Below are 64229 nucleotides of genomic sequence, written 5' to 3'. Positions count from 1 at the left end.
TAGTGACTATAGAGGTAGGGTCAAGAAAGGGCCCAAACCATTGAACCATTTAAGAACTCTGCGGGTCACTCATTGGGCCCACAAGAGTCGTCTGCCAAAGAACATAAATACAAGCACCCTTCTGGAAACCGCGGAAGAACAAGCAAATGCAAGAACATTCATCTAGAGGCTTGCACGAGGAACCCGCGGGTAGAAAGGAGAGTGACTTTACATAGGAAAAGAGTTATTAACCAAAAGATTCGTCGATAGCAACGTGTACCTCTTCAATAGAGAGCACGTGATGGTCAACCAGTAAGGAAAACCAGCTAGATATTCTTCAACGGCCTAACACATGGCCAACCGGTGCTCCCTATCAAAATCAGTCACGTGTCCCTTCAAGTGGATAGAAGCATCTTTTGGATGGTGACGACTCAACCAATCACATTCCCTCACCCCAGACTATAAATACTATCTCAATCATCATAAGTTATCCATTCACAACCCCCATATTACATCAATCACTTATTATTTTCTCTCTCTAAAGAACAATATTTATTCTCACGCCGGAGGGTGGTTACGAGAAGACCCACATCTTGTCCTTCCCGTAACGAGCTCACGGTGGTTTGTTTTGCAGAATACTAACCCAGATCTAGCCTGGCTCTCAACTCATATAACCTATTTTTACCCGTTAACCCCTTCCCGGTGGAAATATAAATCTAACCCTTGTACAATTTGGATCTGTGTTTCTTCAATGACGTAAATCTAGGGGTGGCAATCTTGACCTATGGGTTGAATGGGTTGTATCAAAATGTATAAGATGGGGGTCAAACTAAAAAAAGAAAATGATTAAAACGGGTTAACATTTCTCGGGTTTTTTTTATATGGAACGAAAATAAAAGAGGAAACTTTTTGGTATTTTTACTTTTTATTTTTGATTTATATTTCGAGTTATAATTTTTTAATTATTTTTTTGAATTTTTTGTTGAGAGGTTTTGAAATGGGTTTTGAAATCTCAACCCATTTTGACCCACTTCAAAACCTCTCACCAAAAAATTCAAAAAATTAAAAAATTATAACTCGAAATATAAATCAAAAACTTAAAAAGTAAAAATACCAAAAAGTTTCCTCCATTTTTCTCGTTCCATAAAAAAACCGAGAAATGTCAACCTGTTTTGACCCGTTTCAATCATTTTCTTTTTTTAGTTTGACCCATTCTGACCCATCTTATACATTTTGATACAACTCATTCAACCAATGGCCAATATTGCCACCCCTACGTAAAACCTTAATTCGCCATATAAGTATATAACCATGAGGTAACACGTTCACTCACTGATCCTCACATTTAAACTTAACTATACCATTCTGATTACATTTCTCTCTCTAAGAATTGATACTTATTCTCATACTAACGTTCTCATACTAACGGATGGTCAAATGGAGAATTCGCTTCTTGCTGCGAGGCTTATGATGATTATGTTTGGCCAAAAGTAATTTACAAAGTGTTGTCATCTAGAATTTAGAATTTAACCAGGAGGATGCCATTAGTAGAAGAAGTTATTAGGTTACCAAAGCTTGAATCTTGAACAGTGGTGGCTCAACCTTTTTGGTGGCCTAAAACGAGTAAACAATCTGGGGCCTTTTCTAAAAAAATGTGGATTTGTACCTTTTGAAATTTTTATTCATTCTGATTCACATTTAATTAAACAAATATGTTAAATTCAAAACCAAAATCGTTTCATTTTTCATACTATATTTTATAACATGAGCAAGACAGCTAGTACATTATTTTTTTTTCTAAAAAATCCAACCAATATGTAAATACTCTTTAGATACTCTACTTTGTTGTAATTGTTTTAGTGTTATATATGAATAATAATAAGGAATATTGAATTTTAATAATCCCTATTAAATGGTATTGGCCGATAATAATCCCTATTCGTTTTATCACCACCGGCGGTCCCAAATTCAAAAAAGTTGGCCCCCAATGGTCCCCCGTTAAAAATTACTTAACGGCGTTATAGTTTTTTCAGAATTTCGAATTAATGTTTTAGGACTTTTGATCGTTAGGATGATACGAGTCGATTGATGTAAAACTTAGCTCGAAACAATTATCCAAACGACTTGATTTTGGTTAATTGTAAGCTCAAACACCCGAATTGAAGCATTGTTTCGTCATTTTGAAGCACTATTTCAAACTAAATTTTACACCAATCGACTCGTATCCTTCTAACGATCAAAAGCCCTATAAATTGGTTTGAAATTCAGAAAAAAATATAACGTCGTTAAGTCAAATTTAACGGGGGACCATTGAGGGCCAACTTTTTTGAATTTGGAACCGCCAGTGGCGATAAAACGAATAGGGATTATTATCGGCCAATACCATTTAATAGGGATTATTAAAATCCAATATTCCTAATAATAACTTAAGCACACAAAAAAATGTAAATATATTGAACATGTCATGAATTTAACTTGATCGGATGATACTAAAAAGTATCTTGTGAATAACAACACATACATTGATCATTTTCAATATATGAGTTGAAAATTATAATGAACATATGCTATCTTAGTTTAAGAACAAAAATGAACGGTTAAAACAAGATAATGGTAGAATTTATATCATATAAACTCGAAACAAGTTTTGACTACAAATTAAGAATTGTATATGCTCAGATTATTTATTATTTTTTGTTTTAATAGCAACACATGCTTAGGTTTCTGTAAGGCCCCGTTACCAGTGTCCTACGTTGGACGTTAGATTTACTCATAAACACAATTTCAATTATCAGAGTTAATTAAAACATTCGCGGAATATTAAGACTTTCATAACATTGCAATAATAATTCATAACATGTCTTAAAACATTAATCTTGTCTTTCAAAATCAAAACATAACTTATAAAACATAAAAAGTTTTCAGATGCCAGACTCTTATTCTTCTGCCATTTGTCCTCGCTCAAGCCAGTTGTCTCATCCTACTCACCTGCGTGCATATTAAAAGTCAGCTACGCTGAGTGAGTTCTTGTTAATCATACATCATACAATACATACACTTACCTTCAATCATGCATCCGAAAATACATAATAATTACTTTACTAATTTGCTTTCATTTCATACTTTCATACATACGTACATACTTTATTACTTTCATACTTTATATTTGTTGTCCATTCTATCTCAGATATTATTAGGGTCTGATCCCTTCCTTTTCTATCTCAGATATTATTAGGGTCTGATCCCTCTTTCCTTTGTCTATCTCAGATATTATTAGGGTCTGATCCCTTTCTCGTCTATCTCAAATATTAGTAGGGTCTGATCCCTCTTTACTTCTCTATCTCAGATATTATTAGGGTTTGATCCCTTACTTCTTCATCTTCGTACATTCTGTCTTTACATACCCGTAACATACATATACATTATTTACTCATTCATACATATTCATATGGTGTACATATATCCATCATACACATTCATCTATTACATGCATACCTCCCTTGTCACTACGTGCAATATTCGAAGATCGTTCACGTACCAACAAGCTTTCGTTCACATTCGAGATATACATAATTAACATATAAATCATACATGACATACACTTACCATTTAAGGTAAATGTATTAACTATCACATTGAGTATGCACACAGCCCCGAAAACATAACAAAGAAATGGGGCTAGAAACTCACCTGAACTCGGTTACGTTCACCGTTTACGGTTATTCCTTTCTTGAGCTGTGCATAACTAACTGTATAATAATTACACGTATCAATTAACTATCACTACCCATATCGTCTTTCTAGTTTAATTATTACCCTCAACGAACAGGGGTTCGGGGGCAGCGCCCCTGGCAGCAGGGTTATAGGGGCGGCAGCCCCTAGTAGGGTCTAAGGGGCTGTAACATCCCAAAATTTCTAAAGTAATATTTAATATATTATTTGTCGGGTGAAATAAACGAGTTAGTGGAACGATAATAATAATAGCAAAATATGAAGACTTAGTAGGATAATTAGATGGGATTAGATATGGACCAAAAGGAAATATGGGCCTTCGGTCCATGGGCTTAAGGGAGTATAAATACCCCCTTAAACCCCAATCATTTCCATTCCATCCATTTATCCATCCTAATCTATACACACTCCAAAACACACAACCCGAACCAAGATCCAAAGGCGAGGACCCGAGCTTGTTGGTGCTAGATCGTCGTGACGAACCAAAGCAACATCAAAGACCAGCTCGTGTTCGTAGTTCGACTCATTTACGGTACGTTTATATCGAGAACTTGTTCGTTTAGGTTTGGATTAGTATAGAAATGATAGATCTGTGTTTGTATGGTAAAAACGAATCCAACAAAGCTAAACTTACTGAAAATGGTTAAGATTTGATGGGTTAATCGATTGATAAAAGAACCCGTAACCTATATGCCTAAATCGCACCCCTTAAACATCGATGTTAGGTCGATTTGATGGTTGGGGTTTGTAGGCGCTGGTCAGATGATTCCGTGGATACCTAAATCGAGTTATTTGGTTAAGAAACGAAGATGATTAAGGACGAACAGTAGCTGCAGCCGACAACTTCGCCTGCAAGCTAAGTTCGCCTGATGAACTTCGCCTGCAAGCTAAGTTCACCTGATGACAACTTCGCCTAAAGCTAAGTTCGCCTAAGGTTTAACTTCGCCTAAAGCTAAGTTCGCCTAAGGTTTAACTTCGCCTAAAGTCAAGTTCGATTAGAAAATAAATTAAAACGATAAGTAAAAGTAATCTAATACTAGGCCACCAGATTAAATCAGGCGAGTATTGATACGTGTAACTTATACAGTCAGCCGAGCTCAGTTAAAGAAGGGATTTACAACTATCGGAGGAAGAAGCAGAGTTCAGGTGAGTTTCTAGCCCCATTTATGTGTTATGTTTTCGGGGTTGTGTGCATACTCGATATGTTTGTTAATACGCTTATCCTAAGAGATAAGTGTATGCCTTATGTGAATAATGTGATATGTATGAATGATGGCTTGACGGTACGTGAACGATCTTCGGATATTGCACGTACTGTCAGGTTGTAACGCTAAGTATAAGGTAAGTATGATATGTATGCTTATGTGTATGAATGTGATAAAGTTAATAAAAGAATGAAAGGATGGTTGTATGGTTACGAAGAGGGTACCGGGCCCTAATAATACTCGAGGTATGATGTATGGTTGTATGGTAACGAAGAGGGAATCGAACCCTACTAATATTCGATAACTAGGGAACCGAACCCTACTAATATTCGAGGAAAGAGGGACCAGACCCTTATAATATCTGTGATGTTAGGGACCAGACCCTTATAATATCTGTGATGTTAGGGACCAGACCCTTATAATATCTGTGATGTTAGGGACCAGACCCTTATAATATATGTGAGGTTATAGGGCGAAAGGCTCTTTAAAACGTATGATTATGTATGTAAAGAAAGTATGAAGGTAAGAATGAAAGTATATGCAATTATGTGTGTATGAAAGAAAGTTAAGAGGTTAAGTATGAAATGTAAGAAGGTATTGTATGATTATGTGATTAACTAGAACTCACTCAGCGTAGCTGACTTTTAGTATGCACGCAGGTGAGTAGGATGAGGCAGCTCGCTTGAGGAGACACGTGGCACTGAATAAGAGGCTGGCATCGGAAGACTCAAGACGTTTAAGTTTAATGTTTCGTTTATTTTGAAAGACAAAATGATGTTTTAAGACAAGACGTGTTTTATTATGAAATGTTTTATTAAAGCTTTTATATTCCGCGAATGTTTTAATTAACTCTGATATTTAGAACTGCGTTTATGAGTAAATCCAACACGAAAGTAGGGCTACCGGTAACGGGGCCTTACAGGGGCCTGGCTGGGGTTAAGCTGCCATGTCAACTCAGAAAATTGTTATTTTCATTAACTGTCTTAACACATTTTTCATTAGTATTTTAAATTATTATTTAAATCGCTAACTCATTCTCTATAACGAATTAAGCCTGATTCGCTATCTGATTCGTTATCGTATCATGACTTGATTCGTCATCTGGTTCGTTATCTTATCATAACGGATTGGCATGTAACGAATCACCTGATTCGTTATCTGGTTCGTTAGCCTAATTTGTTATCTTAACGTGACCTGATTCGTTATCTTAATATAACGAATGGGCAGATAACGAATTACAGGTTCATTCGTTATTAAATCATACGAATTAGTCCCATTTGTTATGTAGCGTAACGAATTGATCAGTCATAACGAATCATCCCAGTTCTTATCCAGACTTTGACTCAAGGGTCAAAGTAAAAATCGTCAAGAACAATAACAGTCAACCTTCATCATATCTGCAATTAAACCTCAAATCCCAATGAAATAACACGAATTTGGTACCATTGAGCTCGCAATTACATCGCCTACAAACCCTAACCATCCATTCGTCCAAATATCCGTGTTTATAGGGTGCGATTTATGCATCTATATTACGGGTTCTTTTAGGTTAACAATTAACCTATCAAATGTTAATCAATTTCAGTAGGATTTTTTGTTTTGGATTCGTTTTTACCATATGTATACAGATCTAAGATCACCTAAATAAATCTGAACCTAAATGAACAAGTTTACGTTATAAACATACCTTAAACGAGTCGGTTTACGAACACGAGCTTGTCTTTGATGTAGGTTTGGTTCGTCACAACGTTCTAGCACCAACAATCTCGGGTTTTCAACTTCGGATCTAGGCTCGGGTTAAAGGATAGTTTCGCGTGTGTTTTTGATGGTGTAGGCTATGGTGTAGAGATGGATAAAAATGGAAAGATTTAGAGTTTAAGGGGTATTTATAATCCTTTAAGCCCATGGACCTTAGGCCCATTCCATCTTTTATTTTATCTTCTAAAATCCAAGCCCACCTTCTCATAGTTTATTATTTATTATTTAAACTGATACATGACACACTATTAGATAAACGAAACTTATTTTATTAATCTTATCAAAATCAGGATGTTACAGTTTCGAATTAATCTTTAATTTAAGAAAAAAAGAAAGTTTTATTAAAACACAAAAACATAGAAGTTACTGAAATAATATATGTACTTCATAAACTAGAGGAAGATAAATATTTGTTTGTAATTTTGGGCTTTTAAGTCATTCCTTTTCATGAGGTTGGATAAAATAAAAATTAGTGGAGACATACCAATGCACCACAACAGAATTATGTGTAGAGATCGAAAACGTAATTTATATATATTGTATACATAACTTTTTAATAAATGGAGGGCCTAAAATTTAATGTGCTTAAAGCCCTAGCTTTAGTTTGTAAATCATTTGGGTTAGCCCTTATCTTGATCAAAGTTGATGGAAATCACTACATTACGTATTTTGTTTGTGTTTTTGATATGATTAAGAGTGAAGCAATTTGTGTGCACGATTTATAACTTGATTACAAAAGTATGATATCTTAAAAAGATGTAAGCAAAATGTAAATATTGAAAGTTCAGAGCCAAATTTAACATTGACTCCAAACTTATCATATGTGCATGAGAGAGAGAGAGAGAGAGAGAACAAATACACTTTTGTGTTTAGAAATAAATTTCCCCTCACAACTCGAACTCTTGACTATTCCATAAAGTGACAATGACATTTATCATCTTCTTTAGAAACTCGGAGGCATAAACTCATAAACTAAAAAGAATAGGCCAATAGGGTGCACACTAATATGTTAAAATTTTATATAATATTCTTTTTAAAACATTTTATTTTATTTATTAATTATTTATAGTATAAACATGTTTTTTTTTTTAGTTTTTTCAATATTTTGAAAATAGACTACACCGGCCAAATGAAACTAATCAACAAAGAGAGCGACTTAAATTGGACTAGAAAAATGTATTTTAATGTATAGTTGATTATTCTATATAAAACAAGTGAGTTCAAATAGAAAGGAAAATTGTCTTTTAACGAGTTGGTTGATTTTTCAAAAGCGGAGTAAAACTAGTGATGATTTAAAGTTTCTTGAACCGGTATAGTAAGCGTTCGTAGCTTAATTATTATTTATAGTATAAGAGAAAATGCTAAAGTTAAACCAGTGAAGTGTTTGAGGGCTTAATTGACAATTCGATCCCCGGTTCAACTTGCAAAATAATATTTCTTTTATATTTTTTAAAGACACACAAACAAAGCCTCTAGCTAACTATTCCTAGCTAGAAAATGAATTTTAATACATTTACTAAAAAACAAAATTAAAGCCAGTTAGTATACCTTATACATTTTAATACGCAAAATCCAGAATCGTATCCCATTGACCCACCAACCATTGATTAAAACAGATAATGAAAGTGACGAATACACATCACTATCTTGCCAACCCCAAGCTAATAATTACTCTTAATACACCTCACCAATAATATGTTCTTGGAATAGTTCAATTACAATATAATATTTATGTATATCAAAATAATTAATTACAAGTTTCTTTCACAAAATCTTTTATATAACATCCTTTCCAAATAATCTATTGCCTCTTGATGCACTCTTGTCAATAACAACACTATTATTTGTTAAAAAATTCTTACCATTTTGCAGAAAGCTTTGGTATCCGTGTCAGCGTTTGTCGATCCACATAGTGTAACCCGAACCTCACGTTGTAACCTTCCAACCATTCATAACTATCCAACAAGGACCACACGAAATATCCCCTGACATCCGCACCTTCTCTGTTGTATTAAATGACATTTTTTCAAATAAATGATAATGGACTATTTAAAGTAAAATTTACTAAATCAAGATTGTGGAGTGAACCTCATAGACTTGGCTAAAGAAGCAAGATATGATGTGTGGAATTTGATTCGTTTAACATCATTCACTAGCTCGTTCACCCGTTGCTCCTGCAAGTCGGGTGAAGAATACCCTACAAAAGAAATAAAAATATAAAAGACTAATACCAACCAATATTGTCCGCTTAAACACATAGTGTTATGAGACACTTACCATTTTCAGTAATAAACATGGGTTTATTATTGTACCTAGTCTTGATAACGTTAACAATCTCTTCCATGCCTCTAGGCACAACAAATAAATATTCTAACCCGGTTTGTTTGTGCAACAGGCAAACATCGTTATTAGCAGCTAAAAAAGATAAACCAAATGTTGTTGGACCAAATTAAGCAAAAAACGATGATTTCTTACACGTTCACCGATCAGCCTTCCGTCATACTCTCCAATGGTCTCCAAGAAACCTTGGATTGCACGATTCCCGGTTGCAGAGCAACTAGAATTTGTACAATCCTTGGTGTATATAGCCGAGTAATGGTTGATGCCAATAAAATCAATACTGTTATTCATAAAACTCTTTTCTTCAAACGAGAAACTTGGTAAGTTGCTTCCAAGATATTTGTGCATTTCTTCAGGGTACTCTCCAAATACTGCAGGATCTAATGGCCTGTTTGATGGTATAAATTTGAACAAATATTATAACTTATAAACTTTATATTCAATAACCTAAATTACCATGCCACATTGAAAGCAAACGCCCTTTTGGCTGCTTCACGATCAAGTTCACTATCCGTTAGTGGTTCGAACATGTAACAATGTGCAACGAGCCCGATTAATCCACCTTGTGTTGGCTGCAAAAACAAATCCAAAAGGTAAAGTTGACAAGTAAAGCCAAATGAACTATTCAATAAAATTTAACAAAATTCATGATAATTATTATTTTGATATGTTTGATTAATCATCAGTCAAAGTTGGTGAATTGCCTGGAACTCTTCATGATATAGTTTGGCAGCCCTACCATGGGCCAACAACATGTTGTGCATAGCTACGAGTGGCTCGACATCAGAATTTCCATTCACACAATTGCCAAAAGGCTCTGAACAACGAGACGGTGGAAAAGTTCCAAATTCGTAAGCCAAATATATGTACATGTTGGGTTCGTTAATAGTAACCCAATACTTTACTCGGTCTCCAAACGACTTGAAGCAAACTTCTGCCAAATATAGAAAATCTTCCCTGCCATATACAAAACATTATAAGCAAAGAAGTAAGAAACATCTGAAGATATGAAGTGACCATAAGGATATGACATTTTAGACATACTGCATTTCAGGGTTAAGCCAAGTCCCATATCTATCTTCAAGTTCTTGAGGAAGATCATTATGGTTAATGGTCACAAACGGTTTGATTCCTGTATCATGTTAGTCAGAGATTCATGAATCATGCCACAATACACAAAACTAGGGGCGTGCATCAAACCAAAATAACTGAACTGAAATGACTGAAGCCAACACAAAACCGACAGTTTGGTTTTATGTTTTTTTTTTCGAAAAAACAAATTTCAGTTCGGTTTCGGTATTGCATGCACCAAAAACCAATCTAATTGTAAAAAGCGAACCGACATTTAGAACCGAATCAAAATGGTAAAATAAAACTTTTTTAGTTGAATATCCAGATTATAATTTTTATTTTCGAATTGTAAGTAATTTATAAATAATTAATAAATGGTGTAGCCCAAAATTTACACTATCAAATGTGTAATAACATAGCCCCAAAATCATTCTCATGTGTTTTTTTCAGCACAAAATTTCAAGCCCAAAGGCAAAAATGAAACCGAACCAAACCTACAATGAAAACCAAAAACCGAAACCGAACAGTTTTTGTTTACCAAAATTATCAAGCTCTTAGCACACCTTTGAGGATAAGATTGTCAATGATGTTATTATAGAACATGATGCCAGCAGGGTTAACTTCACCAAACCTTCCTCCTAGTCACCCACATGAAATTGAAAAACACCAAAAATTAGGTAAAGTTGAGGAAAATGCATGAGATGACACATATCAAAGGATGCAAGATTAGATAGATTACGTGGAAGAATTCTAGCCCATGAAATTGAAAACCTGTATGAATCTATTCCAAGAGAATCCATCAACTCAATGTCTTCCTGTGTTGAAAACCATAATGCAAATAAGGAAACTGTTTTTATGTAATAATATATTGAATTAAATTATATTAATGAAAACTTAAGAGGTAGTAGTTGACCATAAACCGATTGTAATGATCATCTGCTATGTCCCCATTGTCTCCATTTTCTGCACAGCCTGATCAAAATAACTGAAAATCAAATTTGCGTCGACTCGCCGCAACGCTACTGACATATATATTTAATGATATTTTGCTTTAAATATGTGAATTATTTGTTTTTTTGGGTTTTAGTACAGATTAAATTTGTGTCGACTCGCTGCTGTAGAGCCCAGGTTCTCAACCTACCAGACTACCATAACGAGCGTAACCGACATACAAGAAATCCGCATCTACTCGCTACCGCAACAGTCGGGTTTTTACGGCACATACCAACCGAATGCACGTTAATGTACTGCCGCAATGCGACGAGTACAAAAGTAGTTGTTATTATTAAATATTAAATATTAAATATCAAATATTAATAAGTTAATAACCTGTGGCATGACAAAATACATCCCAGTTGCTTAAAGATTTACCATCTTGAAGATAAGCTCCTTCAACCTGAAAGATTAATTCATGTTCTTGAATGATGAATATTTATGAATATGAACAAGAATGAATAAGAATGACAGAAATGGGATATTAATATTGACTTGGTAAGAAGAAGTAGCGGCTCCGAATAGAAACCCGGGTGGGAAATCGGATCTTTTGATGGAGGCTTGGAGAAGTGAAGAAGAAGAAATGAGAAAGAAGAGGAAAATGGTGGATAATGATGACTGCATACTGGAAAATTAATTGAAACAAGTGGAAATGTATCTTTCTGACGAATAAACTGTCTTTTATTTTGAGTTTTGAGTTTTGAAAGATGAATGATATGCTTTCTTTCTGTTTCAGTGTTTCTTGTTGTCCGGTCTGTGGGTCCCATCAAAGACTATTATTAAGTGTACATTGTGTTTTACACGTCATCAATTGTAAGTCTTTTATTTTATATAAACAAGTTTTTACGAAAAATAGTTTAGGTGTTAAATTTTCTCTAAACCTTTTTCACAATTGAAGAGGTAGGTCCCAGCAGAGCCCAGTTGGACCCGCAAGACTCACCTTGAATAGGGACGTCTGCGCAATAACCAACTGCTCCAGCAGGGCCCACCATGCTCAGAGAACCTTACGCGCAGTACGCCAGCTGTACCCGCAGGGAAAGCCTCCCAATGGCGAAGTACCCCGCCTGTTCCCGCAGCTGCGGATACAAGCCATCAGGGAAGGCTACCCGCACTAACAGCAAGGCTACACGCACAAGGCATTCGCTACTTCAGTAGTCACATGAAGGAATGAGCAAGGCGGGAATACTCCCGCCTAAATGAGCCAGTCCGTATGCTTCTGGAAGGTCTTTCGTACTATACCTACTAAGGTATGGGCGGAACAGACAATTTGACCAGAGCAGCCCATGAACCAATCACAGGGTGACAGCTCACCGACAACAATACGAGGAGGAGCACCCTCTAGTACTGTTTGTCACTATTAGCCGCTGCCTACTCACCAACCCTTACGATGGGACGTGCGCAACCTACAGTTGGTGGAACAGTGCGTAGCCGGCAGTAAAGGAACAGTATACAGCCGACCTTCACTGTTGGCCGTAGCCTATCCACCAACCAGCATGGCCTGTGCGTAGTCCACTGTTGGTAGAACAGGAATACTATTCAGCCGGCTGTACCTTCTAGGAAACCTACCTTCGGCTATAAATACTCCAACACCTTGGAATGGTAAGGACATCATCTGATATCTCAATCTTATCTAGCAATCTCTTAATATACACTTATATTCAGAGCAATCTAGTCTGATTCTCACGCCGGAGGGTGGTCACAAGGAGGAACCCCCCCCTTCTCAGTGACGAGCTTACTGTGTCTGTTTTGCAGGTCCCCTGAAGAACAACCTTCTCTGCTGGACCTCATCCTCGTGGGAAACATTACTTAACCCCCAGATTATCTATAATCTGCCCGTGGGTTCACTTAGTGTTTCTTCATTGGCGCCATCCGTGCATAAAAGCTAGAACTAATTTAGTTTTTTCAAAATTTCTGAAGAAATGGTTAACGTTACTCCGGTCCCAAGGCCAGTAACCGACCAAGAAACCCCGGTAACCACAACCCCAGCAACTGGGGGGAACACCGGCGGTTATACAAATCTTACGAACACTACCCCGACTACCCAAGCCGGGGCAAGTGCAGTAAATATTCCACTGGGGTTCACTGATGCCCAGTTGGAAAAACGAACGAGGGCCCCTCGCCAAACACTAGATCAAGTGAAGGCGTGGGCCGAAGCACGTCAAAGAGAGTTCCAAGCTGAATTGGATGAACGCTTGCGTTCAGTTCAACAGGCTGACGAATTCGGCAGTACTCGCCAACAGCTCAATATGAACAGCGAGTGCGAGTACTCAGACGAGGAGAGAGAAGAATCCGATACCGACGCAAACCCTCGCCATAAGGCGAAAGGGAAGCGTAAGGAAACGGACTTCCAGCCAAAAAGGAATTTTGGGGAAGCTTTTAAACCAACAAATGCGGAGAGAAACCCGCGTGACTTCTCAAAAACCTTTAGGCCAACTGCTACAAATGCAGGAAAGTCAAAGTTCGCAAGGGACATTGCGGAAGCAATCGCCCCGAGAAGTGCCAAGCAAATGTCCAACATTGGCACTTATGATGGTCTATCCGACCCAGACGACCACTTGAACAGATTCATTGCGGGGGCAACCGTCAGTAACTGGACGGAACCCACGTGGTGTTATATGTTCCAGATGACTCTGGTTGGAGCGGCCAGGGCATGGTTCGATCGTTTACCGGTCCACCACATATATGACTGGGCGGACTTTCAGAACAAGTTCAGCCAGCACTTCAGCCAACAGAGGAAATATACTGAAGAACAGTGGACGATCCTCAACTGCGTTAGAGAGGAGGATGAATCTTTATTAGACTTCATCACCCGCTTCAACTCCAAAAAGCTAAGTCTCGGCAACGTAAGTGAAGATCTTGTTCGCGCCGCCTTCATCCAAGGCGCCGAATACCCGGAGCTTATCCGCACATTGACGGGTAAGGATGGCATGCCATCAACATGGGATGCCATCATGACGGCGGCCAAGCGCTTTGCCGAGACGGAGAAGCAACTGGGAAGGGATCTTCCCCAGAGTACACACCTCTACACGCAGAGGACAAGAGAGAACAATGTCCGGATCGCCCGGCAGAACAAAAAGAGGAAGCTAGGTATCTGGCAGTCAAGGGTAAACTTTGACACCTCATCCAGCTCTCACCCTCTTGTTGGCGGAAGAAATCACACACACCCTTCAAGCCAAAAGCACCGGTGGACGCCACTCACCAAAAGCGTCACGGAGATATTTGCCACTGAAAAGCTACCGTGGCCAAAAGCTCCAGTGATCCGGCACCGACCTAATGCGGATCAGAGCAAATCCTGTGACTTCCACGGGACAAAAGGTCATGGTACGGAAGAGTGTACATCCTTGAAGGATATTGTTGAAGCATTCGTCAAGGATGGAAGACTGGCACACCTGGTGGCATCAATCAAGAAGGGAGGACGGAACGACAACCGGTACCGAGGCAACGGACGAAAGCCCGTTGACATCAGCATCAACATGGTTAATGGTAACATCAGAGGAAGAAAAAGGCGAACGCCAGAACCATGTGCGTGGAAGGAAGCTGAGGTGCGCTTCCCGCGAGTGCCAGGAGGACCCAGCAAAGAAGGCCCTATCGTCATCAAAAGCCAGCTGGGGCACTACATCACTTCTCGCACTCTTGCTGACAACGGCGCCTCGTCAACGGTGATGTACAGGCAGTTCTTCGACAAGCTAGATGACGAAGACAAGGAACGCCTGGAAACGATCTGCGCCTCGATGGAAGGGTTTGATGGCAGCACAAACACCCCCCTGGGTATCCTATCTTTCCCCGTCACTCTTACAGATGGGAAACACTCCCGCACAGAAGATGTGGACTTTGTCGTGATGAGGAAGCCACACCACACATACGACATTCTCTTCGGGAGAGACGGGATGGCAAGATTCAACGCCGTGGTATCCTCAGTCCACGGCATGATGGGATGGCCAACAGCTGAGGGTGTAGCGATGATCACCGGCATTCCCCAGGTATGCATCGCATCTGTCTCATCTAAACCCAAACCAAAGATGGCTAAACCAACCATCACCGAACCAGAAAGATGGGCCTTCAACGGCAAGTACCCGGACCAGGCCGTCACCATTGGCCCAACAATTGTTGATCCCACACGCACTTTACTCAAGCGCTTATTACAAAAGAACGCCGACATCTTCGCGTGGACACCAGCTGACATGACTGGTGTACCCCGAAGTAAGGCAGAGCATAAGCTCAAATGCGATCCGGCTGTTACGCCGATCGTACAAAAGCGCAGAGTAATGGGGCCAGAACAAACTAACGCGTGTAGAACCCAAGTCAAGGAACTCCTTGACGCAGGTATCGTACGCGTTAGTAGATATCAAACTTGGGTTGCAAATCCCGTTATGGTACCGAAGAATAACAAACAATGGCGCATGTGCATTGATTTCAAAGACTTGAACAAAGCATGCCCCAAAGATTGTTATTCGTTACCTGAAATTGATCTTAAGGTGGACTCGTTGGCACCATTCCGCCTTAAATGCTTCCTGGACGCGTATAAGGGGTACCATCAGATCCACATGGCCGTTGATGATCAGGACAAAACCGCTTTTCGGACGCCCGATGGCACATTTTGTTACCAAATGATGCCATTCGGACTTAAGAATGCCGGGTCCACATACCAACGCCTGATGGACAACCAGTTTCATACCCAAATTGGGAGGAACTTGGAAGTCTACATGGATGACTTGGTCATCAAAAGCCCTGACCCAGAAGCGATGTTGAAAGACATCGAAGAAACTTTCAACACGCTCAGGAGGATAAACATGAAGCTCAACCCGAGCAAGTGTGCCTTTGGAATGGAAGAAGGGAAGTTCTTGGGGGTCATCGTCACTAAAGATGGCTTTAGAGCGAACCCTGAAAAGGTCGAAGCCATTATCAAAATGGAATCACCTACTACCATCAAACAGGCTCAGACACTGAATGGACGACTAGTGGCACTTAATCGCTTTTTGGCAAACCACGCGGATAAGTCGTTTCCCTTCGTGTCAACGTTGAGAAACTGTTTAAAGAAAACGCACTTCCGCTGGACACCAGAAGCGGAAGCAGCTTTTCAGGAGATTCGGTCACGCTTGATCGAACTCCCAACACTCACAGCACCAGAAGCGGGAGAGGAGTTAATCCTATACCTTTCCGCAACTGATAGAGCAACCGGGGCAGTCCTGCTAGTGGAGCGAAAAGGCATCCAGATGCCAATCTATTATGTCAGCCGTATCCTAACAGACGTAGAAACCCGGTACTCTACCCTCGAAAAATTAGTCTTAGCACTTATACACGCTTCACGCAGGTTAAGACGATATTTCCAGGGTCACCCAATCACCATTCTCTCCAACTTCAAACTTGCAAACGTTCTAGGCAAACCCGAGTTATCGGGACGCCTAGCCAAATGGGCAATTGAGTTGGGAGAATACGCGATAAAGTATAAGCCAAGACCAGCCATAAAAGGCCAGGTTCTGGCCGACTTTATTGCAGAAGTGCCTGCATCGCGGGAAAAAGAGTGCCAGGAAGAGGCTCAACCCTCTCCAGCACAAGACATCAATGATGTCTGGCGACTCTACACTGATGGGGCAGCCAATAACGAGGGTTCAGGCGCAGGGCTAAAACTAACCAACCCAGCGGGCCAAGAATACACTTACGCTATTCGACTGGATTTTCCAAGTACGAATAACGAAGCCGAGTATGAGGCATTCTTGGCTGGGCTGAGAATTGCGCGTAAGATGGGAGTGAAAAACTTGGAAGCCCACGTGGATTCCATGTTAGTAGCCAATCAAATCAACGGGACGTACACGGCCGTGAACGACACAATGGCCCTGTACCTCGCACAAGCAAAATCCCTTATGTGCAATTTCAATGACTGCAAAGTCATACACGTCAAGCGAAGTGAAAACAAATCTGCGGATGCGTTAAGCAAGCTTGCATCATTAGCCTTCACCCACTTAGGAAAGGATATCCGCATTGAACTCCTCGAGACACCTTCGGTCCCGCACAAGGAAATTTGTGTCATCCAAACCGGCACGGAAACGTGGATGACACCAATAATAAAATACCTTGCGGCAGGTACACTACCGGAGTCCAAAACACAGGCAAGAAAACTACGCTGTAAAGCACTGAATTATCAACTGATCGATGACATCCTTTACAGACGTAACTTTCTTGGCCCACTCTTAAGATGCGTGGACAACCAAGATGCTGACTACCTCCTAAGGGAAGTACACGAAGGCATCTGTGGAGTACACGCAGGTCCCCGCGCTGTTGTAGCTAAGCTAAACAACGCGGGATACTTTTGGCCGGGGATGCATACGGATGCACTGGCATATATCAGAAAATGCAGGTCTTGCCAGCTTTACGCACCCAACACGCACCGCCCGAAGAATGAACTTGTTCCAGTCACTTCTTCATGGCCATTTCAGAAGTGGGCCATCGATGTGACAGGCCCATTTCCTACAGCAGCAGGAAATGTTCAGTTTCTAGTGGTAGCCATCGACTACTTCACCAAGTGGATAGAAGCAAAACCTTTAGCCCAAACAACCGCGAAACATATCAAAAAATTTATTTGGGAATTTATTATTTGTCGTTTTGGACTTCCACAGAATTTGGTGAGCGATAACGGCACCAACTTTGCTGACAAGAAGCTACAACAGTGGCTGAAAGAACTTCAAATCACCCACACCTTTACCTCAGTGGCACACCCGCAAGGTAATGGTGAGGTGGAAAGAGCAAATAAGAGCATCGTCGAAGGCATAAAGAAAAGACTTGGAACACAGATCCGGCTGGGTGGACGAGCTTCCACACGTCCTTTGGGCAAACAGAACGCTGAAGAAGGCCAGAACGGGAGAAACCCCGTTCAGCCTCACTTATGGCACTGAAGCCATGGTCCCGGTCGAAATTGGTTTACCCTCATCAAGGGTCTTGATTCAGCCAGAAGACAATGATGCGGAAAGACGGTTGGACCTTATGCTAACCGAGGAACGCAGAGACTTAGTCGCAGTGCGTGAAGAGAACTACAAGCGACAAATGCAAAAGTACTACAACACGCGGGTAAAACTCTGCAACTTCAATGTAGGAGACTACATACTGCGTAACAACGAGGCTTCGAACCAAGAACGCCCAGGAAAGCTGGCCCCGGTCTGGGAAGGGCCATACATTATCAAAGAAGTCCTGGGAAAGGGCGCATACCGGCTCGAAAGGCTCGATGGCACTCCCATCCCAAGAACATGGAATGGAGCTCAATTACGCAAATGTTATATGTAGATCAATTCCAAACTTGTAAAGAAAAGGCCTAGAGCCACTTCTAATGGAAATGATTCTCCTTTCACAATGTGTTGATAGCCTTACCTTTATACTTATGAACTTCCCACACTGGTGCCGGTATTCACCGCACAAATGGGGGAAGAAGTAAGTCGTTACGTGTGGAAGGCGGCAAAACCCGCATAAACACAACGCTAAAAATAAGGAAAACCTACACGCAGGTCAGATATAAGTAAAGTTTAGCCATCCTTGTAAGTGCAAGTGACGGTCTTACCCGCACAATCACGAACAAGGAAGCAAAACTTCAACCTATCATCTACCACGTTCAAAGGTTAACTTATTCTGAACACTTAGAAAATTTCAAAGGAAAAGATGAGGAAAACTTCCACGCAGGTCAGATATAAGTAAAGTTAAGCCATCCTACTAAGTGTAAGTGACGGTCATACCCGCACAATCATGAAAGAGGAAGCGAAACAAACTTATAATTTACCACGTTAAAAAGTTAATTTATCCAAGTACTAAAGAAATTACTAAGTTAGATCAAAACATGCGAAAAATAAACAAGGCAAAGAACAAACACAATCTTTATTTCATCAAATTCAAACATTACAAAGATAGCTATACAAAAGCAAAAATCTACGCTAATGGTGGAAAGGGATCTTCAGAATCAGGCTTCAGGACCACTTCCACTTGGACCCGCTCCATCAGTAGAGCGTGGCGGTTCAAGGAAGGCTTTAAGAATAGCTAGCCCATCATCAGTAGCAGCGACTTCGTTCACCTTCTCCACCACAGGATGCGGGAAGGCGGCATACTGGTTCACTGCTTGGTCGTAAATAGCTTCAGTATCCACATCGTACAAAGGGAAGTTGGAAGGCGGGATGCCTTTTTCAACGAACCCTAGACCAAGCAGGAAGCCGGCCTTTTCCCCATCCTCATGAGAAGCGTTGAGGGCTGCGCTCATAGCATCGTCATAAGACGTCTCTGAGAAGACCCGATGCACAACCTACAAAGAAAAAATACAAGTATCAGAACCTTTTCTATTTATAAAGAAAAGCGTGAAGACATGAAGCTAGACTTACCCGAGACAACGCTTCTCGAAGAAGCCATTCCTTGGCAACCAGAGCTTCTTGGAGGGCGGCTTGAGCTTGGGTACAGGCGCGTTCGGCTTCACTTTTATTAAGGTTGGCAAGCAACACTTCCTTTGCAGCAGCCTCTTCGACGCCCTTTAGCTTCCGCTCAGTGTGGTCAAGCACGCCCCTCTGGTCCAGGATCTCTTGAAGCTTCTTCGCGTCCTCCATCGCCAAAGCATCATGAGCCTGCTGGAGAGCCTCTAATTTGGCTTTAAGCTCTTCATTCTCCACGCGTAGAGGCTCGGCAACAGCTTCAGCCTTGGTGGCCCTTTCAGTCGCGTTCCTAGCAGTCTCCTTAGCCAGCCGAAGCTGTTCATTAACAGCTTGGGCAGCCTTGGAGCGAGCCTCGAGACGGGCCAGAACCTCGACTTCAAGGGCCTTGAACGCCTTCTCCTTCTCCGCCGCCGCGGCGGAAAGCCTCCTATTCTCCTCCCGGACAGCCCGCGCCTGAGCTACTTCCTGAAGGCGAGCTGCTTTTAACTTGTCGTTTTCACGACAAAGCAGCTCGACGCGCGGCTGCATCCGGGCCAGGAGAACCCGAAGCTCATTGCTTAGCCTACCCTCCTGGTAGCTAGCCATGGCTTCCCCCAACGCACCACTAGGAGCAGCGTGACGAGCCCACTCCACGCACTCCACAGGGGTGCGAAGGGTTGTTCCTCGGCGAATGTTCCATCGTGGAACATACACTTCATTGGAATCCGACACTGCAAAAAACAAAGAGCAGTTAGGAAAAGATGATTGAAAAATATAAAAAAGACCAAAAGAACCCTACGCACCTGTAGGGTCAATAACAGGCCGATAGCCGCCGAACCCATCACCTGAACCCAAGGGAAATCCATCCAAGAGGTCAGGCAGATGGGAAGGTGGCAGAGTTTGGCGATACGCCCCATGCATACCTGAAGGATCGGCCGTCGTTGCCGATGACGGAGGAGGCATGGTGGCGGCCGCCGCGGTGGCCGCTGCAGAATCCGCAGCAATAGTAACCGCCGGCTCGGTGAAAGATGCTGTAAAAATAGCACTCACAGCCGGCGGTGACGTCATCGCAGCTGGAACAGTCGGCTCAAAGGAGTGAGCGACTGAACCAGCGGATGCAGGCGCAGGCGCCTGGGTCGTCGCCTCAGGAAGGCTGACCAAGCCTACCGTCATTGGCGGAGAGGTACTCCTCTGCGCTCCACCCTGGAATGCGTCAACATCCACGCCTGCGTAAAGAAGACAAGTGTTAAAATGACATTAAACTATGAAGCTAAAGACAAAGGAAGTTTGTACTTACGGGTTTTCTTGAGCCTAAAGGTACGGAGAGGCGGGGACGAACCCGATGGAGCCGGCCTCTTCACGCCGGTCACCGTCGTCATCCTGGGCTCTTCAGTGACAGTTGTCACAGCCTTCGGAATGGTGATCTTATCACCACCGGGATTCCCCGCCACCTCTTAGCTCTCGGTCTCCGAGTCAGACCGAGGCGCTGGATCGGCTGTGGAGGCCACCTTCTCCTTCCCCTTCCCGCCGGCAGCCTTCTTCTTCCGCACCAACGGAGGACCATCTGCGGATTCCTCATCAGAACATACGATTAGAGGAATTCCAGCAGAGGTTTCAACATTGAGGGGTCGAGGGTCGAATGGCGCCTTACCTGGCCGACGGGAGCTAAGGATCTCATGGCCTTGCGGATAGACCTCCACGAACCGATCCGCCGTTTGTTCTAGGATGGGCAGCTCGTTCTCGTCCAGAGCACGAGTACCCATCCGAGCGGGACCGTCAGCCTCCCGCGGGTTCAGGAGCGACTGCAAGTCGTTCCCCTCTAAAATAAACAGGAAAGAAGTTAGAAGAAATTCAGAATCAACAAAAAGAAATAAAGCATACCGTAAGGAACAGAGTTCGAACCGTATTCGAGGACGATCGGAATCTTTCGCGCGTCCGCCTCCTTCCACACCCGGCTCATCCCCAACATCACCATCCGGACTCCGCAAACCGGTAAACCGGAGATTGGACCCGGGATATCTTCGAAAACCATTCCGCCTCCTCGTAGTTGGAGGCGTGAAGGCTGGGAAGTACCTGCCCGTTCTTGAATTTCATGGCAATGGGGATGGCGCGAGCGGATATGAAGAAGAACTCCCGCTTCCACGCGCGAAGACTGCGCTCGGTTGCGCAAATCTTCAAACCCTTGATCCGGGTTATCAACGTGTACCACCCCTGGATGCACCTCCAAGTGTAGAAGGTTATCAGGCGGTCAACATAGGGCTCAATGCCCAAAATCCGGCACACCCACTCGAAGTGTCGAATCTTGGCGATCGCCATGGGGTGCAACTCGGTCAAATGAACACCGTGCCTCTCAAGGACACGGTAAACAAACTTTGTCAATGGGAACCTAAGATTCCCATAAACAAAGAATGCAGCATAAACCCCGATCTTGCCTCTGGGGGCATCGTACACCGTCTGATGGGGTTCAGGAAACTCAGGCTCGAGAGACTCGAGCATGAACTTCCTGACGACGTACCGATACAGATCGCCAGGCAGAGCACACTGGCACTCGCCAGCAGTACTCTTGTCGTCAGCTGTAGACTCGAGATCATGAGACATCTTGAAAAAGAAGGAAACGATTTCGGGAGAATGCTTGCCTGAAAAGGTGAGTATTCGCCGGAAATCGCAAAGAAGATGAAGAGAAGAGTGAAAGTGTGAATTACAAAGAACCCTCTCCCCCTTTATATACTAATCGCAATTAATGCGATGAAATTAATGCGGAAGAGAGAGAAAACGAAGGTGCAATGAAACTATGACACGTGGAAAAAAGCAAGCTGGCAACAGCTGTTGACAGGACGCATACCATTAATTTCGCGGCCACGCGCCCGAAAAATCGCGCCCACGCGCCTGAAAAAACGTCTGGAATGACCATGTACTGTCACGTCACCATAACTTCCTGCACGTCCTGACACAGTCAGAAGAAACCGTCGCACGACATGTCAGAGGTTTGGACTGTTCTTATCCTTCCACCAACTCTTCGAATTTCAAAATTCAAAATTCAAAAAGATTCAAAAGTAAGCGGGAAAATACCCCTTACCTTGGCAACCAAGTAACTGTAAGACAGGTGCGGGTACAGTGTTAAGGCAAAACCCTTCACATACTTAGCACCTGCAAGGAATTGAAGCCAAGAATTCCTCGGCAACCAAGTAATCGTAAGACAAGTGCGGGTACAGTGTTAAGGCAAAACCCTTCACATACGTAGCACCCGCAGGGAATTGACGCCAGGAATACCTTGGAAGTAAAGTAACCGTAAGACAAGTGCGGGTACAGTGTCAAGGCAAAACCCTTCACATACTTAGCACTCTGCAGGGAATTGAAACCAAGAAGGATCTTCTGGGCCATGCTGGCGGGAACGGGAATAACATCCCCGCATGACGGGAACGTCGAGAACTATATTGTTCGAAACTCCGTGATGGGATTGGTGGTTTTAGCATAATTGATCAGTATGTTGAAAACTACCAAAACCCCTCGGAGAATCCACACAAGTGGGACTCAACGCTCCTGACGTACGAGGAGGTCACAAACCTACCCGCTTCACACCCAAAGATCAAGCAGAAAAGTCGGGAATTTCTGCGTGACATCAGGAAAACCGTGGGAAGAATCACCACGGAAAACCGAAAAACTAAACCCTTTTCAAAAACTCCTTGCTAAGTCCAAATGTTCACCTCACTTATTAATAATTCATGAGAAGAACATTGGACTGGGGGGACTTGAAGAGGTAGGTCCCAGCAGAGCCCAGTTGGACCCGCAAGACTCACCTTGAATAGGGACGTCTGCGCAATAACCAACTGCTCCAGCAGGGCCCACCATGCTCAGAGAACCTTACGCGCAGTACGCCAGCTGTACCCGCAGGGAAAGCCTCCCAATGGCGAAGTACCCCGCCTGTTCCCGCAGCTGCGGATACAAGCCATCATGGAAGGCTACCCGCACTAACAGCAAGGCTACACGCACAAGGCATTCGCTACTTCAGTAGTCACATGAAGGAATGAGCAAGGCGGGAATACTCCCGCCTAAATGAGCCAGTCCGTATGCTTCTGGAAGGTCTTTCGTACTATACCTACTAAGGTATGGGCGGAACAGACAATTTGACCAGAGCAGCCCATGAACCAATCACAGGGTGACAGCTCACCGACAACAATACGAGGAGGAGCACCCTCTAGTACTGTTTGTCACTATTAGCCGCTGCCTACTCACCAACCCTTACGATGGGACGTGCGCAGCCTACAGTTGGTGGAACAGTGCGTAGCCGGCAGTAAAGGAACAGTATACAGCCGACCTTCACTGTTGGCCGTAGCCTATCCACCAACCAGCATGGCCTGTGCGTAGTCCACTGTTGGTAGAACAGGAATACTATTCAGCCGGCTGTACCTTCTAGGAAACCTACCTTCGGCTATAAATACTCCAACACCTTGGAATGGTAAGGACATCATCTGATATCTCAATCTTATCTAGCAATCTCTTAATATACACTTATATTCAGAGCAATCTAGTCTGATTCTCACGCCAGAGGGTGGTCACAAGGAGGAACCCCCTCCTTCTCAGTGACGAGCTTACGGTGTCTGTTTTGCAGGTCCCCTGAAGAACAACCTTCTCTGCTGGACCTCATCCTCGTGGGAAACATTACTTAACCCCCAGATTATCTATAATCTGCCCGTGGGTTCACTTAGTGTTTCTTCAACAATCTAAAAATAAGGGTGTAAACGAGACGAGGCTAGATACATGTAAGGCGATAACTATAAGACTGTTGTATTAAAATCTCCAAACAAAAACTTTAACTTTTTAAAATACTTGAATTCCATCTAGTTGTCACGTCACTTTTAAGACATTTTTCTTTTCTTTCTATCATCTTTCTAACTTGTTTGGCAACAAAATCCTTTTGATCTATAAAATTTTGTTTCCACTTGTCTTTATTTGACTATGAAAGGTGTTGCCTGATAAGATTTTATAAAACTAAAAGTTGGATTCCTCTCTTTATAGGGCAATACCATATCCAACTTTGATCTTGCCTCTTATCTTTTATTAAACAAGATTTCTTGTTTTCAAGGTTAAACAATCTAGGATAAGCAGAAGCCAACGTATCATTTCTAATCCAATGGTCATGCAAAAAAGAGCTGTATCTCCCACGTCCACATTTTTCTTCATATCCGATGAAGGGACTGAGTTCTTATCATTTAATAACTTATAACCTTCATACTAGGGGGTGCAAACTAGTCGAGCCGCTCGAGATCGACTCGTGAAAAAGATCGAGCCGAGCTTAATCGAGCCCGAGCTCGAGCCTAAAAGTAAGTATGTTTAATAAACAAGCCCAAACCCGAGCTTCACTTATCAAACTTGAGCCGACTCGCGAGACTAAACGAGCCCGTCATTTATATAATTTTTTTAATATATATTAATAATTACTAGTTAATATATATAATGTTATGAAAAATAACTAAATAATATATTTTATTTTATACATAAAGTTATAATTGAAAAACAATTCATAAAAATAATTATAAATATATAAAAATTAATTAATAAATAGTTAACGAGGCGAGCTCGAGCTTGAAAATCTACTCACGAGCCGAACTCGAGCTCAGTGTAAGTTAAACGAGTCGAGCTTTGAAAATCTACTTCATAGTTGATCGATTAACATCAAATAGCTTAGACTGTCCGTTGTGGCCCACCACCACAGCCGCGAGCTGTGACATTCGTCATTTTCCGATTCGATTCGTTTTTACCTTCGTATTGTAAACCGACCCGATTCGTATCCCGAAACCTTCGATATTATTAAAATGATAGTTTTATGTTTCATAATCATCTCACGCCTGTTGGATTTCGAAAACACCTTTTACAGTTCTTAAAATGCTCCTATAACGCTCAAAACGAACTTCAGGGACTAAAATCATCAAACGACCAAAGCTGGAGACCAAACCCCACCCCATGGGCGCCGCGCCGCGCGGCCATGAGGGCTAGGGTGGTCGTGGCGCGCGGCCATGAGCCTACAGATGCCCAAACTCGTTTTTTTGTTGTTTTGTTACATTGTTTGACTTGTTTAACCAATCAAAAACACATGCAAGCCTTGAAATAAAGCATAGAAATAAACCTTGACCATTACCCTATATAAACAAGCTCATTTATTCCATTTCAACTTTGTTCATTCATTTTCTTTCCCCCTAAAACAAAGATCATAACTTCACCTCTTCAAGGTTCTTACTAGTTTGACTATTTGAAGTCAAACAAGAACCATTCTTTAATTTTAATTTGTTGCATAGTAATTGAATCTTGTTGTACTACATATATATAATATGAATCCCTTGTTTTCTTCGGCTTTCACTTATCCGGTCACGGTCGGTTGAAGTGTTGTGCTACAAGGCAATGCTACATGGAAGACTATTATAGTCCTTGATTTATGCTTTAATTCATACTTTAGTTTATGCTTTAATTTTGTTTATGCTTATCAATATTGTTTAGTCCTTACTTACTTTTATTTTCCAAATCAATTTTTAATAGTTCAATGGTATTGGGTATGTAGCCACCATTTTCGGTTTCATCCCGAGTCAAGAGCCGAACCAAAACCGAACTTTTGTTTAATACTTTATTGTTAACATATTGTATGAAAGATTTGAGTATTATTATTTTTAAGTTTATCTTATTGAGTTCTATGATATTGGATATGTGGCAACCATCCTCGGTTTTTTCCCGAGTCAAGGACCGAACCAAAACCGAATTCTTGTTTAAATGCTTTATATTTAAAATGATTTATTAATATGTTACAAGCAAGATTTGTGTATTATAATTTCTAAGTTCATTTTAATAAGTTCTATGGTATTGGATATGTGGCAATCATCCTCGGTCTTATACCGAGTCAAGGACCGAACCAAGACCGAATTAAACCGAGTTCACTCGCTTAAGACACACTAGTGTGTTTTGAGCCACCGAATCTCATATTTCTTTAAAACTATATTATAAAACTAATTTTAATTGTTTTATCAAAATACTTGGTATGTCGGATCCAACTTGATCTCATAACAAAGTTAGACCGACAAAGCCAAACACTCGTTTAATGGACGTTGAGGTTCTTCCTAATAGAACTACACACTTGGTTAAGTTTCTTTTAATTTTATTGAGTTATCTCATGACATGTATCACTTTGGAAATGTCAGGTTTGGGTTTGACTATTTATCAAGACCCGAACCGACTAACCGGACACTCGTTAAATCCCGTTTTGGTATATCTAACAGGGGTTGTGCACTATTGCATTAAACCAATCCCCACATATTTACTTAACAAAGGTTAAGTAAAACTAATGAGTAGAATACCGAGACCCAATTTTGAGCAAACTTACTTTTCAAAAACCGTTACTTCAAGTTCTTAAATATTTACGTTTTAAACCTCAAACTTTGATTAATTATTTAACTTGTCATTTAATTTTACTTTAAAGTCTTTCAAGACCATCTTCTAAACCGAAACCCCTTTACCTAGACCTCACTGGTTAAACTTATTATCACGGTTTATCACAAGCAACACTCCAAGTTATTTATTTCATGTGAGTACTTTTCATCCCCCGTTTTCCATCTTACGTTTTGGGTGTGGCATTGCATACTTATTCAAACTCAAATGATTTGTACTTGTGTCTCAAACCACAAACTCTTCAGTATATAATACTTAAATAAATGCTCGATTTGGTGGTATATGTTTTACATGATTACATGCTATATGTTTATTGCTTTAGGCGGGTTGGCCTTTATGAAACTATTAAGTATGATCATACGCTCCCCTAACTACTTTAGCTTAATTGCTAGTAGCATATGGCAACTATTATCCGAGTATATTTGGTTGTTACCATATAGAAAAGTGTCTCAAACTATTTACTATTTGCATATCTAAATTGTTGCTATTATTTATTGTTCCATATACGAGTTTGTGGATTTCATTATGTATTTATTATACTCAAAATCTATGAAAATTGCTCACCAACATTCGTGTCGACAAAGTTTATTTTATGCAATGTTGCATGTTTGATAATTGCTTGATCGAAGAATTGAGAAACGTAACTTGTTTTGAGACCACTAGGAAATTAGTCGAATAAACAATATATATTTTTTTACTTGTATTCAATTTGTTTTGTACGAACAAGATGTGTTATTTATTGATTTTATGAAATTAATGAGTTGATTAAATATTGTCACTTTAATAGTGTCTTGTGTTCTTGGGCAATCTGTTGCACCCCGGCATGTTCCGACGCTTTTGGTCGGAGTGTGACACGAGCAGCCTTGCGCGAGCCACGTTGGCCAAAAACACCACAATGCCTAGCCGTGACTGGCCTCGCGAGCAAGTGGTTGTGAGCCTGTGAGCCGACTCGTGTTGGCTAAAGTGACTGTTGGGCCTAGGGGGCGAGATTTGACCGTTGGGCTTGGGATAAATAAAAAAAAAAACATTTTTTAATTTTTTTTTACCTATATAACCCCCCCCCCCCATTAACTTTAAAAATTACCAATACTCTTAATTCTCTTTACACTACTTCAAAGAAAATATATATACCATATTACTCATCTACCTTTTTTAAAAAGTATGGATCAACGGGGTGGATGTTACCGACCGGAGATGCCTTTTGATTAAGACGACGACAACGTGTTTGGCAACATCGAGATGGAGCATAACTTGAGTCAAATGCCACCACCGCCTCCCGACTTTATTGTTTCGGAGACACAAGGGGCTCGTAAAGAGGCCGCCAAGGGCAAACGAGCCTCAAAAAAGAAGAACAAAGGAGGAGCGTGAGGCTCGAGCCGAGCGGCCGAGGAAGTTGTTCCAAAAAGAAACACAACTCATTGGACAAAAGAGGAGAAAAAGATTTTGTGTCGTGCTTGGTTTGAAATATCCGAAGATCGACAAACCTATATTTTTTTAATCTTTTTTTTTTTGTTTCGTATAAAATTTAAAAATATGTTTTAAACTTATATTTATTTAATTGTAGCGGAATATCAAAAGCACCGTATATTTTGGGGCAAAGTGTGAGAGTTGTTCTATATGATGGTGGGAAGTACAGACCTTACCGAAAATATGATATCGGGAAGATGGTCCGAAACTCGCAAATTTGTCATACTTTTTACAAATTTACATAACAGGAACAGTCATCGAATGAGAGCGAGCGAGAGCGATGATCTTCAAGTCTACAAATTCACATGCGAGGAATGGAAATCCGAATTGTTCAACAAGTATAGAATGCTAAAAAACGTGGGACGAGGACTACTTGTGGCAAATACTCAAGTTGTGCTCGAAATAGGTCGAGTTAGTTACACCGGACCATGATGGTGGCTAAATGCCAAAGCGTACGAAAAATACTTCGTCCGGTGCATATGTCTCATCTAGTAGCTCGAATGCTCATGTAAGGATTGACCTAAACGTGTCTGGGAAAGAATATGAACCACAAGTACTACGTCGACCACACAGAAAGGACCATGGAAAAAGACCAACCACAAGTACCGAGGTCGATCCGGAATTTGTCGAAGACGTCCACAAAATATCGAGTAGTATCGAAGCGGCGAGCGGAGTGAAAGTTTCAAAAGACAGATTTAGGAAGTTAGAATTTCTTACCAAGGATTTTAGCAACCTCGATCCCATACGCCGATAGGTGTTTGAACAAGAACAATTGCGTGTTATATCAAGAACGAAGGCGAAGAGCAGGAGGCGACGTAGATTGGGAATAAATTTGTATTTGCATTATTAAATTTGTATTTTTTTTTAGGATCTTTAATTTGTATTTTTTTATGTTTTTAGGATGTTTAATGGTTTTTATTATATAAATTACTTCTTTAGTTATATTATTATGTTATATTAAATTAAAGAAAAAAATCATAAAGTTTGCAGAAGCCATCGTTCGCCTGAATCATAACAGGCTCAGGCGGCTTCAGCGAGTACCCAGTCAGCATGCAACATTGCATGACACAATATTATTGGATGAATTCAGAACCCCGATTCAACGAAAATACATAATCTTACAACAAAACTAAGATACCCCGTCTAACTATAAATTTACCAATCATTTTCTTTCATATTTTCCAAAGGTAAATTCTGCATACAAAGAGAAGAAGTAAAGTTTCTTGAATATGCAATTTTGTATCTTAAAATTCATATAACTGGACCTTTTGCAATAAGTGGATCTCCTAAATTATTAGTAAAATATTATTCCATTGTATTGGTAAATATATATTTGAAGTATGGGTGATAAAACAAACTCAAAAGGGTTGTTTTGAGTTAATATGGATAATTTTTAAAATTGGAATGAGTTAGGATGTATCAAAAGATTTTACAAAGAGGTTAAGATGGGTTGGGGAAATGCTAGTGACTTTTGGCTATTGGTTGAAATGAGTTTGTTTATTATGGGTTAGAATGGACTGAAACAAGCTCCATCCAATTTTATTTTAAACAAAACCCACAAAACTGAATAGAAATCGAAAAATCGAAACCGAGATCATTGAAACCGAACAGATACCGGAACCGACCGAAATGAAAAACAAACAAACCTGAACCGATACAAAACCGGGTTTTTTTTAAATAAATGAGGATGACGGGGGGAGACATTTAGTTACTTTATATTTTGCGTTTTTTATTTATATTTTGAGTTATTAATTTTTTTAGGGTTTTTGTAACCCTTTGAAGACTCAAGATGGGTTAACTTTACCCATCTTGACCCATACCCATCATAACCCTATATTTTAAAAATTCCATACCTATTCTAATTCATCATCCAAATCCAACCCAACACACTCACATTACCACCTCTAATTTAGAGGTTTATCAAATTTTATATGGTCATCCTTACTAGTTTGTTCATCATTAGTTATTTGTTGATCAAACTATTTGTAGGTTCGTTAGGACTTTAAGTTTGTTAGGACTTGTAGGCTTTAGGAATATAGGATTTGTAGGCTCGTTAGAACTTTCATTTTGGTCCTTGTGGTTTTTTAAAATGATAATTTGTAATCTAATTGTTTATTTTAATCTTTTATGATACAAAACTTACATTTCACTATTAATTTTAACGCAACTCATTAATGCCATCCACCGACCACCAACAGTTTTTGAGGGTTTTTTTTGTGTATTTTTCACATAATTTGGATAACCGGGACATAAACAACCTTAATGAGCCCTCACAGGTAAACAAATATGTTGGCACTAACGAACCTAAACTATTACATATTAATTCGATTAATAAGTATAAGTTCATATAAAAACTAGTGTTTATCTAACGCGTTGGACAGCTGGTAAAACTCATAGCATTGAAACCCGATTGTTGTAATACCCTGAGTGTTATGACGGTAAGTCGACGGATGTTATCGGTTATGCTCGTTAAGGTATAGACACCGTTGGTAAAACCTAAGCGTTAAAACCCAAAAAATAAATTTGTCAAATTAACATATAAAAAAATAAAATATTCGATGGTTATTTGGAAGGTAAAACCGACCAGTGGTAAAACAGTCTTGGGTTTTGAGGCGGTAACTCGACACGAATTTGGTCGGTTTAGGTTACTTTCATTACGGTACCGAAGCTAAAAATGGTAAAAATATAAAAAATTGAGGTGGACCAATGGGTGGCGTCGGTTGGTAAACTTGGACGTTGGTAAAATCCGAACGTTGTCGGTCACGACTGTTAAAGTTGTGAGTTTACGTGAATTCGGTCTGTTATGTTCGTTAGGATACCAAAAATAAAAAAAAATAAAAAAAGGAAGAAACAAAATGAAATGACAAATACGTTACCACCAAGTGGACCAATTGGCACTTAGCGGCACCAAACTTTCTAATTATTATATATAATAATAATAGCTTTAGAGCCCATGTAATATACGAGATTTATCAAAGGTTAAAAAGAAATATGATGAATCATTAGAAAAAAGGAAAAATTAAAGGGAAAAGATAAAAGATAATGAGACCTATAATACAATCAACAAAAGTTTAGAACATAAAATTTACATATTTGAGAAAATCTTTTATATACAACATTTGTTGTTTTTTTATATATTACACTAACTTTAAGTCCTAATTGCATAACTAGTAGATTCCGGTTATTTTGGTCATATTTTGGTTGTGAACTTAATGTTTATATCATGCATGTATGTATAATGTAGTTATTTTATATTGTGTAAGACCTATTTTACATGTATATTTTGATATTTGTACCCATATTGTATTTATCATATCAGTTTTAATCCGAAAATGTCATCTTATATTTAATAAGCCAATCTTTTTATTATTATTATTATTATTATTATTTGGATCATCCTATGTATTACTCTTGGTATTTTAGTCATTAAACATTGTTATGTTTGATAAAGACATTATACTGAAAATGAATAAAAATATAAGATATTGTTAATCTTAATTATATATAAATGAAACCTTTAAAAACTTTCTGGTTGTTCCATATCTCCTCTTAACATACCGGATTGCTTTATTTGTAAATAAAGATTTCTCATGCATTTGACTAGAATTTGCGGGTATGAGTCTCACCAAACTCAGGTAGCCTTAAAAGGGTTCAAACATCTCATTAAATAAAATTAATCTCACCAGACATTTGATAGGAAAATCCTATAAAACAGGGATATACTAAAATTTAATATCCAGATTAAAAAAAAATATTATGTATAATTAAGAAACAACTTTACAGTAAAAAAAATAACATAAAAATAAGCGGGTCATGGGTCTCACAAAACCTAAATAGCTTTTAAACAAGTAATAACATCTCATTTATTAGAATAGTAGGATTAATAGTAACAGTAAACGATTACATATTAATTCGAAAATATACAAGGGTAGAAAAACAAACAAATAAAAATAGCAGTAGTAAAATATTAATACATGAACCTAACTGGACGGGCATAAAAATATTACGAACCTAACCGGACGGACATAAACGAACACATTACCGAACGATTCACGACCGCTATTGAACGAACGTGGCCTATGTTCGTGTTAATTGGTTTGTTAAGTTCCAGATCAATTAACACTAACAATAGCAAATTAAGTTGCGAATTAGATAACACTAAGTCACTAACATTAGCAAATTAAGTTTCAAATAAAATAACACTAACAGTAGCATATTAAGTTCCAGAAAATATTCATAAGATGGCGTATTCATTGGCGGATCTAAGTGTTGTTCAGGGGGGTATAGACCCCCACTGAGATTCGTCTCAACAGTAGAAAATTTTTTATTTCTTTTAGCATACCCCTTCTCAAATGTGTAGGAGACACCTTATATGAAAAAGAAATTGATAAAGAGAAGAAAATAAAAGAGATTGAGTGGTTTTTGTTTATAGAGAAGCCGTGAAAGCTATGAAATAATGGATGGAGAAGATGAAATTGCATTGGGAAAACAAATTTTCATATGAAAACATGTGGTCATGAAAACACGTGGTTATTTAAAGATTAAATACAAGTTTAAAATAACTCTTTTTTACACAACTAAAAGAACAAAATAGAACTTTTATTGATTTGAGATTTAAACAACATAGTAATTTAACCTTTCTTGTTAGATATAATCGTAATTCATAAGTAAACTACATTAAGCAAATAATATATAACGTTATCGGAATACTTGTTGACCAATTTATCTTGATTGACATAAATTTCCTCCCACTGACAAAACCTTCTGAATTCGTCACAAGGTGTATTGGTGTTAGCATAGATTATTTATATCCACATAAAATTTTGACAAATTTGTTAAAACGGAAGGAATCTTAACGAACAAACAACCAGTCACCACACGAACCATTTAAAGCCATATCAAATAATTGGTAACAAAGGTTTGGTTTATCTAGAGAGCTAGGGCCTAGGAACAAGATCTTCAACATAAATGCTGGAAAGATACAAGCAATATTGGCATGGATATTTAAACAAACTCTTTTCTTTTGATTAGGGGTACAAATGAGCCGAGCTGCTCGCGAGCTACTCGAGATCGGCTCGTTAAAAAGCTCGATCGAGCCGAGCTTTATCGAGCCCGAGCTCGAGCCTAAAAATAAGCTCGTTTAATAAATCGTTTGGATGTTTCTGTGATATTAACTTGACCAAAAAAACAAATAAATAAATAAAAATAAACGAGTCCGAGCCCAAGCTTTACTTACCGAGCTCGAGCCGGCTCGCGAGCCTAAACGAGCCTGCCATTTATATATTTTTTTTAAAATATATATTTCATAATTATTAATTAATATATATAATGTTATGAAAAAATAAATAAAAATAACTAAATAATATATATTCTTCTATAAATAAAATTATAATATAAAAAATATATGAATAATTATAATTATATAAAAAAATAACTGATAAATAGTAAACGAGTCGAGCCCGAGCCGAGCTCGAGCTTCAAAATCCATTCACGAGCCGAGCTCGAGCTCTGTGTAAGTTAAATGAGCCGAGCTCGAGCCTAGTCGAGCTTGGGCTCGAATCGAGTCGTTTGCACCCCCTACTTTGGATGAACAATCTAGCGAAATATCACTAAAAAAATTGGACCTTCACCGACAGTGCCGGATTTCATCAAAACATAATTAAAATAAAATTTTGAAAAAACAGAAAACCCATCAGTAATCCACGTTAGACTTGAGACAGTTTTTAAAATTTAATTAACAAATGGTCTAACTGAGTGATCATTGTTGACTTTCGAAAATTTTATGGTGGGTGTTACTAGTTTATTAAATCATGCTTGTTAATTTGGTATTTGTAATTGCATGTGCATTTTTTTTTCATAGCATTAAAGCAAACGAGACACCACTTTCTTTATGGGTTAAGGGACGCTAAAGACAAGCCGAGTTAAAGTGTTAACGGTTTTTAAAATCCTCAACACTTACAACAAGTTAAAAGTCCTTTTTCTAAATGTTAAAAGAGTAGGATACCACTCCCTTCATGATGTGACGCCTACATAGAATTAAGGGGCACAAATGCATACCCAATGTCCTAACAATAACAAACGTTTTAGAGGTGTTAAGTTTTGATAGTGATTGCATTGTTTGGTGAGTTGTCAATTTTAATGTCCTTTTATACCATTTCTTTTTTATTAATTGCGTTATCCATTATCTTATAATATTGAGGGTATCTTCAATGATTTGGGTTACATGATACGCATTACGACATTATAAGTAGACTATAGTAATTTGTCACCGGCCTAGACCATGTAGATTTACTTCATTGGGGGATTTTGTTTTCTTTCATATTTCTTTTTGAATGGTGAATTTTAGTCTCTTAAAAGACTTAAACTTAAAACCTTTCAACCTCTTAGTGTTTAAAGGCTTTGTCGACTCTATCAACGAACCACCAACCTTGGTTTTCTTTCATATATATTGTTAGCTTTGAAAAACTTTTTTTTATTGATAATCCCAACAGCAAGTTACCACCCCTATGAAATATGCTAAAATAATAGTTTTGACTTTAGACCATCTCTATAATTGTCTTTTCTATGTTTAAATTATTAAAATTACACCACGTGCGAGGTTGAAACCACTTTGATAAACTAATGAACCATGTACCCCTTTAAACCGGGCACAATTTTATCTCCTTTTTCTCTCTTTAGAATTATTCGATAGACGGATTAGCTCTTTGATCAACACTAAAATAAATTTATATCCTAATATTGTAAAGTTATTGCAAGCATAGCTAACACACACTTTTATGCATGAATGTAAGTATTGAATGGTTTAATAGATATATGTGACAATGATTTCTCACTTAATTCAATAACACAAGCGCTATTTGATAATGCTCACAAATGACAAATGTCATACACATACTATTAACACGGAAGGGCCACCCAAAACAGTGGTGTGTGTAAAACACATGAAAGCGACTGCTATGTATTGCTAGATGAATCATAGAAGTGGAATATCATAACACCTTAAGGCATATAATTGATGTTATACCCGGCCAAGGTGTAGGTCCACTGAATTCTAACAACTTTACTCGGATTAATTCGTGTTGTTAGTTAGCAGAAATTACCAACAACACTCGGATCTCGGATCTTAGTTTTGCAGATACAAAAGAGAGAAAAATATGAAGGTTGTAGAGAGAGAAAGTGAAAAGTTTTTATTTCCAAAAGTTATGTTGAGAGATGGATAAAGTGACCCTTTTATAGGGTCTCCATTTCTCCGAGGTTTACATTTCATGCACCAAGTGGGCTTTTACAATACAAATTAAACGTACTGACTACACAATACACATATTGTAAGCAAACATAAAAACTTACACAATCCTAATAATAATGTAGAATATTTAGGGCTGTGCAACGGTTCAGAACCGCGAGAACCGAACCGGAACCGAAAATGAGTAAAAAATAGAACCGGAATCGGAACCTATTATAGTAAATCGGTTCGGTTCCAGAACCGCTAAATCCGGTTCTTGCTAATCGGTTCTGGCTAGAACCGGTTTGATCATTTATTTATCAAATGAGTTATGCAAACTTTGCAAATTGCAAAACAAGTTTATACAATTGTATGTCTTCTGACACGGTAAAATTAATTTAGATTACAACATGAACATCCGTTATATTTTTTATTAAAACCTAAGTGTTGAAGTTAAATAAATCATTAGCAACGATAGATTAATGGAAGATCGTATCATTTTATATTAAATTACCTTAATAGCTTAAATCAAAATTGATCATGGTTGCTAGTTCTTGAACGTAAAGAAAGAAGATTTGAATTAAAAAAAATGATTGAATGTATGCCGGTTAATAAGTTACTCTATAAAAAACAGGGATTGGTAAATTTATTTAAAACGTTTTGAATATTCCGGTTCTTCGGTTCCACGTCTAGAACCGCCAGTTTTACCCGGAACCGAACCAGAAACCGTTTAATGCAAATTCTGAGAACTGAGAACCGAACCGGTACACACATTAGCGGTTCTGAGGCACCGGTTCAGTTCCGGTTCCTCGATTCTGATGGTTCCGAACCGTTTTTTGCTCACCACTAAGAATATTAGCCCTGCCTACAATCTCCCTCTAGGATTGAGTATGTCGAGGAACCTTCGTCAAGTTCTGTGTTTTGAATTTATTTATTGAAATTTAGTACTTGTTTTGATCCAAGAGATTGAACGAAATTAGATTTTGGACAATTCTTTAAATTCCATTGTTATAAAATTGAATTTCAATCTTATTTTCTGAGAATGATTGGCAACAACAAATTTTAGAAACATCAGATGCGGGAGGCTCGACATCTAATTTTCTCCTGTTGAAATTCATGAGCCGATTGGTTTCTTTCCGTTATCTTTCGATTGATCTTCAGACAGTTCATTTTTTAGGTTCAACCATCAACTTTCACGTTCTCGTTTTCTGTTAAGCACTTCAGCATCTGGAACTTCAATCTCCGCAACCAATAGACTTGATCTTGATCTCCTGTTCATGTATAGCTGCACAAAACTTATAACAAATAAGTTTCGTTCACAGACACTCTTGAGGGTCAAAGAAGAATTTGCCTTTTTCAAAACATGCCATCTCAACTTTTAGATGATTTGTTAAGTCTCATGTTTCCAACTAACTTTGCATGAACATCCTTGACAATAAAACACATGATTTTGAATAAAACGATTTTCTATAAAATATGTACCAATACAATAAAAACTTAAAATCTTTTTGGCATTTTCATATATTTTAAAATTACGAAAATATATACATAATATTTTGAAGTTGAAACATAAAATAAAACAAAAGAAAACAAAGGTGAAACAATAAAATTTAGATAGAAGTAAAGATGAAATTAACATTATATATCAATAATATTTACAAAATTTTCTAATGACTTTAATACTTTTGCGAGAAAGATCACAACATGGAATCACATTGATCGATAAAATCCTAGATCACACTTCTATTTCAATATTATTATGCCAAGAACCTAAAGTTGATTGTAGATATATTTTGTCCACTTTAAACTTAACAAGTATTTTGATGTCAATGTGATACATTAAGGTATGTATTAAGCACAATACTTATGTGGTCCCCATTTAATCCAACATGTTACTGTCTCCATCATAACTTGCGCACAGTTTGTGTTTATCATATAACCCGGATTTGACTCCGACCCCCCTAATCATTGATCAAAATATTTTCACATTATTCAAACTTTTACAAACATTAAAGGTTGAATCATGGACTTACTTGCTAAGTTCGGACATACATGCCTTCATATAAGGTGTTTAGGACTTACTTGTCTGCCCCACCTCATGCGGTTTTAATATGCCATTTTTTGTTTTTTAATTATCAACACTTTGAGTTGAGAATTGTCAACATTTTATGTTGACTTTAATTTTTTTTATGCACTTTGTAGTTTTCCTGCCTTTTTCATTTTGATTTTTAATATATACACACACACATATATATATATGTATGTATGTGTGTATCAAAGCAAGAAAAATTTTATGGTGATCAATTGCTAACGTGCTCGTGTATGACTCACTAATACTTTTTTATCTTCATCGATATGACTTAACGTGGAGTCATGTAACCGCTTCATAAAGGTAAAACCACTAGCATAGGCGGATAATTTAGTTTATATCAATCTGATACTTACTCATTTGTCATGCATATCTACACATCAAACAATGATTTTGTTGGCTTTTGATCTAATATATTCATGTGTTAGGATCATTAAAGACAATTTCTTATCATTTTTCAAATGTCGGATCAATTTCTCAAAATTTTATAATTTTATATTACCTGACTCTCTCTAAGCAGGAGCTCCCTTTAAACGGGAAAATATTTTTGAATCATTTTCTAAATTTCATTAAGAAAAAATATTTTTGGCAAGTCAAGTGACTTATTTTTGTTTTTCTTAAAAACAAATGGAAAATCTTTTTTTGGTTAGTTAAACATAACTCATTTCCCCTCTCTAAAATTGTGACATATTTGAGAAATATTTACAAATTTTATAAACAACAAGATATAATAGGTTGTTTTAATCAAAATTAATCGACGACTTTAGTGAAAAGGTCAACAAAACTGTTGTAAGATGGACTATCCTAAGCATGCATTATCACGTTGTATAATAAAGTTGAAGATATTCAAACTGAAACATAACAACTGATGCTGAATCCATCACTTAAGAGAAGTAGTTGGACGAGGTGAGTTTAAGACACACTCGATAAGTTGTGGTTGAGCCATTTGAACACGGGTGACGTTTTTGAAGCACAAAGCACCATATGAGACATTTCCTAACTACCCAAGGGGATCTCACCTTGGGTGGGATCGGTTCGTTTCATATATAATTCTTTTAAACCAAGTATGGAGTCGTTCATTATCCTTTATCTTATCATTATATTATTTGTTCGATCGTTTGTTTATACCACACCCGTCTCAATCGCTTATCTAGAACAAAATCCGTTCGATGTTAGATCCGGAGTTTTGGGACCTTCAATTGGTATTAGATCTGAGGTGCGTTGTCTTCATATTTCTTCATCAAAACCTTCATTAAACTTCATAAGAATATTCAAACGAGCCTTTAAACGACTGAGTATCCAGATCTACCAACCCAAGACGAACTTCGTGCAACTTATTTTCCCAAATATTCAAACTTTATTTCCAAAACTTAAAAGGGTCTTCAAAAAATTAACATCTCGGTTAGGGTAATTGCGAAATTAGAACCCGAATATCAAGAACAAAGTTGGAACAATTGATTTGACATGCTCTGATACCAATTGTAGGTCCTTTAAATGGATCTTACAACTTTACTCGGATCAATATGTGTTTTTAGTTAGCGAAAATCACCAACAACACTCAGGTTTCGGATCTTAGTCTTGCAAATACAAAAGAGAGAAAAAGATGAAGGTTGTAGAGAGAGAAGGTTAAAAGTTTTTATTTCCAAAAGTTATGTAGAGAAATGGGTAAAGTGACCCTTTTATAGGGTCTCTATTTCTTCAAGGTTTACATTTCATCGGCCCAAGTGGGCATGCCCATTAGGCTTTTACCGTACAAAATAAACATACTAAGTACGCATACATCAACTATAAGCAAACATAAAGACATACGAAATCCTGTAATAATATAGAATATTAGCCATTCACAAGATTTTTTTACCATTCCTTCATTGGAAAGCTAACGGGTTAAGTTTATGAGCCACCTTAAGGTTATAATAAAGCAAGTGATGTTGAAAGTGAAGAATTTATATAGAACATTACTTTTAAAAGAATGAAGACTAGTATTGAGTATTTGCTTACCATTTCTCACGTAAATGATATAGAACGAGTAGACGGTATAGATGATGATTATGATGATAATGAAGAAATTTAAAAACATCCCTTTGGAGGACAGAAATTTCCACATTTCAACACGAATATCATGGCTAGTTAGTTTGTTGCTAATGGTATATATGGTAGAATATAACGATTAATGTATTTGTAAAGAATACTAATGATTTTCGCTAGTTTATATTGTGATTGTTACTGATTTCTACTAAATTTTATATTTAACGGTTCTTGTGAATATTAATGGATTTATTATTGTCACACATGTTATGCGAAGTAGTTCAGCAAGAGGTGATAGAATGCAGGTAGGTGTGGTCATGGGTAGATGACTAATTAACACTAGATGCATATGAGCTTAGTGATCGATGTAGCGGTCCCCATGAGCCTAGTGATGATGATTAGTTAATCGTTGTTGCTAGGTGGGAAAGAGTTGCCCGACCTATTACGCGCTTGAGGAAATCACTACTGGAAGTGGGTTGAACACGATCAATAAGTATATTTATGTTAATATTGTCTTTAAAGGTAAGTAAAAACCGTTAGTAATGTTGATCATGTTGCATTGCTTCCATTCTCTAGGTTTAATATATAGCATAAGGTTACACACACTGCTGGAGTTGTTTTATAGTCCATGTAGAAAGGTCACTAACAAGTAACAATGACAGAACTATGTTTCTTCTAAGCATCACGACTATATGCTTGAACATTTTTAGTATTGTACTTAGACGAAATTGTAAATTGAATTCATTTCATGTTCTTGATGAAGACAATAGCAAAAAAACATACAAATTTCATAGAACCAATTCCTAATTCCTTAAAAGATAAAAAAAGATTCCAACAAAAAGCGCTTATACAACTATGAATAACAAAGATTTATAGATCTAAAATCTACTTACATTTGCGGTAATATTCTAATCATTTCATGAATTATTAGAAACTCACTTATCAGATTCGCATTTTACCCTATCCTTAGTTTATAGCCCTAAACTCATAATGGCGAGAAATATATTATTTGAAATTCAATAATTTTCTATTGAATGGGACATTCTTTTACATCGACAAACAACAAGAAAGAAATTATTTAGCACCTTTTTCCAATACTTATTGAAAGTGCATTGCTGTCCACTGCAACGTTTAGCTAATACAAGGACAGTCTTGGTTATCACAAATGGGGGTTGTTTGTGTTAGCATATTCTTCATGCGACTTCAAAAGCCGCTTATGATATGTTTTGATCACATTCATTGATAATATATCGCAAGCTCTCTCTCTCTCCATATATATATATGTGTGTGTGTGTGTGTTTAGAATAGTTATGAGTAGTGTTTACACATGTCTAACCGTTGTGCAATTTATAGAAAGGAAAACCCTAATGCATTAAGTAGTCAAATACACAAAAGTAAGAAAACCACACGTCTTTTCGCGTATGTATTTAATGTTTTCGGCTAACCTAGGTTTTGTAATACTACACAAACAAAAGGTAATACACTAGTGGTTATTCCTATATATACAGCATAAATTTTAAACATCACTAATGGAATAAATTTGGACGGGCAAGAAAAAGTAGATATACAACTATAACTTTACGTATCTATTATATCTTCGCGTACGTATCTATAATATATATAAACGAAAACCTAAAAATCCTAGGTGTCGCGATGTGGTCGCTCCCCCTTTTTTTAGAGTCACCAGATTTGCTTGATTTTTAAATGGAGGCTTCTCATGCATTTGACCTGAATTCACGGGTATGGATCTTACCAAACCCACCATTTCTGTCTTCTTCTTCCTGAAAGTTATTCTCATCCACCAATATTATTTTTCTCACTTCAGAATTATACTCAACAGTTTTGGCCCATAATGGTTGTGTTGGTGATCTCCTGCATAGTTATAAGCTTCATTTGAAGACTGAGACTTTATATAGTCTAAAGTACAACAAAATAAAGGTGGGCTCACATATGGGATTTTGTGCCAGATGTTTAGGGAATGTGTGTGATTTAACATCCTGTGGGTTCTGACAGATTTTGCTGTTTGCCAATTGGATAAGTAATCATTGTTGTTCCTCGATGAGTCATATTTTTAGTTGCCAATTATTACAAGTTTATTTCCTTTTTTTAGTAAAAGAATCAACGAATAAAATAACCAATGAAGAAAATATATTAAACTTGACAACTATTGTAATTATGTGTACTATTACGCAAACTTAAAGTTTTTCTTTTATCGTTTTATGTTATTTAAGGCCGGTTTGAAGGGAGAGTTTTTAATAATTTTTGAGAAAGGCCCCAAATGCATTTAAACCAAAATGCACTAAAACTTATTACATGTTTTAGTTGATACCTGTAGGGGTATGGTACTAAACCCGGCTTACGATCTTAATTTATTATGTCAGGCTTATTTTATTATATGGACTAATACAATATTATTGGGCTGAGGGGGTTTTGTGGAGGTAACCCTAACTGGGCTAGGCCCATTAGGGTACCATGATGGTGGCCATGAGGCTCCCTATATAAGGAGGTCTCCACCTCCTTATTAAGGGTTGTTGTTGCTCTCAATAAGAGCCACCACCATAACCATTTTTGTGTCTGTAAACAAGAGATCCTCGAGATTTCTTAGCAGTCACCTCCACACCCCCAAAAGCCAATGGAGATCTCAAGCTACCGGAGAAGAAGATCGAGTCGTGGTTCGTTTCATCTCGAAGACCGGGGAACATCGTCATGGATCAGGTCAGATTCATTTCATGTTTCTACATTGGCGCCATCCGTGGGACAGCAACGAGCTACCCTTCGATTTTCGTCCCGGTTCTCAGATCTGTTCATCCAAGAAAAATCCAGATATGGAAGTTTACAGAAAAATGCTTCAAGATTTGTTTCTATTAAAGCTCAAAAAGATCCATAGATCTAAAAGATGCTTCCAGATCTGTGCAAAAATGAAGCTGAAAAGGATTTGTAGATCCAAAAAAGAAACTACCTGATTCGGACGGTCAAGCCTCCGGATCTGTGATGGTTTTAAATTCTCTCCACTCCGAGCTTCAGATCTATCTAGATCTGGTTTACAGATCTAGATCTAGGTTATAGATCTAGCGAACAAGACTCCCGACGCCGTGCATGCGCGCCCGCGAGTCATCACTCCGCCGCCATGCATGCGCTTCCGCGGAAACCAACATGTGGGTTGGAAGACGACTCCATGCCTTTGGCACAGAAGACTCCACCGCCATGCATGCGCGTCCGCAAAAACCCACCATGCGGGTCGGAAGACAACTCCATGCCTTTGGTTTTGCGCAGAAGACTTCACCGCCATGCATGCGCGCCCGCGAGTCACCACTCCGCCGCCATGCAAGGGCACTGTAGAGGATCAAGATTCTGCTACCATGCATACGCGCCACCAGAGATCAAGTCTCCGCTTCCATGCATGCGCAGTGCCGAAGATCAAGACTTCGCCACCATGCATGTGCGCCCATGAGTCACCACTCCGCTGCCATGCACGCGCACTGCCGAGGATTAAGATTCCGCAGCCATGCATGCGTGCAGCCGCGGATCAACACTCCACCGTCCGTGGAAGGTTTCGTCACCATGCATCCGCGCGTCGCGGCTGATGCACCACCATGCATGCGTGCAGCCGCGGATAAACACTCCACCATCTATAAAAAATTCCAACGCCATGCATGTGCATTCAACTCTTCGCCATGCATGCGCACCCAACTCTCCGCCATGCATGCGCGCTCAACTTTCAGCCGCTATGCATGCGCGCCCGCGGATCACCACTCCGCCTCCATGCATGTGTCGCATCAGAGGAACACTCCTCGCCATGCATGCGCCGCCTCGGAGGAAGCCGCATTGGAGGAACACTCCGACGCCTTGCATGCGCAACCCCGTGGATCAACAACCCGCCATCATGCATGCGCGCCGCCTCGGATGATGTATTCCGCCGCTATGAACAGGCGCCCTGCGAAACAACTCCCGCCATGCATGCGCGCTCAACTCCCGCCATGCATGCGCGCCCAACCCCAAAAAGACAATTCTTAATCGCGGAGAAGGTGACAAGAAGGAAGGCGGCGGAGAGCCTAACAGACCTTTACCAAGAATATGGACTCCCCTCACCTTTTGCATACATGTTTCACACTTCCCTTTATTAATTTTGAGCAATATGACAACATTGTATTGACATCAAACTAAAAATAAAACGAAGTAAAACATACATGCGCGAGCTCCAAGCTCAGACGCGTTGACGAGTTTTAACTCTAAAACGTCAGGGCCTTAGCCCAATAATATGAGCCTTAGCTCAAATTACTCATAGCATCCATCCTACGTATTGCGCAGCTGGACCATAAAAATACCTAAGCACAACAAAGGCAAAACACATGCCAAAGCATAGTTGTTAAGGTCTCAGGTCGGGGCGCGCATGGGATTATAATGGATATAGGCAGAGTAACACATACTGACACGTAAAGGCTAAAAACTCATTCATAATTCCCTATAATAAATGCACGATAACGTCGCGCAAAAGAGGAATAATGAAATGCCAAGGCACGTGTCAGCATATTCAGAATATCGCAAAATAACTTGAAATATGACAACTGTTAAGGATTAAGTAAAAATAATTTCCTTACAACCTTGTTCAAGTTTCAATGTGTAAGCATACCTTATATTCAACAAGCACACGCATGCGCCACAGCGGTTCGATACACCGCCATCACGCATGCGCCATCGCGGTTCGATACACCGCCATCACGCATGCGCCACCGCGGTTCGATACACCGCCATCACGCATGCGCCACCCGCGATTCAATACATAGTCACCACGCATGCGCCACCACGGTTCAGTACATCGCCACCACGCATGCGCCACCGTGGTTCAATACATTTCCACCATACATGCGCACAGTCGCGGATTAACATTCCGTCAACATTCATACGCGCCACGACAAGTGAATCTCGCCACCGCGCAATGTCATTGCGCCACCACGCGTACACACCACCGCGGATAACCATCTGGTCGCCATGGTGCATGCCACCATGCATGAGTTCCACCGCCATGAAGCAGCAGCGCGCCATCACGCATGCGCGCTGGCGCCGAGCACACGAAGGTCTGACAACGTCTCCATCTCTGATGCATGTCAACACCAACCAACCACATGCATTAACGATTCGTTTTAACCAAAGGGATGGAATTTCGCGCAACGCGCGTACTAGAAAAGAGAAAAAACAAGCCGTATTAAAAAAGCAAACTATTAAGTCTAATATCTATCATACCTCGCTCGCGCGAGACAAGACACACATTAGACTGAGGGGGCTTGAAGGGGTATGCACCGGCTTTACATTGAGCGGGGCGGGTCAACCCACAAGATATAGACAAGAGGCTTGAAATCAGGATGTCATGAAGACACAAAGCCAAAACCTATGCGCAAGCGCATGAAACATCTGCGCGTGGCGCATATCACATATGCTCACGCATATCACATATGCTCACGCATCACATATGCCCACGCATCACATATGCCCACGCATCACATATGCTCACGCATATCACATCTGCGCATGGCGAATATCACATGCTCACGTATCACATATGCTCACGCATCACATATGCTCACGCATATCACATCTGCGCGTGGCGCATATCACATATGCTCACGCATATCACATATGCTCACGCATCACATATGCTCACGCATATCATATCTGCGCATGGCGCATATCACATATGCTCACGCATATCACATCTGCGCGTGGCGCATATCACATATGCTCACGCATATCACATGCTCACGCATATCACATCTGCGCATGAAACATCTGCGCGTGAGAATAAAGAGAAGACCTTGAGCATCCCCGGGATAGGCGCATAAAGGACAACACAACAAATGAGACAATAGTCTAATCCAAATCAGGATAAGGACAACCATGATTGTACTCATCAGACAACCTTCCAGAAGGTATCTTTTAAGGAATAAAGAATGTGCTGATGTCGACAGCTGCCAATGAAGGGTGGACAACTCAGCAAAGCCCATGTGCCACCACGTGATGGCACATGGGTCAGGTAAAATACCTTGGTCAGAGAATAATCAATGAAAAAGCACCAGGTGTCCTAAGTGCACGTGGCGCAAAGCAATAGGAGGAGGCCAAAAAGGCCCTAATTGGGTCTGAGCCCAATCATTGGAAACCCTAATACTATAAATAACACACCACCTCCACAATTGGAGCCAGGCAAGAAAATATATTCTAAGTCCTTTACTCATTTTCATGACGATGCGCCATGCATGCGCTCAACTCTCCGTCATGCATGCGCACGCAACTCCCGCCATGCATGCGCGCTCAACTCTCCGCCATGCATGCGCGCTTAACTTTCAGCCGCTATGCATGCGCGCCCTTGGATCACCACTCCGCCGCCATGCATACGCGACCTTGGATCACCACTCCGCCTCCATGCATGCGCGCACTGCAGATCAACACTCCGTTAGACGAACACCGATCACCGCGGATCATTATGAACGCCGCGGGTCACCTATGAACATTCGCAGGTCACTAATGCAAGTCAGTGGGTCAAAACGACGCGGGTCGCCTCTGCAACCTCATGAAAGCTCCAGCATCTGTGGCCACGTGAAACATCCGGCGTATCAATTATGGACCCTACAAAGTGACATTCACTCCCGTCACCACTGACAACATGCACGCGCCGCGGGCTGCGACCAAAGCGCTGTCTGCCTCTGATGGTAGCAAGAAAAGCTGCGGACGGGTAAATTTCAAACAAAACTACGGGTATCGTTTCCGGCTCATAAGGCCACGCGCCAAACTTAAAGGTTGGGAATCCTCATAAACCCATAAGGCCACGCGCCAAACTTAAAGGTTGGGAATCCTCATAAACCCATAAGGCCACGCGCCAAACATAAAGATCGGGAGCCTAATAATATCCCACATGTCCACGCGCCAAACATAAAGGTCGGGAGCCTAATAATATCCCACATGGCCACGCGCCAAACATAAAGGTCGGGAGCCTAATAATATCCCACATTGTTGGTGCATGTTTTGTAACAGATGATCTTTTGTGTTTGTTAGAATTGAGAGCATCGGTCAAAGGGGAGTCTGTTGGTGCATTTTGTGATCGTCGCTATGCAATTCTGATCAGCGGAAACGAAGTACGAAGTTAGAACAACTTCACCATAGGCGAAGTTATAACAACTTCGCCATAGGCGAAGTTGTAACAACTTCTGCCATAGGCGAAGTTAGAACAACTTCGCCATAGGCGAAGTTATAACAACTTCGCCTACTGGCCCAAGCCCGCGAAGTTGTGTATCTATATATATGTGTGTCTTGTTTAGGTTTGTTTAATCAGAAAGTTAGAGGGTTTGGTGATCAGTTTATTTGTCTAGAGAGAAACCGAGAGGGAGAGTCGTGTGGGACGGCCCGAGGTAGAGCTCACCTCGGGTCGACCGTCATTTGTTTTCGTGTTTGGTATGTAATGTGTTTCGGTTATTATATAAAAGATCTGCAGATGTGTTTATCCCATTCTTGTGTTTGTTCGTGTGTTTGTATGTGTGTAATCGTGTTCTTCGTCTTCTACACCATTAAACGAGTCGAGGAGGATTCCGCACTCCTAGACCTCGTGCGGATCTCGTATCGATCGGTGACGCCCCGGGGGGACTTACAAGTGGTATCAGAGCCTTAGGCTCTTATGCTATGGTTCGAGATCTGCGTTTTGGTGTTTCCGGCACGTTTCTGATGCGTTTTTTGCCGAACAGCCGCCGCAGGCGAAGTTATGGGGTTCAGGCGAAGTTGTCGCTTAAATTTTAGGGTTTAGGCGAAGTTATCAGTCAGGCGAAGTTATGGACAGGCGAAGTTATGGACAGGCGAAGTTAAGGAGGGGCGAAGTTGACTTTAGGCGAAGTTAAAAAAAAAAAAAAATTGTTTGGAGTTTTCGTCTGTATGGCCAGGTGTACACGATTATTGTGAGACCGAAGTCGTTGTTCCGTCAACGAGTGAAACTTGTTATCTCTTGGTCTTACGTGTGAACAAATACGTGTCAACTCTGGATATGGAGTTGAGGTTGTGAATGGGATATTGATTGAAACTGGATATTGACACATATTTGGGTGTTTGTGGGCAAATGAAATAGTTGTTGTTCTTGGTTGACCAACTGAAGAAAGTCAAATTGAACTGAAGGTTTTCGTCATTACTGGATTGCGGTCAGAGCATATTATTTATGTTATTTTCAAGGCGTTCGAGAATTGGATCCTGAAACGTGATGTTTATTTATTAAAGTGAAAATTCTGGAACAAGTTGGATTTAATCGGGAATTAAAGTGTTTATGTTCTTGATCGTTATCCCTGGTGATTGAAGATGCTTCGGATTAATTAATGGTCATGTGTGTTAGATTCTGTCAAGGTGGTTTTGTGATGAAATTGATCACTTGATGTTGAGTAGTTGAAGATTAAACCTTATCGTATGCCGACGTGTTGGTGAAGTTGTGGAGGGAGCCCAACTTCACGTGTTGGTGAAGTCAGAAGGACTCACGTGATTGGTTGAGATGATCAATTAGGCACGAGGATGCATGCATTTCAAAGACCTCAATCTATATTGTCGGAGAAGCTTACACTGAAGGGGAGATCTGATATGGAAGACGCTGGGTAATTGGTAGATTTGTGAAGCTACAAGACAGTTTCAGACACGGCTGGTTGAAGAGCAAACAGAAGATCATCAGTTAAGAGGGAGTCTGTTGGTGTATGTTTTGTAACAGATGATCTTTTGTGTTTGTTAGAATTGAGAGCAATGGTCAAAGGGGAGTCTGTTGGTGCATTTTGTGACCGTCGCTATGCAATTCTGATCAGCGGAAACGAAGTACGAAGTTAGAACAACTTCACCATAGGCGAAGTTATAACAACTTCGCCTACTGGCCCAAGCCCAAGCCCGCGAAGTTGTATATCTATATATATGTGTGTCTTGTTTAGGTTTGTTTAATCCAGAAAGTTAGAGGGTTTGGTGATCAGTTTATTTGTCTAGAGAGAAACCGAGAGGGAGAGTCGTGTGGGACGGCCCGAGGTAGAGCTCACCTCGGGTCGACCGTCATTTGTTTTCGTGTTTGGTATGTAATGTGTTTCGGTTATTATATAAAAGATCTGCAGATGTGTTTATCCCATTCTTGTGTTTGTTCGTGTGTTTGTATGTGTGTAATCGTGTTCTTCGTCTTCTACACCATTAAACGAGTCGAGGAGGATTCCGCACTCCTAGACCTCGTGCGGATCTCGTATCGATCGGTGACGCCCCGGGGGGGCTTACACACATGGCCACGCGCCAAACATAAAGGTCGGGAGCCTAATAATATCCCAAACGGCCACGCGCCAACGTAGGTTGGGCACACCTCATAATTGGCCCGAGGATGGGAACCTTGTAATACATCCACTTTTAGTTGATATATTTCTGCAGGTTCGGCTACGAGTCGCACAAGCACCTATGACATTATTATTATCTGACCGTTTGTGCCTCCATTATTATTTTGAAAACAAGTTGGGATAGTCATCCTGCGTAGAAGAGGCCCTTGTGGGCCAGTCATTATCATCATATTATAGCTCATAAGTCGCATCGCGCGCAAGCTTCATTATTTTTATAGCTCGTAAGCCGCCTCGCGCGCAAGCTTCATTATTTTTATAGCTCGTGAGCTGCCTCGCGCGCAAGTTGCATTACATTATTATCGAGATGCGCACTCTATCTTTTATCAGGCCCCGCGCCACTATTGTTATGATGCGTGCTATATCCTATTCATGCCAGTGCACCATCATTATCATAAGGATCACAACATGTCACCATCATGGTGAAAACCTCTCAAAACTCAAAGACAATAAAGACAAGGCCGAAGAAAGGGGAAAAAACCGCCTCATATCCTAACACACCTTATGAAATCCAGCGCTCCACCTAAACGCTTGCACTCCTAGGAGCAACACCGGCTTACGATCTTAATTTATTATGTCTGGCTTATTTTATTATATGGACTAATACAATATTATTGGGCTGAGGGGGTTTTGTGGAGGTAACCCTAACTGGGCTAGGCCCATTAGGGTACCATGATGGTGGCCATGAGGCTCCCTATATAAGGAGGTCTCCACCTCCTTATTAAGGGTTGTTGTTGCTCTCAATAAGAGCCACCACCATAACCATTTTTGTGTCTGTAAACAAGAGATCCTCGAGATTTCTTAGCAGTCACCTCCACACCCCCAAAATCCAGTGCAGATCTCAAGCTACCGGAGAAGAAGATCGAGTCGTGGTTCGTTTCATCTCGAAGACCGGGGAACATCGTCATGGATCAGGTCAGATTCATTTTATGTTTCTACAATACCCGTTACATTTTTATTATTTAGAATTATAGGATACGCAAGATGTTATGCACTTATGCTTTAGTATAATAATTTATTATCTATCTTCATTATCTTAAAAAGTTCAATACAAGTAAACTATTATAAAAAAAAAACAAAGAACCGGCTAAAAAGTATTAATCGGTCAACAAGCATCTCCATTTCTCCTGTTCCATTATGAAAATGAAAATACTCACCATCTCTCTCTTCTTCTTCCTCATTTCTGCTTCTGCATCATTTCTTGAAGCCTCCAACAATGGCTATGGAGGATCCATTTATGAGGAAAATGAAGAAACCCAAATCAGAAGATCCGATTTTCCATCCGGGTTTTTGTTCGGAACAGCCACTTCTGCTTACCAAGTCCGTCTTCCCCTCTTGGTCCCATTTTTTGCTCATTACTATAGTTCTTAATTTGTCGCTCAACTCTCGAAGTTTTTCAGGTTGAAGGAGCTTATCTTGATGATGGAAAATCCTTTAGCAACTGGGATGCATTTTGTCACTCTGGAGGTTAGTATATATAATTGGTTCTTTAATCTTTATACCGCATACTGATTTTGGTTTCCATTTTTATTAGGTTGTGAGGAGAATGGAGACATTGCGGATGATCATTATCATATGTTCTTGGTGAGTTGGTTAATTACTGTTTATCTATCAATCTCCTTGACTTTTATAATATCACTTTCTTTCTTTGAAGTTTTGACTTTTGTAATTCAGAAAGATATTGAGTTGATGCATTTCCTTGGCATACAAACATACAGATTTTCCATATCTTGGGCTAGAATTCTTCCAAGTATATTACCGTCCCACAATTACTTCCATGCATTATCTTCGCAACTTTGCGTAATTTGTTTCATTCTCTGTTAACCAGGAGGAAGGTTTGGTGAAGTCAACCCTGCAGGCATCATGTTCTATAGCAAGATCATTGACAATCTGATTCTTAAAGGTGCCATGAATTGATATTAGAAATATTTATGCCTACCAGCTTCAAATTCAAGATTCTTTATTTGGTTGATTGATGATTGAATATTTTTTTTAATGGGTCATGATTAAAATGAACAGGAATTGAACCATTTGTGACCATTCATCATGTAGACCTCCCTCAAGAACTTGAAGACAGATATGGTTCTTGGCTAAACCCTGAAAAGCAGTACGTTTAAAACGCCATCACATCATCACCTCCTTAGATGTTTGATAGCTTATTATGTGTAATATTTGCTTACTGGCAGGGAAGAGTTTATATATTTTGCGGAAATCTGTTTTAAGTCTTTTGGGGACCAGGTGAAGTATTGGATCACCATAAACGAACCTAAATTATACGCAGAATTGGCTTATGAATTGGGAATTTTTCCACCATCACGTTGTTCAGAGCCTTTTGGAAACTGTCTTGATGGAAATTCAGATGTGGAGCCTATTATCGCTATGCACAACATGTTATTGGCCCATGGCCGGGCATCCAAGCTATATCATGAATATTTCCAGGCAATCAATCGACATTTAAAGTTATTAATATGTGTATATTTAGTAAATTTGTAATTGTCTCAAATTGTAGAAATCATCTTCGTAATTAGATGAGATCATTGTACTATATATATTTGACTAATCAATACAATGAGGGCACGGTTTCAATTACCAATATGGAATCAGCCTAATTAATCGATCCCAACCTTAATCCCTGCCACCGCTGCATCTTCTCTGTCGGCTGCTTTTCTTTCCCTTTCTCTTCTCCGATCACTCACCATCTGTCCCTCATGGATTCTAACCCTCTTCACCCAGCCCTCACGGTGACTAATATAAAATCCCATATCCCCATCCTGCTTGAGAAGGACTCTACGCATTACAGTACCTGGAAAACTCTCTTCTAGGTTCACTGTCAGGCGTATGAAGTCACAGACCATCTTTCTCCCAGACAGCCGGCCACACCCGCTCCATCTTCTTCTGACGCTGCTGCCAAGGCTGAGGCAACCGCAATCGCTGTCGAACACCTCTGGACCAGGCTGGACGCCTTGGTTAAACAATGGATCTATGCTACTATCTCGCAGCCTCTTCTCCGCACAATTATTCAACCTGGCCAGACTGCTCTTGATGCTTGGACGGCTGTTGAGAATGAATTTAATGATAATCAGAACACCTGTGCTATTTTTCTGGGTCAAGAGTTCGCCAATATTTCTCTGAGAATTTTGCTTCAATGGGTGACTATTGTGATCATGCCAAACAACTCTCTGATCAACTCGCAGCCGTGGGCTCTCCAGTCGATAAGCGCATGCTCGTTTTACAGGTTTTAACCGGATTGACGGAACAATACGACAGTATCTCAACTGTCCTTTAGAACCGTGACCCGCTATCCCCCTTCAGCGAGGTTCGTTCACGTCTGAATCAGGAAGAAATCAAGAAGAAACGTCAAGTAACCCGGGGATCCCAAACGGCCGCTGCTGCCCTACACACAAACACTTCAACCTACTCCTCTCAAACACCTTCGCCGGCTCCCTTACCCAACTCGGACCGAAGCCAAAGCCGCCCTCGTGGTGGTCGGGGCCGCGGCCGAGGCCGTCAATCTGATTCCCAAAACCGTTCCACCTCACAGAACTCAAACACACCAACTCACCCCTACATTGTGTTTCCAAGTAATTGGACTGCTGCACAATGGGCCTCCTTGCTTAAATCCAACAACGTGGCCCAAACCCCCTGCCCTTACCCATCTAAGCCCAATACACAAACTTCTCAAGGGATTCTTGGCCCACGACCTGATCAGGCCCATCACATCAATTACTCTCCTACAGATATTGAACAGGCACTTTACTCTCTGGCGCTAAACCCACCAGATCAAGGCCTCATGGACACTGGAACCTCCTCGCACTCTACCAATCAGCAAGGTATACACTCCCTGTCTAACTTTAATAAGTGTACTAATAAATTTATTATTGTTGGTAATGGTACATCTATACCTGTTGTGGCACAAGGCAACCAAGTCCTCCCACCACCCTACCCGCCACTTAAACTGAACAATGTCCTTTTTGCCCCTAATATAATTAAAAATCTTATCTCTGTCCGTCGCCTTACCACTGACAACTTAGTTTCTATGGAATTTAACCCTTTTGGTTTTCTTGTGAAGGATCTCAAAACTCGGGCTCCTATCCTACGATGCAATAGCACCGGTGATCTTTATCCGCTCACTGAGCCTCTACCACTCAAGACCTCCCAACACCTCCTCGCCCCCATTCCAACCTCATAATCTACATCACCAGCCCGCTACACAGGCCCAAAACACCGGCCCAGCTCCCTCTCCATATCACGAACCCACCACCTCCTCTATACCGGATCCACATTCCAGCCCAACCCAACGAACAATTCCCACATCTACTTCCGGTCCATCTGCTCCCCTGCAGCCCCCCTCTCCCCCTCCTCCTCCCACTCCTCGAACCATTCACACCCGCTCTATGAGCGGTATTCACAAACCTAAACAACACTTTAATCTCCATACTTCCACCATTGCACCTCTCCCGAAAAACCCACAGGGTGCCTTGTCCACTCCAGAATGGCACGCCGCCATGACCAACGAATTTAGTGCACTTATTAAGAATAAGACCTGGGAGCTTGTACCTAGGACACCTGATATGAATATTATTCGTTGCTTGTGGTTATTTAAACATAAATTCAGGTCTGATGGAAGTTTGGAGCGTTATAAAGCTCGTTTAGTGTGTGATGGTCGTAAACAACCGACGGGCATTGACTGTGGAGAAACCTTTAGCCCGGTGGTAAAACCATCTACCATTCGGCTTGTATTATCTTTGGCCCTCTCCAAGTTGTGGCCCATTCATCAGTTGGACGTCACGAATGCTTTTCTTCATGGCAACTTGGCAGAAACAGTCTATATGCATCAACCTCTGGGTTTTCGTCACAAAGACTTCCCTGATTACGTATGCCGTCTTAATAAGTCTTTATACGGGCTCAAGCAGGCCCCTCGGGCCTGGTACCAGCGATTCACAGACTTTGTCACCATACATGGGTTCCAACAGAGCAAATCCGACAACTTGTTATTTTTTTTATCATCATGGGTCTGATATTGCCTATCTTCTTATTTATGTGGACGACATCATTCTTACCACGTCCACTGAGGCCCTTCGTATGCGGTTATTGAACACATTGTCCGGTGAATTTGCAATGAAAGACTTAGGCCCTCTCTCTTTATTTTCTGGGTATTCAGGTCACCCGACAAGATGTTTCTCTCTCAGCAGGCATACGTTCAGGACATCATTCATCGGGCTGCCATGGACTCTTGCAAACCGGTTGCAACACCGGTTGATACTCAGTCCAAATTACCTACTGACTCAGGACCTCCTCATGATGATCCTGCTACCTATCGTAGCCTTGCAGGAGCATTACAGTATCTCACATTCACTAGACCAGACATTTCCTACGCTGTGCAACAAATCTGTATGCACATGCATGACCCAGACAGGATCACTGGAATGCCTTAAAACGTATAATTCGTTATCTTCAGGGCACTTCTGATCACGGGCTGCTTCTTGGTCCTGTTCCTCATCTCTCTTTAGTGGCTTACACGGATGTTGATTGGGCTGGTTGTCCGGATACTCGCCGCTCCACGTCTGGTTATTGTGTCTACTTGGGTGACAATCTCATCTCCTGGTCATCCAAACGCTAGTCTACTGTCTCGAGATCTAGTGCCGAAGCTGAATATCGGGGGGTTGCGAATGTTGTGGCAGGCATTTGTTGGCTTCGTAATCTGTTGCTTGAGCTTCGTCATCCTCTTTCTCGGGCCACTCTAGTTTACTGTGATAATGTTAGTGCAGTCTATCTGTCTGGCAACCCTGTTCAACATCAACGCACTAAACATATTGAGCTCGACATTAATTTTGTTCGTGAACAGGTGCGTCGTGGACACATTCGAGTTTTACATGTTCCGTCTAGACACCAGATTGCATACATCTTCATCAAGGGACTTCCTCGCATTCTGTTTGAAGACTTTCGATCCAGTCTCAACATCGGACCACCCGACGTTTCAACTGCGGGGGCGTATTAATATGTGTATATTTAGTAAATTTGTAATTGTCTCAAATTGTAGAAATCATCTCCGTAATTAGATGAGATCATTGTACTATATATATTTGACTAATCAATACAATAAGGGCACGGTTTCAATTACCAATAAAAGTCAATCTTCAAGTTTTAACTGAACATATTATGACTTGTTAGTTTGACTTGTTGGTTTGTCTGTGCAGCCTAAACAAGGTGGCTCAATTGGTGTCACTGTTCATAGTTGCATGTATGAACCACTAACTGATAGTGAGCTTGATCACCAAGCTGCGAAAAGGGCATTTGCTTTTCATTCTGGCTGGTAAGCAGTAACCTTTTTAAACGTTTATGCGTGAGAAATTATATGATCTTTGATCAACTTTATATCATCAAAAAGGGCACTTGATCCCTCGATATTTGGAGGCTACCCGGAAGAACTTAAGAAATACCTTGGTCATGAATTACCAAGCTTCTCCCCTGATGAAAAGAGTCTTATGAAGAATAGCATAGATTTTATTGGCATCAACCATTATTCAACTTCATATGTCAAGGATTGTACTAATTCTAATTGCTCTGCAACCGGGAACCATGCAATCGAAGGTTTTGTGGAGATGGTTGGAGAGCGTGATGGCATGCTAATCGGTGAACTTGTAGGAAATTGCAATTTATTATTAATAATGTTTAAATGATATAATGACATTTTTTAATATGGCAACAACAGACCGGGCAACATGGATCATATGTTGTTCCTAGAGGCATGGAAGAGATTGTTAACCTTATCAAGACTCGATACAATAACACACCCATGTTTATTACTGAAAATGGTTAGTCACCACATATTGTCTTGTTTAATTCAATTATATCCACATCTTTTCAGGTTACTCTTCACCAGATGTGCACGAGCAACGAGTTAGTGAGCTAACTAATGACGTCAAGCGAATTGAATATCATTCCAAATACCTTGCTTCTTTGGCCAAATCTATTAGGTTGGCTCTGAAATCTTGATATACATCTTTTATGAATTTTGGCATTGATATGAAGAAATGTTGTTTGAAATAACAGAGATGGAGCAGATGTGCGCGGCTATTTCGCATGGTCATTTCTGGATAGTTATGAATGGACAAATGGTTACAATACAAGGTACGGATTATACTATGTGGACCGACAAACCTTAACTCGGACGCCAAAGCTTTCTGTAACATGGTACAAGAATTTTCTGGCTGACAAGACCGGTCTTGACGATAATTAAGGAAACATCAAGGGACATATATAATCTAATTTCATAAAAATTTTTATTAAGTTATTCCATAAAAATGTATATTTGTCTATTTCTCATCCCCTAGATGTATTGCAAAACATGAAAGGAAACATTAACCCAAAAAATTAAATTTATGTTTATTCTACATAAAAAAAATAATAAAGTATAATATCACTAGAATAATCTAAAATCCACAGAAGTGTGCCATAGTTGTTGCAACTACTAAACTACCCATTGGACCTATTTCTAAAATAGTTTGTTTTGACGCAAATTCATTTTACCTACTTTATAAAAACGGCCTCTTTTGGCAATTTAACTGACTCATCCTTTTTGATACTTATATACAAAACAATGCATTGGTCTTGTTTCTAATTGATAAGAAAATATGGATATCAAATGTATAATATTTTCCCCCAGACTAATTGAATTCCTAAAACTCTTTTTGAAACATGAAGAATTTGAATGTAAATCATTCAGTTGGTTCCTACGTTTTTGTTTTTCAAAATATGAAGAATCATAATTTGAATTCTACTTTAGAATAGAAGAAATAATCTTCCAATTTGATTCAAATAAATTTCACTTGACTTGGCGAACATTAATTTATCTTCTTTCCATGGCTCATTGACATGAAATTTTTTGCGGAATGTACTTCGTTGTGTCATCTTTATTGCGGCTTTCTCTGACCTAAGCTATGTAAATTGCGTTGACTTTATAGATAATCGATGAATACTTCTTGGTTTTTTCTAAGCCACATGTAACATGTATGTGGTAGATCATCGCGCGCGCACACACGCACACTCACTCACTCGACTAACATCGTATATTGTTCTAAGTTCAACATGATTTGATGATGATGTTGTCAAGAGTTATTTGGGGACCTCCCAAAAACCGTTGGGTTGATGTGTCAAGTTTATGAACATGTAACTCAAATAAGATTGTGCTTTATATAATTAAGGGTATATTGCTTTTATGGTATAAGAGCATTAATTCCTAACCTATCCTTCATTCTTATCTCTATAATTACACACAAAAAAACAATATATTTCTCTTTCATGTTAAATTAAATAATATTTTTTTATACTTTTATCATTATAGTTTTATCTCTCTTCAACTCATAACTAATTCAACAAATACTAAAAAATAAATATGAGCAAACTTTGTTTACTCAAATTTACAAGAAATCGCTACATTTTCTCTCTTCATCATATAATTTACACTCACAACCCCACTCTATAATTTACAAACTCCACTCACATAATTTTAGGGGATAGGATGAGAATGCTCAAAGAGACGTAAGTCACATGTCCAACATATATACCACAATATGTGTTTTCGTCAATATGATTGTGTCTGTATGGGTTCTAATTGCATCTCACTAGTACATGTACAAATAAATAATATCAACTCTTGGTGTTATTTGTGAGATACATCAATGCACCGATCTCGTTCAAGTATGGTACTTCTAGACTAAGTATATCTACGTCATCTCCGTGGATTTGGTAAGGGCCCTTCGATATGTCTATCAATTGGAAAATCATGACTATGCTCAGCGTTTGATGAACAAGTGTTGTCCATAGTAACGTAAAACATGTTAGCAAGGGTGTAGTATAACTAATGGGCTAATATACCATTACATAGAAATTCGAACTGCGTACAGAGGTATAATTTCATCGTGTCAAGGTCTTTCATTTCAGATTCTCTTCAGTAGCTTGATAGTTTTGTCTCCTATCTTTTCATGAGATCCAATGATGTTTAGATCGGCATACACTATTATAGGGAATTTTGGTAAAGACATGTGGGCTGATTAAATCCAATATGTACCCTTCATTTACAAGATGTTCGCTTACTTGATTGCATTGTATCTGACCAAATTTCTCATATTATGATCTCTTGAGTTTTGAGATTTTCTCACAAAATAGTAACCAACTTTAGAAATTTCTCAATTAGGTCATTGGTGTAATTTTTTGTTTTAATTGGGCCAATCAACTTATATTTGATGTTTTAAGTTCGAAGTGTTTTACATAGATAGTAGGTTATTTAGGTTTATGTCACATTAATATAAAAATAACAACATTAAAAAAACCCAGGTTGCGTCGCTACAGCTTCTCTTTCACGTCGAAACTGTAGGTCTCCTAAACAGGATCTAACACAACGAACGGATTTGTTCTTGATAAACGATCGGCACGGGTGCGGTGAAATCAAACGATCGAACATATAATATAAAGATTAAATGGACAGTGAACAATTCTATAACTGGCAATAAAACATGAGATATAATAAATGAATCGATCACACCCAATGCGAGCTCCCGTTAGGTGGTTGTGTAACATCACGTAAATATCGGGCCAAAAATATCAAGTTTCCAAAGTCAATGGACCAATTTTGTCAATTTCCAAACTCCAGGGTCAAAAGTGAAAATTTTGTTTTCCTGACCCATCACGATACGCTATGGATCAGAAGAGACCTCCATCGCGTATCGCGATGGGGTGTCTGACACGTTGTGACACGTGTGCCACGTGGCACACGGTGGCATCGTCTGCCGCCACGTGTCTCCACGTGGCAGGTCTACGCTCTGACTCAGCAAGCCTACATCGCGCTAAGCGATGGGCTTGCCAAGGGACCCATCGCGTAGCGCGATGGGATCCAAAATCGGGTCTATAAATAGCAGCCATGGGGTTGTTCATTTGGCACAACAAACCACAGCTCTCATCTCTTTCTCTTTACAATACCCTCTCTCTCTAAAAAACCTCGTAAAACGTGCCACGACAAATATCGATTTCCGCACCCAAAAATACCAATATACCACGATAATCGTACCACCTCTCGATGATGTTATAAGCAAGGAGATTAAATTGGTGTGACGTCCCGACGATCATCTCGAAGTATGTGCCCGAAGTGTTCGTGTTAGATTCGTGTGTCCAAGCAAAGGATTGATCAAGTGTGTGTTGATAAAGAAATTGGCATCGAAGTGCTGCCCGAGTGTGTAGGGTTTATTGAGCCAATAAAGGTAGGTATAAAGCCCGAATAAAATAATAATAAAATAAAGGCTTAATACCCCAAGTCAAAATTATTCTCGATAAACAAAGAAATATATAACAAAGAAAATAAAGAAAAGAAAAATGAAATATATATATGAGTATATATATATATGTATATGATTATTCTTTGTTTTAAAATATATTATTTAAGTATAATGAGTATACTTAAATAAGAAAGGAATACATTTCTTAAAGAAGAAGAAACGTAGGGTTTTTATAAATAAACTAAAGGTTTATAAAGATTACTTTTTAACTAAAGGTTTTAAAGTAAAAAGAGATATTGAACTAGAGGTTCATCGAGATAAATAAAACTAAAGGTCTTAAGCCGGATCGTGTATCCGACTAACAAAAGTTATACTCGTACTATAGGTGCGAGATAGCGAAGGGAAAGACTCACGGACGGTGTTGGAAACCGATCCCATTGAAAAGGTGAATACGCCCCACTTTTACAAACTTGTTTTCAAACAAACAAACGTGTTATGTGTAAAACTTTACATGAGACTAAGTGTCTTTAAAAACATTGTAAATAAGAGTATAAGCCTAGCCCTCAGGCTGTGGTATAAGTTTGTCTGGATCCTTACATATGTGGAATGCGGTGGGCACATCGCACCACGCTTGGTCACGACCTCCAGCCATGATGGGCCGATCCTAAGTTACGTCCGAGTGAGGCTGACCATGTGTATATTTATGGTACCTAAGTTATGTCGAAACGATGCGGTGTTTTGCTGAGGTGACCTAGTGTAGAGACTCGAGTTTATGATGATTGTTTAACTTAATTATTCCTAAGCCAAGATGGGCAGAGGCTTACGTGGTCTCGAGGGGTGATTAAGTAAAGAATATATTTTTAGCGCCAGCATATTCACCAGCATTCGTTGCTGACATATTTTATAACATTTTGCAGGTAATCAAGATTAGAGCTTGTGAAGGTGAAGAAGCTCAAGAATCCGATGGCTCGGATATTTTTGTTTTAACATATTAAAATATGATGCTTTTGTAAAACATATAAACAAGTAAATACTAAACGGGACTTTCGTCTCGTCTTTTTGTAATATATATATTTACAAGTTCGATTCTTATGTTTTTATAAGACTTCCGCTAATAACCGTAACTCTGATTTATTTACAAATATGGTACCAACTAATGATCACACTCCTAGGCCTAAGATGGGGGTGTGACAGGTTGGTATCAGAGCCATCGATCTTAGCCAATTGGGTATCATAAAACAATACCCAAGCTTCGATCCAACCATAGGAAATATTTACTTGTTTATTTGAATAGGGATAGGATTGGCTGGTAACCCTTTCTTTCCCTCTCCTCAATCTAAACCACCTAACCTAGATGTCTTTCGAGAAATTAATGGACTATTATGATAATGAAGCAAGAAGAGCAAGGAAGTATTACAAATTCCCAAAAGACATCATGAGTAAGGACTACTTTGAATCCTTCTTCAATTCCAACGAGGGACATGACCAACATCCCAATATTGAACCAAGTCCCATCTACCATCTGGATAACACTCCACATCAAATGCACCAAGTGCCAAGACACTCAAGTTATCACCCGACAAGTATACCTATGTACCAACCATCCGAGGTCCCGACATATTATCCTTCCGAGATTCCGACTTATCAACCAACCAAGGTTCCGCCGTATTTTCCATTCGGAGATTCAACACATTTACTGAATCCTCACCCTTCATATACTTTCCTCTCCAATTTGCCAATCAAGGAGGAACCAAAATCATCTTTATCCGACTGGATGCAATGCCACTCCGATCAACGAAGGTGGCATACCGGCACTTCAACTATGGATTCTGCCGATTCCCGCATCAGCAAAGAAGGGCTATCTCACAAGCCCAAGATGAGAGTGACAATGTCACATGAGAAGATTCACATGCCGGCGATGACCGAAGAGGAACCAGAAGAGAAACCGGAAGAGGAAACAGACCCCGAAGAGGAATACCCGGACAATCCAAATGAAGTAACCACACCAATGGAAGAACAACACTCAACTCCAATCTATGGTTCTGTCGACCCGTATATGTAATTCCTCCATGAACTCAAGGGTAAGGCGTCATCAAGTTTTCCACCATACCAAGGTGAGATTCCTTCCATTGAAGAACAGGCCAATGAAATCCGTGAACAAAATGAAGCAGCCGATGCATTCTTCAACTATCCCTCCGATGTGACAACGTCTCCGTTACCAAACCCGAAGAACCATTATGACATAGTGATGATGGGTTACCGCGACCCACCTCCAAGGTACGGGTATCCTAATGACATTCCACAGTCACAGGAAGAACATCTAGATCGAGCCTTACATGAGACAGATGAACTAAGAAAGAAGATTGCTATTGATGGGAAGAAAAAGAAGAAGATAGGAGAGACACTTCTTCGCAAATGCAACAAGCTAACGAAGATGGTGAAGAAATTCATGAAGGATTGAGAGGATGATGATGGCATGTTTTCAGGAGATGAAGTTTACATGTTAAGATAGTCTGTGTGATATATGTAACATATGATGTAATAAGGATAGGAGTTTATATATCGCTTAAAACGATATATAAGTATGTTGTAAAATAATATACATATCTTTTAATGATATGTATATGTATGTGAAAAAATAAAATTGGGTATTAAGAAAAGAAATATGTTAAATTTCATATAAGGAATAAAAGATAAAAATGTCTAGACAAAGTGATAACCAAGAGGTTTCCCGGAAAGAAGCCGAAAAACGAGAAGAAAAAGGGAAAGGTCCCGAAAATGAACGAGAAGAACCGATTCCCAATAAATATATGAATCAAATCCAACAAATGATCAAATAGTCTGTTAGGGAAGAATCTGAATTTAGATACCAATCTAGACAAACAAAACATTCCCAATCTGTTCACCCTTCCCAAAATCTGTTAAGTCTCGTCCAAAACCATCTCATTTAGAAGAAAGTGTTCATGAGTCAAATGCCGATGGAGGCGTTAGACAAGAATTTCAGAAACTCAAAATAAGTGGGTGTTCGTTCAGGGACTTTAAGTACTATGGGCCGAAAGAATTCCATGGTGACAAGGGAGCCATCACAACCATGAGATGGCTTGAAGAGAAGGAGACGATTGTGATTACAAGCAAATGTTCGGACGAAGAGAAGATTCAATATTCTGCCCTGATGTTCAAAAGCGAAGCGCTCGAGTGGTGGAACACGTTAATCATGAGTAAAGGAAGGGAGGTGATGTACAACCTGACTTGGAACGAATTCAAAGAGTTATTGATGTCAAAATTCTGTCTGATGCATAAAACAGACCAAATACAAACGAAATTCTTGGCTCACAAGGTTATTGGAACGAACCTTCGTGAGTACAACATGAAATTCCACGAATACTGTCGTTTAGTTCCCCAGCTGGTTACCCTTGAATCCAACAAAGTCACACGTTATATATGGGGACTACCACGAGAAATTCGTGACATGGTGAGGTCACACTTGCTACAAACCGCTGACTCCGCGATGGAGTTAGCTGGATACTTGACGGGCGGAATGATCCGCAATAAAGAGGAAGATAAGAAGGTTGTGAGAACTCACGACACGAGGAAAGGAAGAGATACCCGTTTCAAGGGTAAAGAAATTGACCAGCGAAGGTCTGGCTTCAACCCCAGCATTCCGCAATGCAAAGTTTGAAAGAAATATCATAGGGGTAATTGCAACTTCGCTCCTCGAGTCTGTGAATCATGTAATAGACCCGGCCACGCAACGGCCAATTGTAGGAAGAAGAAAATGACGTGCTACAACTGTAAGGAGATGGGACGCTTGAGCTTTGAGTTCCCAAAGAACAAACCCACGAATGGTGGTGCGGGTGGTAGAGGTCAAAAGAATGAGCCCAAGAAGGGCAATGCAAGTGTCTTCGTCCTTGATACGAAGAAAGCGGCCGACATGCCGGAAACCATTACCGATACGTTCCTAGTTAACAACGCTTATGCTAGAGTCTTGTTTGATTCAGGAGCCAACTTAAGTTTTATAGATTATAACTTTTGTAGTCTATTAAACGAACCTTTAATCAAACTAAATAAAACTCTAAGCGTCGAGACTGCTAATGGCGAACCGTTAAAATCACCGAAACCCTAGAAAACGGAACAATCTTATTAGCCGGTTATGTTTAGTCTATTCAATTGCTACCTATGACTCTTGCTGGTTTTGATGTTGTATTGGGTATGGATTGGTTATCCGACAACCATGCTCGTATCCTCTGCAATAACAAAACTATTGAACTTCGAACCCCTGATAAACGAACTATTCGAACTGAAGGGGATAAAGACGTTGACCGAGTTAGCCTAATCTCCATGATAAGGGCTAACAAATGTTTAAATTAAGGAAGCTTAGCATTCATGGCCTGCGTCACCGAAAAATCTAAACCCAAGTAAATCAAAAACGTTCCTGTTGTTTCCGATTATGCCGATGTCTTTCCAGACGAATTCCTGGCATTCCTCCCGATCGTGAAGTAGAGTTTAGGATTGATCTTATTCTCGGTGCTGCTTCGATCACCAAATATCCGTATCGCCTCGCGCCAACCGAGATGAAGAACTGAAGAAACAACTTGACGAGCTTATCGAGAAAGGTTTCATAAGACCAAGTTCATCGCCATGGGGAGCGCCAATTTTATTCGTAAAGAAGAAAGATGGATCAATGCGCATGTGTATCGATTATCGATCTCTCAACAAAGTCACAATCAAGAATCGTTATCCACTCCCTCGAATCGATGATGTTTTCGATCAAATTCAAGGTGCTAGCTTCTTTTCTAAAATCGATCTTCGTTCCGGCTATCACCAACTCAAAGTCCAAACCGAAGATATTCCGAAAACCGCCTTTCGAACAAGGTATGGCCGTTATGAGTTCACCGTTATG

At 39.8% G+C, this 64229-nt stretch overlaps 1 protein-coding gene and 1 pseudogene across 5 annotated transcripts; one reads left to right on the top strand and one right to left on the bottom strand.

Annotated features, from left to right (window-relative positions):
- Positions 1-8450: 8450 nt before the first annotated feature.
- On the bottom strand, positions 8451-11702 carry LOC143540033 (beta-glucosidase 18-like; annotated as a pseudogene). Its single transcript, XR_013136530.1, has 12 exons — positions 11574-11702; positions 11415-11481; positions 10999-11057; positions 10825-10900; positions 10649-10723; positions 10059-10146; positions 9719-9971; positions 9471-9586; positions 9152-9402; positions 8952-9089; positions 8763-8871; positions 8451-8677 (listed from the first exon to the last, which is right to left on the bottom strand). The product of XR_013136530.1 is annotated as a beta-glucosidase 18-like (transcript).
- A 38462-nt stretch (positions 11703-50164) lies between these two features.
- LOC143540029 (beta-glucosidase 45-like) lies at positions 50165-56304 on the top strand. 4 transcript variants are annotated; one of them, XM_077033199.1, is made up of 12 exons: positions 50165-50378; positions 50459-50525; positions 50593-50642; positions 50733-50808; positions 50887-50961; positions 51078-51165; positions 51245-51497; positions 55256-55371; positions 55447-55699; positions 55771-55873; positions 55927-56035; positions 56112-56304. In XM_077033199.1, the coding sequence occupies exons 1-12, from the start codon at positions 50196-50198 to the stop codon at positions 56296-56298; spliced, it is 1560 nt and encodes a 519-aa protein (XP_076889314.1). In that variant the 5' UTR covers positions 50165-50195; the 3' UTR covers positions 56299-56304. The 4 variants fall into 4 exon arrangements, with proteins under 4 accessions (XP_076889314.1, XP_076889313.1, XP_076889312.1 ...); XM_077033198.1 differs by having other exon boundaries at positions 50593-50808; positions 51111-51165; XM_077033197.1 differs by having other exon boundaries at positions 50593-50808.
- The last annotated feature ends 7925 nt before the right edge of the window (positions 56305-64229 follow it).

The sequence above is a fragment of the Bidens hawaiensis genome, unplaced genomic scaffold, assembly GCF_021521415.1.
Source record: "Bidens hawaiensis isolate Kalapana, Puna unplaced genomic scaffold, B.hawaiensis_p1.1 tig00012134_1, whole genome shotgun sequence".
Classification (NCBI taxonomy): Eukaryota; Viridiplantae; Streptophyta; class Magnoliopsida; order Asterales; family Asteraceae; genus Bidens; species Bidens hawaiensis.
Note: the sequence above shows the minus strand (reverse complement) of the source record. Positions and strands in the feature narration are given on the sequence as shown.

Coding starts and splice junctions, on each gene's coding strand:
- LOC143540029 (XM_077033197.1), top strand. CDS start 50,196: ATGAAAATGAAAATACTCACCATCTCTCTCTTCTTCTTCCTCATTTCT. Junction 50,379..50,458: donor CAGCCACTTCTGCTTACCAA/GTCCGTCTTCCC, acceptor GAAGTTTTTCAG/GTTGAAGGAGCTTATCTTGA. Junction 50,526..50,592: donor TGCATTTTGTCACTCTGGAG/GTTAGTATATAT, acceptor CATTTTTATTAG/GTTGTGAGGAGAATGGAGAC.